General features: G+C 35.1%; 4 protein-coding genes across 13 annotated transcripts in view; 3 read left to right on the top strand and 1 right to left on the bottom strand.

Annotated features, from left to right (window-relative positions):
* Positions 1-241, top strand: part of LOC149951958 (replication factor C subunit 4) — a 1,814-nt gene extending 1,573 nt beyond the window's left edge. The window contains exons 9-10 of the mRNA XM_090168419.1: positions 1-12; positions 76-241. The exon at positions 1-12 is cut by the window's left edge and continues 186 nt beyond it. Coding sequence (XP_090024545.1) covers positions 1-12; positions 76-171 — 108 coding nt within the window. The 3' untranslated portion in view covers positions 172-241. The remainder of the gene's footprint in view (positions 13-75) is intronic.
* Positions 242-3,298: 3,057 nt separating this feature from the next.
* On the bottom strand, positions 3,299-6,104 carry LOC149951957 (E3 ubiquitin-protein ligase RNF13-like). 4 transcript variants are annotated; one of them, XM_090168413.1, is made up of 11 exons: positions 5,953-6,104; positions 5,471-5,612; positions 5,321-5,407; positions 5,123-5,245; positions 4,964-5,066; positions 4,821-4,902; positions 4,660-4,765; positions 4,500-4,599; positions 4,364-4,444; positions 4,071-4,309; positions 3,299-3,774 (listed from the first exon to the last, which is right to left on the bottom strand). In XM_090168413.1, exons 2-11 carry the CDS (start codon positions 5,549-5,551, stop codon positions 3,391-3,393), a joined length of 1,386 nt encoding a protein of 461 aa, XP_090024539.1. In that variant the 5' UTR covers positions 5,552-5,612; positions 5,953-6,104; the 3' UTR covers positions 3,299-3,390. The 4 variants fall into 4 exon arrangements, with proteins under 4 accessions (XP_090024539.1, XP_090024543.1, XP_090024541.1 ...); XM_090168417.1 differs by having other exon boundaries at positions 4,821-4,896; XM_090168415.1 differs by having other exon boundaries at positions 5,879-6,089.
* A 6,864-nt stretch (positions 6,105-12,968) lies between these two features.
* Positions 12,969-50,437, top strand: GckIII (Germinal centre kinase III). Of its 5 annotated transcripts, XM_090168412.1 has the most exons (12): positions 12,969-13,272; positions 13,783-13,944; positions 44,701-44,925; positions 44,994-45,159; positions 45,220-45,377; positions 45,456-45,641; positions 45,713-45,858; positions 46,383-46,674; positions 47,100-47,278; positions 47,341-47,542; positions 48,204-48,406; positions 48,645-50,436. In XM_090168412.1, the coding sequence occupies exons 2-12, from the start codon at positions 13,882-13,884 to the stop codon at positions 48,655-48,657; spliced, it is 1,833 nt and encodes a 610-aa protein (XP_090024538.1). In that variant the 5' UTR covers positions 12,969-13,272; positions 13,783-13,881; the 3' UTR covers positions 48,658-50,436. The 5 variants fall into 5 exon arrangements, 4 of the variants coding, with proteins under 4 accessions (XP_090024538.1, XP_090024536.1, XP_090024535.1 ...); XM_090168410.1 differs by lacking the exons at positions 12,969-13,272; positions 13,783-13,944 and adding an exon at positions 17,310-17,541 and having other exon boundaries at positions 47,344-47,542; positions 48,645-50,437; XR_016479882.1 differs by lacking the exons at positions 12,969-13,272; positions 13,783-13,944 and adding an exon at positions 17,312-17,541 and having other exon boundaries at positions 48,204-48,464.
* A 637-nt stretch (positions 50,438-51,074) lies between these two features.
* LOC149951955 (uncharacterized) lies at positions 51,075-59,112 on the top strand. 3 transcript variants are annotated; one of them, XM_090168407.1, is made up of 18 exons: positions 51,075-51,100; positions 51,280-51,355; positions 51,421-51,505; positions 51,588-51,712; positions 51,772-51,960; positions 52,023-54,953; positions 55,019-55,066; positions 55,135-55,687; positions 55,762-56,120; positions 56,194-56,441; positions 56,500-56,602; positions 56,670-56,867; positions 56,934-56,981; positions 57,044-57,122; positions 57,198-57,277; positions 57,354-57,497; positions 57,569-57,677; positions 58,936-59,112. In XM_090168407.1, the coding sequence occupies exons 2-18, from the start codon at positions 51,293-51,295 to the stop codon at positions 59,001-59,003; spliced, it is 5,430 nt and encodes a 1,809-aa protein (XP_090024533.1). In that variant the 5' UTR covers positions 51,075-51,100; positions 51,280-51,292; the 3' UTR covers positions 59,004-59,112. The 3 variants fall into 3 exon arrangements, with proteins under 3 accessions (XP_090024533.1, XP_090024534.1, XP_090024532.1); XM_090168408.1 differs by lacking the exon at positions 51,075-51,100 and having other exon boundaries at positions 51,206-51,355; positions 51,778-51,960; XM_090168406.1 differs by lacking the exon at positions 51,075-51,100 and having other exon boundaries at positions 51,206-51,355.
* Positions 59,113-71,435: the final 12,323 nt, after the last annotated feature.

The raw sequence follows: 71,435 nt of genomic DNA, 5'->3' as shown, positions 1-71,435 counted from the left end.
GAAAGATTAGCGGTATGCTGGAAAAATTTAAAAAAACTTGATTTCAATTAGTTTAACAAGTAATTTTTTTATTAGATTTGTGATCATAGGTTGTTGGATGGAGCTGATGAATATTTGCAGATAATGGATTTAAGCACAGTTATCATGGAGCAGATTTGCTACAATAGTTAGAAGCCTAATATGTGCCAATCACTTATTTTTGTAAGTTAAACACTTCAATTAAATATCTTTTGTATACAAAGGTGGTTTAGTGATTTATTTTAAATAACGCACGTGTTAATTTTTTTAAATTTGTGCTTTTTCTCTATTTCCCTTGATCAGTCGGAGCATATTTTATTTTGTCAGTATGTCATATCATGTTAATGAATGGAACCTTAAGGGCATTGTAATAGGGGCACGTTTAGTAACGCTCAACAGAAACATTGCCAAGTAATTTGTCATCATTTTCTAATGTGTGACTTTTGGTGTTTCTGGTTTTGATATCATGATGCACTTCTGAAAAACCAGGTAGAAGATACAATTTTTTGATATTGTAACGTCACACGCGTGGTTGGTAGATTTGGTTGCCATGTTTTAAAACACCAGTAATTGAAAAAAGTGACAAAATTGCTCGGTAAGCTTGCAGCGCTACGAGTTACCCTAGGGGTCCCACGGTCGACGGCGGTCATACTGATGGAAGCGGAGGCAGCCATTCCTAAATTGTACATTCACCGGGGTCAGCTCGATCTTCTCCACCGCGCCCCTTGTGGTGCGGCTGACACTCCGGTGTTCTACCCTTTGCTGCTTCACGATGAATTAGTGCCCTTGGAGATCCAAGAGCATAGTTTCCGAGAGAGTTAGATCCCCTTCTTCCTTCGAGGGTGGCGCCTGGCTCAAAAACTCAACTTTACTTGGCTTTTCCAAACTTCCCGGGGTCACTTGTCTAAAACCAATACGCTTTACTGGGAGCATCCATCGCCCACGATCTTATCTCGTTAGCTTCCCCATTCCAGGTATGAGTATAGCACAGAAGCGATAAGGCAATTGTTTTTCGTGACCTTGGAGCCCCATGCTCAGGACGCAACTTTAATTTACACGGATGATTTGGGAGTTGCTGGCGCGGCTTTTGCGATCCCGGCCCATGGTGTGGGCGCCAAGTTTTACCTAGATTCCGGGCACCCAATAAATCTGATCGAGCTTTTCGCTATACAGACGGCTCTTTCGCACGTGGTGGCCAACCTACATGGAGCAATTGTCATCTGCTCTGATTCCAAAACGGCACTCTCAGCTTCATCGGCGCTCCGCTGATCCGGTTGTCACCCTCATTCACGATCTTTGTGATGTCTATCGGGTCGTATCATGTTCTTATGGTGTCCTCCTCATGTGGGGGTTTCGTAACAAAACGGTGGACAGTCTTGCAGGGGTCACTTCTTTGAACTCCGCGGATTGACTTCTTTCTAACCTCGACTCTTGCGGAACTAAAATGCGTTTGTGGCCACTCGATTACCTCGGAGTGGACAGGCCACTGGCAGTCCATAATAACACTCTTCTGGTGCGTCTATTATTATTATTAATGAAAGGGGAGAAGGGCTAAAGACATGCGCATTCGTGCATGTTCGTAATAATCGCACCTATAAAGCACATGAGAGGCGGTTTCCTCCTCAACCTGACATGCCGTACAGATTGGATCATCATCAACAGTGGACTGATGAACCGCCAAACAACAGCTAGGGCACACCGTACGTTATGTAACTTATGGTTTTGGTTTCGTTTTTGTTTAATAAATTTAAAATCAGTGAACAATCAGAAACAACTAGGATTTGTACAAGGTTTAAGGTTTATTTTTGATCGTACAAACGTACACTCCTTCGAAACGGAGCAGCATCACCGCCAAGAAAATGCGGGAGCATAATCAATAGCAAAAAGTAATGCAAAAAGCGAAATGTAAATACCCAAAAATACACAATTTTTTTTTTAAAAGATAAAAACATAAACAAACATTAAAAATTAAAGAAAGTAGTAAAGTGAGGAAAGGGAGGCGATACTAGCTACAGGCACTTAAAATAAGCACTTAATATACTGGGCAATCAATTGTGACTATTTCACTATATCAGTGTCTTTCTTCCAAATAGTCAAGTTATGTTTGAGCATTGGGAGATCAGTTTGGTCGCCCCTGAATCCTAGGATGTCAGCCAAATCTGTTTTCTGGTTAGTTACACGCCACATGAAGACGTCTTCATCTATTTCCATATGAGGTCAATACAATATCACATGACCTACTCCCTAAAATGCATAGGTGGCATAGTTAGCATAGGTCGATTTCCTACCGTAAACGTTGCTACTATAGCAAGTAAACCGAGGAGGAACTCTTATTGGGGTCAGTGATGACCCGATTTGCAGAGCTTGTCTAGCTGAGGAGGAAACTGCCTCACATGTACTCTGTAGCTGCGATTACTATGCAGCCTAGAGGTTTGAGCATTTGGGTATGCATCAGTTGGAGACGTATGACGTCTCTAACATCACGGCCAGGCAGATTTTAAGCTTGGTGTCAGTAATAGGACTTATTTAAGTCACCCAGTTTGGGGATGCACAATGGACCTTAGGTCGAAGTGTTTGGCTTGCCACCCCACTCAACAATAATAATAATAATAAACCATAAATACGAAACACGTACAGAGTGTAGAACTCCTAATGAAATGTTAGAATTATACTGGCCAGATGTTTATTTTTAAATATTGTTACCCATGTAATAGTTTGGAAAATCACTATAAGATGTAATTGGGAACCCCCCTCCCCTCTGGATATTGAATAATGGAATGACAATTTGACATAACAGTAATTAAAATTTATTTACGAGGTTAAAGTACAAATCAATTTAAAGAAATGCTTCTCCACAAGGTTAAAGAAAAAAAATCTTTATCAAATTGTGGGAACGAAAAAGAGAATATACATTTAAATGTCTTAGATTTCCAAACTAGATACACTACAGAGTTTGGCAGGATTTAATTTATCCAATTTTTTTGTTTATGAGCAGATTTGGTTTACCATTATTCAGCTTAACTTTCCAAATAGGGATGGAATGTAATTTTCTAAATGATGAAAAGTAGGGAGTAAATTTAGGTGGATGAAAATAGTCATAATTTCTATTATTAATCCACCATTCTTACATTACCACATTTTTTAAACATAGGCTTATATATAATACGGGACTAGAAAAGGCATTTTCCCTCGAAATATAAGTTTTAAAAGCAGCTAGACTGAATGTTCAACATTAGCCTTTAAATAAGCAAAAATGTTATGTTAAAACCTTAAAACAAAGGTCAGTTCATGGTCACTTTATTTAATAATGCAACATATTCTGCGTTGTTTCTCAATTAGATTAAAAAAGCACTTTTAGAGACCTCACACAACCTAGATAACTAGTTCATTTCTACCAAGGCGCGGTAGTGGTCCCTCAGTTTGTTCAGATGCTACAGAGGCTATTTCTACCACAGAGTTCACGCGACGAGCACCTCTTTCTTCTTCGGCGGTTTCAACAAAGTTGATAGAATTTGTGTCAGAAGGTGGTATTAATGACGCAACGCTTCCGTAACTACTATGGCTACTACTGCTGTCATTACTGCTGGAACTAGCATTATCAAGCAATTCTCTATTGTTGGAATTTCCAGCTCCATTTAACCTTCTTCCTGCTTTTCTTATATTATGCAAAATGGCTTCAAAGGTAGTTTGCTCTCGACTCCTCATTGACTGAGCAGGACCTCCGTATTCTTCATTTCCGACTGCCAAATTCACTTCCTGCATCAAATATTATCCATTATTGGAAAAGTATTTTTGGAAATTAAAAGTTCAAAACCCTTAAAAACAAGTTAAAGTGCGCTTGTGCATATTGTACTGTTCACAGCAATTTCTCCGTATAAAACAAGATATCCTACACAGTACTAACTTATTGTAGAGGACCTTTATGTAAACTAGCCTTGGTTAATATTGACATCCTCAATAAAGATGCTTTTATTATTATTATTATTAATGAGCCCCCATATTTAAAACCAGTCTGTTGAACTTCAGTCTTTTGCAATTTAAAAATCCCTTACCCTATTATCGTGGCTACTTCCCATACCACCATAGGTAGTATTTGCACCAAGAGCAGAATTAGAAGGAGATGATCCAGAGGGAAGAAGCGGAGTAGTTTCAGATTGCTCATGGTTTACTTCACTGTCTGATTCGCTATCTGATTCAGGTGTAACTCCTTTAATTGAAATTTTACTTTTGCAAATTGGACAGTTTCTCCGCGAATTTGTTAACCAGGGGTCAATGCATTTAGTATGATAAGCTGAAATGGAAATTTGCGTTATTTTCTTGTCAAATAATACTCAAATTATTATACCATGATTGCAAGGCAAAATCCTCAGTTTTTCACCATCTAAAAATTCGTCCAAACAAATAGCGCAAACTTCATATTTATCATCTAACAAAATTACACATTAGCAATTCATAGGTTGTTGGTGGTAATTGTTCCTTACAAACTCCTTTTTTAAATTTAATGATTTGTAGATGTTTTAAATGTCTCGAGGAGAGCCTATTTCTTCGGTTGCGTCTTCGATCCTTTATACATTTCACAATCTATTTTGGATAATTTCAATCAATATTCATGTAACCAAAACTTGTTTAAACAAAATTTACCATGAACAATGTAAAAATCAAAGCACACGCTGCGATAACAATAAGACAAGGCAAAACCAAATCTTTATAGGAGAAGTTTGTCACTTGTTTAATTATAACCTTAAAACTGTAAGGAAAAGATTAGTAAATTTGAAAAATAATTCAACGCAATCAAAAGCAACCTCTGATTATAAAGGTAATTGCTTGCAATTTTGAGGCCATCCTCCTCGTCAATTAATACAGCTGGTATCTCAATATCTGCATCTACCAAAATTAATATGCAAGTCGATTTTAAATTGTTAAGGTAGATTTTTAGAAAACTTGCCTTGATAAGAAATGGGTTTGGGCCCCTGTGTCTCAACAGAGGGTGGTAGTCCTACATTGTAAATAATAGCTCCTTGGAACATTGCATGTTGGGCATTTCTTATCTAAGATATTTCTTAGATTAAGGATTGAATTTTTGTCAAATTTAATAAATTAATACTTTTTCTTCTAATACACATCCTCCTCTGCGTTTTATTAAAACAAACCAATTATCAAAAGGTTTCTCTGGAGGTGGTTTGATGGGTGAACAAGCAACATCCGGTTCAGCTAAAACTACAAACCCCTATTTCCATTGCATAGGTATCAAAACATTGCCCACTTAGTTTTTAGTATTTTATATTTTTTTAGAACACAATACCTCAATGCCCTGAGGAGGTACTTCAGCTGCAAAGCTGAGTTGAAAATCTAAAAATCTCTGGACAGTTTTGTTCGTCTCCGTGTTGATCTAATGTGAAAACGGGTATCAGAAGACAAAAAAGTTAATTTATTACAATGAACATTGATATACCACTAGAACTTCTCCAAAAGCTTTGCATAAGAGAGTTGCTAGAAGAATTCCTTGAATACCACTTGCGTAACTTGCCATCATATTGCAGATCTTTTGTGTAAGTTTAATTTTCAAAATATCACATCCTCAACAAGACCTTTTACTGTAATGTTACCAAAATTAAGTTTCATTAAAATTTTCAAAAAAAAGTCTTAAGACGTCTATCCCTATCAAAGAAGTGATCAAGGTCATAATATTACACGGAGTCTCGGTGGCAAATGGCAATATTAAAAATTACAACAAACAGCTGCCTGAAAGGTGTAGTCAACTTCGTAGTTAATAAACTATCTATTTTTTTAACCAATATAAATATTAAAATAAACAGATGTGGACGAAATTAAACGTTATGTTGTTTAACTTGTTTATTACATTACTTTAGGCCTCGGTTGATTATAGGTTTCGAAAATATCCGTGATAAAACGCACTAATCCGTTCGGACTTACTAAATTTTCGCCACTTCAATAGAACTAGGGACGTTTGTGCCTTCAACTGAAGAGTTTCAACATCAACACCCTAAATATCAGATTACGATATTAAAAAAAAAATTAAATATGAGCTCATGATGTTTGCTGTTGATTGTAACAGCGTAAACCGAAAGTCCGAAACCAAGGAATTAAGAAAACAAAAGGACTCAACATAACCGCCAGGCGGCTATGGACTAAGAACTTTGAAACTTCACGTCTGGAAATGTTACGCTTTTAATTTTATTTTAGTGCCTTCTAGTTTTGGGGTCGAAACGTCTATCCTTTACCATTTATTAAATATGAGGATAAAAATTAATAAATGTATCTTAATAGACGCTTCAATAAATCATCCTCCAAAGAAATCGCCAAGAAGTAATATTTCCGAGAGCCAAGACCTGCAAGTCACGGTTTATATAGGGGTGGCGGAGTGGTTAGCACTTTCGCCTCGCAGCAAGAGGAGCCGGGTTCGATCCCAGCTTGTGGCACTGGGTGAAAACTCGGAACAACTCCTTCTGCGTTGAGTTTGCAAGTTCTCTCCCCACTGGTTTAAGGGGTTTTCCCCCGAGTTCTTCGGTTTCCCCTTCCATAAAAACTTGTCTAGGTTAACGGTAATAGTTAGTGTAGGGAGCTGTTGGCTCGATCTCGTGGCATGCAGGGCTTTCCACCACCCTCCTACGCATTGTAACCCGACCACCTGAATTAAGGGCTTCAAAAGTCCCATGATGACTTAGGCCTAAGGTGGTGCCTTGGGTATTAGCCTAGCTGATTATTATTATAGTGCTTGTTAAAATAATGGAAATTTTTCACCTTTATACGGCAGCAACAAGCGTTCCCTTTTAACCAGGTTGCTGTTTTGACAAATTAAGGCTTGGCCAAAACAAGGACGTTCTGTTTAAAGGTGAAAAGTTTTCATTATTTCAACAAGCACTATATAAACCATAACTTGCGGGTCCTGGGCATAGAGATAGAAAAGAAATAGAGGCACTATTGGATCTGGCGAAGTTGACCGCGAGTGCCGACCCCCTTTTCGCCAATGTAAGACGCTATGAGATGGGCAGATTACGTGGCGCCATCGACGCGCGGTGAAATGAATAACATTACGCCTTTTGGAAAATCAACTGTCATTTGATGTAAACAAATCAAGGATAGATGGCGTTGCAAATTCTGCCCATCTCCGCTTTCATCCATGCGTGGGGGGGGGGGGGGAAATAAATTTCTCTGTCAAAAACAGGGGTGCCTTAACGCGGTAATCTTCCCTCTATTTCTTTTCTATCTCTATGGTCCTGGGTATCGGAAATATTACTTCTTGGTGATTTCCTTGTAGGGTGATTTATTTAAGCGTCTATTAAAAAAGTTTTTCGGAGACTCAGGTTCTAAAATAAATTTGCATTGTCAAATAAAAGAAGTAGGTTTATTGAAAAAAAATAGTTGAAATTCAGGTTGAGCTTTTCTGGGGCATCTACAAGGTTGGAGTCTTTGCAGATTCTTTTGACCCTAGGCCTAACTCTTCTAGGATTGGTATGGGTTTTAAAAACGCTGATGGAATATCCTACTTCGACGACTTGTTCCATTTTCGGAAAGAGATCTCTGAACCGAACCGTATTGGTCATTTTCCCCAACCTTTTCTTTTTCTAAACTACTCATTATTTAACTTCATCCGCACAAACCGAGCGAGTTTATAAATTTCAATAAAGCTACATTGGGCTGACCAAAATTCCGAGGCAAAAAATTACTTCTCAATTTAGAGGTTGTCCATTGGCTTAAATAAATATGTTAGTAGCCAATAGTGTGACTCCCAAAATTACTAGGATGATTAAAAAGGTTAAAATCTAACGTAGTCCACCTTTTTACTGGTTCGTGGTGAAACAAGCCGTTAGTGAAGATTTTTGAATGGAATAAAGGTACAGTGGCATACTTATGATTAATTATGTTACTTATGCTTAAACTTAATTTAAAGGCCCAATTTTAAAAAAGGTCAAAAATTACTAAGCCTAATCATTTAAAGCGGCTCCAAAGTTCAGTGGCAAAATGTGTGTAAAGTCAGTAAAGTGCGAAATTTACGGTTGACTCTGCCCGCTTCTGCCAAGGTCGAGTGAGGGGTTGGGGGGGGGGGGGATAAAAAGCATGCTCATTTTTTTTGCCAGCGATCTTTGGAGCCCCTTTAACCGACAACAACGGCACCATTTGGTCAAAATTAAATGTTAACACGCCAGCTTATCTATGAAACTACGCCGGAAATCGACTTCAGCGACGCCATTAAGTTTGTCGACATTGAACAAAAATTAACCTTGATTTTCCTATTCCCAGTATTAACGCGTGCTCTTTAAAGCTTAAAAAGTGAGTCCCTTTAGATTCTTGGTCATTATTTAAGCACCTATTATGCAATCGTAAATATTTAATTTTGGCTGCGTTCAACAAAATGCTGATTCACATCATTCACTACCGAGTACCGATTATGTATCAGAAAAACCGTTATAATAAACTTATAGTTGTTGAACGCGCACGTTGAATATTTCTGCTTGCCGCCATTTTGATTGATTCATTTTAAAAGGGTTTTGAGCTTTTTGGTGTTCAAGCAATCGCACCGAACGGTAAGGCGATCTGCGATCAGAAGAATCGTATTATTTTAAGATTTTAGTTGTTGAACAAAGGATAGAAATAATTAAACAGAGATCGAAATCGATCGCTACGCCCTCTATCGGAGGTGGGAGAAAACAGTGAGAAGTCGCGTGTTAGTTTAGTAATGAATATAATTTAGTGTTAAGTTTGGAAGCAATTATGTTTTTGGCTCAACACCATTGATAAATTTGAAGCTATAATTTTACGGTGTTTCATTATTTTATAATGCAAAGTGTTAAAACTGACTCCTTAGGCGGAAACGTATTAAAAAAATCCTTAGATTTACTTGCTTTATATCATCAGGCTCCAGATTTACGGATATCTCTCTATTTCGCAAGGTTTTAAAAAATCGTGCATGCACTACTGTCTATTTCGGCTATTCGTGACCGAAACGAGTCTAGGTGGCGTAATGGCACTATGATCTAGCGTCTGCGACAAACAAACGAAAAAGTCATAAGAACGTTTTTTTTTAAATAAACATCAAAATATAAGCCAATGATACAAAAATTATATTAAAATGCAAGTATCATTATTTAAAAAGTCAAATTTACGAATAAGGATTAGGAAAAACTAATATCGTGTGCTTTAGCCGCTACCTATCTAGGTTTCAATGGGGGCGTAGCGATAGTTTTAGGTCGTCAGCCTCAAAGCGATAAAATTTGATTTGGTCGCGAACAGTTTCGTACATCGAAAACCAGGTGGATATTTTGATGTTTTTTTTTACCATAACCTGCTGCCAATAAAATTACGTAACTTCCGGCGAAACACGACGCTTCACCGTCAAGAATCCAAACTTCGAATAAAATTAAAATGTGTAATTATAATTATACATTGAAAACTTAGTAATGTATTATGTATTTATGTAGCTGAAGACTCATAGAAATCTCATAGGTAACTAGAATGCTGCCGCCTACGGCCGAGCTTGACGCTAGTTCGCCTTGAACCTTCAGCCAATGAGAGGCCGTAAAGTGGTTCCGCCAAGGAGGATAATAATCCTCTTTGGATCCGCTACTATAGCGGGAGATAGGTCACGTCATTCTCTCTGGTGACATTAAATTCTTGGCAGAACCACTCTTTGAGCTCTGATTGGCTGAGATCTGGCTATCGTCTGCCACGGCGTTTGGCCCATTTGCCAGTTACACGGCAGCATTCTAGCAAAGATAATTTAAACTTCGTACCCTAGATACGAAGTTTAAATTATCTTTGATTCTAGTTACCTATGAGATTTCTATGTGAAGACTAAAGAATCTCATCCATCGTTTATTCTCTAAATTAAAAAAGGTGTATTAGCGTTCGCGGAGTTTCTCCAAAGGTAATATTGAACTCTGAGAGCTTTCTAAACAAAAAAACACACAAAACAATTCTTAACTTTACCATGACTTTACAGAGCTAAAAACACTTATATAATAAAATAATAATAAAAATAATAAAAATCATCATAAACATGGAACATTTTTATATATACAGTTTTCTTTGGTGAAAGGTGAACCAAAACTAACCCAGGCAAATCAGCAACATCCTGAATATTAAGTGGCACGAGCTTGTCGACGACACTTGTTAGTATTAATTTTCCAGAGAGCTAGGATGTGTTTAACAATGTAGAGGTCATCATAATTTCCAGAGAACCCCAGGATGTCACATAAATCTGTTTTCGGGGTGCTTACTCTCTACATAAACACTTCCTCATCAGCCTCAAGAGCAGGGGGGCGATTCTGTAAAAAATCGAATGGGAATTCGATCTCGATACCCTATACCATGTCGAAATCGACTTCGACAATTTGCATTGATTTATGCTTATTCGAAATCTTTACCGAATACCCTTCGTCGAGATCTCGCAGTTCGAAATCTAGTTTTCGATCGAAAATTGGATTTCGAATATTTACAGAATAGGCCCCCTGGACAGTATAGCAAAACATGTTTAAGGTTTTCCATTGGTGAGCCACAAAGCTTACACATGGGGGAAGTACCAAAAAGCCGCTGCTGGCGATCACCCGTTAGCAAAGGCCCTGACCTTGCATCAAAAAGCAAGCCGCTGGGCCAGGAACCATCATAGAAGTTTTCAGCCTGAGGTTTAGGTTTGACTTTGTATAGTGTCAATCTTTCCTTAGAATTGACAGCATTATGCCAAAGATTTTGAGCTGCATGAGTAACCTCGGTTGCCACAATGGCAGCTCACTAGGTCTCATTTCGTGCAGGGTTTCACTTAGACGCCTTATGATCCAGCTGATCTATTCTTTTAAAAAGACGGGTTTGAAGACCTTCGTGTCTCAGATACCTGAAGACAACGCTTGGTAGCATAGAGTGTGGCATCAGCAGGAGGCGACCAAGGTACTTGATTTTGCTAGCCGCCTCTCGGTCTTCCATACTGCTCCAATCCATCTCTCCCTTGATGGCTGAATTGGCGGAAAAAGGCCCAGATGAGAGCGCAGCGCGTCCAACTTCTCTTTGGGCTGAATCCAAAGCCGTAATGAGTTCCTTAGGGAAACTGACTACCTCATTGGCATATGTTAGGGCAGGCACCGCTACAGATTTCCACAATGTTCTAGCAACTGTGTATTTATTATAGGAGTTCCCAGCCATATTCCTCACAGCCCACTTTAAGCTCCTCATCTTGTTCATTAGCTTTTCCTCATGGACCCCCAAGTAGTTTTCCCTATTGCAGAGATGACTCCCAGGTATGAATATTAATCCACAATTTCAATATCAGCCCCCTGCAGTACAAACTGGTAATCGATAAAGGGTGGTTCACATTGTCTACCAAAGAGGAGTACTTTTGATTTCCCAGCACTAAACCGGGGGCCTCTGTCTGTGGAGAATTTGGAACAGGTCAAGCAGACTTTGTAAGTCAGAAGGTGATTTAGCAAGTAGCAGAATGTCATCCGCTAAGAATAAACACGGGATATATAATTTCTTCAACTCTGTGACTAGTCTCATGTACAATTATCTGCTCCTAGCTATTGTCCTATCACGGCCAAATTTGATGACACACTTTGTGGGAATAGCGCATCATCAAGTTTGGCCGTGGTCTTAGTTGGTTAGTATGGTTACCATGGTAGCCAGCCTTGGAAATAAGGTTTTATTTTAAACTGGTCCTTATGACCAGTGACCCCCTAGCATATTAATTATTAAACTGGTCCTTATGACCAGTGACCCCCTAACTTAGGAATTATTAAACTGGTCTTATATAAAATGTTCTAATGTCATTTATAAGCCTAAAAAAACCTATACTACATGTTTAGAAGTTAGATTATGTTGGTAACATTAACTTTACACGTATTCAAAATAGTTAACTTTATTTTATGAGTACCACAAGAATAGTCCAATATTGTACTATCTCGACACCTAAGACTACACCATAGCCTAGAAGACGCTCGTAATTTACCGTATTATCTCTCTTTCTCTAGGCCCCGTAACTCCAGAGTCTCCGGTCCGTTACCGCGTAGCCAGGTAGCCTACCGTACTCCAGGGAAAGCGAGACTAGAGGATTGAGGGTTTGAGGCCAGACAGTTCGACTCGTTCGAGAGATGCGAGCGAAAAGACTCTACATAAAACCTCGACGTGCGGCCGCGGCGGTAGTAATCGGAGTCGCTGTACATATAAATCCAGTGAATAGGGAAATCAAAATTGATATAATCCTTAAATTAATAGGTCGTCTCCTATTATTTGGAATTATTAAACTGGTCACCTTCTGTTTTTTTTGTTATTATTTCGAATTAATAAACTGGACACGGTGACCAGTGACCCCCAAATTTTGAATAAATAAACTGGTCTGAGCAATTAATTAACTGGTCTTTGACCACCTGACCACCGTAAACGGTTATTTCCAAGGCTGATGGTAGCTATAGTAACTATGGAGCAACCTTTTCGGAGTTCCGGCAGGAAGTGGGTGAACGCTATTGACTACGCGCGAGGTCAGTTTTTGAATCTATGTTAAGAGGTTATATTATCTTTGGTCTATCCTAACCATAAAAATCACTATGGGATTTCTATGCTCCTAACTATTCCGAAATGCAACGTTGCCAGACGTATGATAATTATCGTACATGTTGATAATTTCTATGGCGTACCTTTTAGAACGCTATTTTCGATAAATCGATAATTTTGTAATTTATTGATTAAAACTGTTACTTGAAATATTTGGTTTTTTCATCCACAATTTTCAGTAGGTCAAGCTTGATTTAAAGTTATAATTCCTTTTTATTTATCATCAATATAAGTTACTTCATCCAATATTTACCACAAAATCAAATTTACCGCCTATTTTTAAGGCTACGATAATCTTCTCAAATCGATGATTTTCCAGAATTGGTACTTAAATTTTATTTTCTAAATCTGGCAACGCTGCCAAGATGAAAAAAGTATCGGAAAAATGGCGACGCGTTGTAGTGTGTCTTCGATGTTATACAAAATTTAATCAAATTTATTTCGTAGTTTTTAGGCTAAATTCTGTTTGAAATAGCTAAATTTAGTAAATGTAAAGAGTGCTTTAATTAAATATAGCTTGCTATGTTATTTTATATGTGTTTTTTTCGCAAAAGTTGCAAAATTTCGATGCTTATCTTCACCTACGGAAGAAGAGCGGCCGTTGTCTGAAAACTTTCTATTATTACGTAGACCTACCCACCTGAGAATCCATTGTAAGAGGTTTACCGCGGAATGCAGCTATAAGAACTAACACTGGTAATTAATTTTTATTTACTATTATTAATTTAAAACTTATGTCTTCAAAATAAGTAGTTCATATATTTATGAAGTTCGGAAGCATAATTTCAACAAATTGAAAAGGCATACAAGTAGGGATTTTATTTTGGGTTTTGGTTGGCATTTTGGGACTTGGCTTGGCAGCTTTCAAGTATGGATTAACTAATATACTTATTACTACTATTAAATATTTTATTTATAATCATATATCCTTTAAATTATAAATCTTTGATATTGGGGCTCTGTAAAACACCTTTAATTATTAGCTTTCCATAGAGGCAAATTTTAATTGTATTCCTAACACTGAAATGTTTTGAAACATATTCTGGCATTTAAGCATTATGATGCAATGAAAAAGTTGTAAATTTTTGATAGGAAAATTGTTGCATATATGTATTGGTATTGTGAAACATTTGTTATCAAATCTATCTCTAGGAAGGGATATAAGACTATGATTACTCATGTAACATTTCATTTCTTATATTTTAGAATCTTGTCATGGATTCCAATACAATTTACTTAATCAGTGGCTCATCTAACTAATGTGATAGGGTATTATTTGGACTAATTGGTCTGCTTTCCGGCAAAATGATGAAAAACATACCCGGACAGCGAAATTCTTTGCATGTAGGACTAAACGATGACAGTGAAGTAAGTGCTTTATATTTAGTATTATGACTAACTTAATTTAGTATGGTTCATAGAGAGTTTTTTGTTAAAACCTTTAAAACACTAACATATATGATTTTATTCAAATTGTACGAAATTTTATATAATGTTTGGATTTCTAATTTAATCTAATAAAAATTATGTGATAAAAATTTCTAAATGTAATACCAAGGTATTAACATCTTTGATACATTTATATTGTTCATAATTTGAGTTGCACTTTAAACTTATTTCATATTGATTTACTTTGGATACGATATTTATACGGTAGTTACGTAGATACGATATCTATTGCACATTTTTCCTTTTAATCAAGTAAAAAACCCTACATGATGTATTTCTGAAATAGGCCCAGCTTTATCTTATCACTCAAACAAAGAGCAATAACTTTCTGATAGTGGTTTTAAAATCGCATACCAGGTAAAGCCCTTTTTTTTTTCAATGAATATAAGTAAAAAATGAGGAAAAATATGGTTTAATTTCCCTTTTTACAGCCAAAATAATGTCTACTTTTTAAGGGCTTAGAGAAAAATCTAGAAAATGCAAACACTACTCTTTATGAGATCGGAATGGCTGAGAACATTATTGCATTCAGGTTAATTGCCTCGCTTCAGTAGCTCTAATGTTTGTTGAACGGGGGTGGTGATGCCGGCAGAGAGATGAGGCAGCGCCGACAGGTTTTCAAACTGGGGACCTGTTTCATTTTGAATATTGTAGGGCGAGTACAAAATGGAAGGCTGGCAGCTTGAAATCTCTTTCTCTCTCCCTCAAACAGGTCGCGCATGAAAGTTCAAAATTTTCATTTGCCTGGAAATTTAGGATGAGTTCAAACTGCCAATATGTTTTGTTTATATTTGCATATATTTACGTTGACTGCAGGTTATGGAAAAATTATTCAGATCAATTATTGCATCCGTGACTTTAGCATATTTAGTTTGAGTAACCAAGATTTATAACTATTTAACACCTCCAACACGCTTTTACGAATACTAGATTTATAAATTCAAAGGCTTTTGATCTATATAACTAGATTTATAAAGCCAAATGCTTTTGAGGGGGAAATTTACTTTTTTGTTAAACCTTTCTGAGAATGTTAACTTAACAAAATTTCATTGGTTTCTTTGATTAGTCTCGCAATTTTTTTAAGGTTTGAGCAAAAAGCTACGAGTCCAGTATTTTCATGATATACTATAGGATCAAAAAGCCTTGTTTAAAGATTCCTTAATTACAAGCAGTGAGCTATTTCTGTTAATTAGACCCAATTTGATCCGTTTTACCCAGACTGGGATGTCCCTTGTAGATCGTTTTTTGCCCCGCCGCCAATGTTTTCTCGGCGCGCCGCCGACGGTTTATAATATTTTTTTTAACAGGGCTACCAGATTTTCCGTTGATATCAGTCTTTTCAAAAATCTTTAAAAATGAATCTCGCCAAGTGAATTGGATATAGGAGGCAAAACTAGATCTTTCCTTAAATCTGACCCTGTTTGGTTATCTATACTATAGAATGTTCCTCGATTACTAAAACTAGGTTTCGAAAGACGCTTGTCCGTGCGGCTATAGAAAATAGCGCTTTCTGCTCTACAGTTAATGGTATCTTTAGTTTCGCCGCCGCTGAATGTTTAAATTCTAATTTAAATAGATTTTGTTTCGCCGACATTTTACGCAAAACACGACACATTATTGTGGTAGTTTATTTAATTTGCACCTAATTACGGCGATAAATGCCATATCGCATCGTCTTAATCATAACAATCTGTAATTTTCAATTCTACACATTTCTAAATTTTTATAGTAATTGTTTTTAAACTAACTCAATTTAAAAAATTAAATATTAAAAATGGAGGGACAAAGTAAATATTCTGTTAACAATATCGATAGATTTTTGAATATACACGAAAGTTACCTTAATAATACTATACTATAATAATAATCAGCCAAGTCATCTAGCCACTTTTAATGCTTTTAAACAGGTGGCAGGGTTACAATGCGTAGGAGGGTGGTGCGAACCCTTCAATCCACTCATACTATTACTATTACTGTTAACCTCTACAAGTTTTTATGGGAAGGGGAAAGCATAAAAACTACTCGGGGGGGGGGGGGAACTTGCAAACTCAACGCGGGAGTGGTTCGTAGCATGGACTAATTAATTAGTCCATGGTTCGAACCTGGCTCCTTTCGCTGCGAGGCGAAAGTGCTAACCACTCCGCCACCCCACTATAAATCGACCAAATCCTGAACAACTGGAAGGTACCAAACGAATTTAGGATTGCGCGGGATAATTGTTCCTAAATTACAACCTGAAACCGCTACTATGTTCACCTACTAGTATATCAATAGAGCTAAGTCTGTTTATGGTCGAGCAACGAAGTCCATATCAACCAACTGTAGAATTTCGCATTTTACTCGAAGAATGGAAAACGAGCCGCGTCAGACTGTCATGGTTTTTGTATACGCCACAAATCATAAATCACCCGTCGAATCCGTCAAACTTGGCCGGTCCTAATTTGCATATTCAACCGGAATGCGCGCTGTCGTGTTCATTTAAATATTCTTAATAAACTCGTTTTTAGGCTACGTCGCCAATTAACCCGTTAAAAAAAATTAACCCCCTTCCAATCCCCGCTTAAATTCTTTTAATTGCAAACGAAGCTAGCAAGGTGTCGGGGGGGGGGGGGGGGTTATCACGTGGATATGAATTAAGAAAAATAATTTGTTTCTGAGTTTGATAAAAATGTCGAAAAAGCCTTGAGAAAGCTATCTCATTTTTGCTCGTAAACTTCTTTTTTTTTTAAAATTGGCGCGCGGCAAAAAACTGGTCTCCGCGTATATAAACGAGGCGAAATCAATTTCACCCAAAACAAGAATTTGATATATAAAAAAATTAATTTTAATTCCCCCCTCTCTTTCCCAAGCTAGGTTTAATTCCCGAAATCCCAATAGAGAAAAAGAGGGGATAGTACTAGCTCAGGTGTAACGGAGGGCGTGATTTTAGTATTCCGTAGCTTTTTCCCTCAAAAACCGAAAACATTCGGGGTTTGAGATTTGACTGGGTAGGAACGCGCCGTTCAATTTGATTCCCAAATCGTTCGAACGGGCGCATTTCGCGGTTCCTTCGATCGCTACAAAAAGGAACGCGGCTTTTCATCCGGTTATTTTGAAGTTAATTAGACCTAGTTTTTTCGAAGTTAATTAGCCCCTTCCCCACCCTCCGCTTAAGTGTTAAGTAAACCAGTTTAAAAGTCCCCTTATTAAGTTTACGGTCGCTTTCTAAGATTTTAAATATCTTAGGCGGACTATTGGCCGCGGGTTGAACGCGCGATGCCCGGTCGTGTCTCCGGCGGGATTAATCGCCTCCAATCTCCAAATGGATTAAGGTAACGGACGCGTTTTTCGTTCCCAAGAAATCAGAATCTCGCGATGCCCGCCAAGTTCGACGTTCCCGTCAGCAGGAGTTTGCACGTGCAGCACGTGCCGGTGCACCACCAGCCTCAGTCGGGACCCCACAGCTGGGGGTACCACCACCCGCAGTTTCTCAAGTGGAAGACCTGGGCGCAACCCGCCAGGCCCGTGGCCACTTTGGTAAGGGATGATTTTGTTGCGCGCCTATTTGACGGGTTTGCTCGTTTTCGTCAATATCATTTCAGTTAGACTGTTAGACACGTGACCGTCTACGTTAAAAAGTTCGATTTTGATTCTCAAAGTGATTTCATTATTAAAACTGATTTTGAGATTTCAGAGCGCAATTATCGTGTTTATTTTGGAAGTTATTTTCCCAGATTTCGTAATTTACAAGTTGATTTCAAGATTTTTATAATCACAGGCCTGTTGCTTAAAATCACTTTTTTTTTTAAATTGTCACTGAAAATCCCTTTTTCTAAAATTAGTCAGTATTTATAATTTTTTTTAAAGATTTTTGCTATATTAATATTATTTTTCTTTAAAAAATCTCTAGCTTTTAAAAGTAGAAAAATGCAGATTTCTACTGTTATCACATTTTGACCAGTTTTATTGAGTACCAATGACACAAAAAAATAGTATCGTAATAAAACTAGCCAAAATGTGATAAGCCTAAAAATCTGAATTTTTAAACTTTAAAAACATTGGTTTTTCTTCTTTTTAGTCACTTTTCAGTCAATATTTAAAAAATTGTTAGTCACTTTATTTAAAAAAATTTGTGGTGTGACTCAGCAACAGGCCTGTTGAATCATTTTTCGTCTAGAGTGACTGTACACGGTGAATTGTAACGAGGGCTGGCTCAACCTGTCTATTTTTTAAATCACGTAATGGATATTAATAACCAGTGGAATTAAATTTGTTTCTAAAATAACTCCAACACAAAGCAAATTTGAGCAAACTATAATATTAAGTAGTAATTAAATTTAATTAAGATTATATTTATATAACCGATATAAAAAGTATCCACGAGTTTAGACTGCAAAAGAGCCATTTAAATCTACAAATTAATGAAGTAAATGATTTTAAAAAGTTGACTTTTTATTAAAATATGGGTGTATTAGGGATATTATATTTTTACATATTTAGTTGCAGGGTTGGCACTTTTTGATTTTTTTAATAAAAATCAAATCAATAAAAAATATTCTGATATTATTTAATTTATTGATTTTTATATAATTAATGGCTCTTTTTCTGTATAATTAACGGTTATTTTACTTTTATCAGTTAGCTAATCTTGAAATAAATGAAATCTTAATTAAATTTAATATTTTAGGTTACTGAGATTTTCTAGGTATTTTATTTTTGGCCATTTTTTATTCCTCCATTGAAATACATTGTGTGATTTAAATCAATGATTTTTTCAAAAATATCACTTGATTTAAATTAGCTAACCCTTAATATAGTTCGTAGAATCTGGATTTGGATAGATAAAGTAGCGACGTATTTTAATTAAATTTATCGTCATCTAAACCAAATCTTACGCTGTGCATTCCACTTCTGGTTTTATGAGCACAAGGGCGAATTATCGGAATCGCTAATTATAGTCTTAGCGGATTTTTCCTCAAATAAAAGCGTGAATTTGATATTTGGTACAATTGTTAATGGCGATTTCCTTTTGACAAATACAAATTAATACGGATATATGTATTTCGGTAAAACCATAATTACTGATATCATAAGAATATAATATATCTCTCTATACCGCCCGAAACATTCCTTATTATATTATACAGGGTTCGTACGGAACCTAGATATGTCAGAAAGTCAGGGATTTAAATATTGTAAGAAGTCATGGATTTAAATAATATTGTAAAAAGTCTGAGATTTTAATAGTCAACAAACTTTTGTATCGTAGATAATATTCGCAATATAGTTGGCGAAATATGAAGTCTTAAGTATGCTGTTATAAAATATAATTTTGTGATATTTAAAAAAAATTACTTTGGGATATTTACCTATGAAGACATGAAAATTACCAGAAATATTACCAAAAAGTTGAAATTCGAAAACTTTGTACGACCCTGTTATATTGATTTTGGAAAATTACAGAGGATAAACATCCCTATGCAGTGCAATTTTGTCATTGTATGTTCCGTTTCATCTGATACTATTACGTTGTTGGTCGTAATTAAAATTAAAATTTTAACTTTAAATTAATTCTCGCGGAATTTATTAAATTTCAAAATATTTCCACCTAGATTTAAAAATTTTGAACACGCCTTAGGGTTATCCCATTTTCTTTCAAAGTATCAAAGTCAAAACATCGTCAACGAAACAACTTTAATTATTGTTTACCTTGAAAACATTTTTAAGATCCCACCCTTCGGAGTATCTCTATTCGTATTAAGTACTAGTCTCGAACAACCTTAAAAGAAGCGTACGATTTTCTTGTATCTATAATAACAGACCCGAGTGGAAGTTTGCCATAAACACCCTTCAGTGTTATAGGCACCATTTTAAAAGATACAAGTTTTATCAACCGCTGATATATTTTTACAGAGCGAAGATTTTGTCTTCTTTGAAAGAAAAATCCGCTAAAGAAATGGCAGTAAAAAATATCATCTGATAGGGCCAGTTCTCTCTCGCTAAAATCGCGATAACCGTACGAGGTCAAATTTAAGGAGCGCGCGAAAAAAAAACGCGTCGTACCACGTACTGGAAACACCCTCTTTACGAGCTTTCCTTTTTTCGCTACGTCACGCGGGGTGTGCTGCCTTTTAAAAATACCGAATTATTGTTTCTCCGTGACCTTACCATGCCCTTTAGAATGTCTCACTCGCTATTGAGCAATCGTGGGCTTTGCCACCTTAACTTTTGTACGTCTTTATTCTCTTTATTTGGGTATTTGCTCGGTGGCGTTTGATTCGCGCCATCTGCTCTTAAGCCTTGTCAAGGGTAAGGGTTTACGGACTGTTTTACGGCCAACTTGGAATTCGTTTCCTAGCATTTTCGGTGTTTGGAGAGTAGACCAACTCGTCTCGAAATCGGGCTATAGGGTGTATTCTCGTGACGTCATTATCGCTGTAGTGGAAGGCTAGTGTCATCCCCCTTTCCCCCATAACTATCAACCTTAGAGCAATGGCCGCCATCTTCTCGTGAATACCACCTATAGCTAGTTTTTGTTGGTCGTATTTGCGGTTCTTTATCCAGGGTTCGTACACCACCTGGGAAAACTCGAAAAGTCAGGGAATTGAAAAATTGTAATGACAAATCAGGGAATTTGAAAATGACTTCAAAAAGTCGGGGAATTTTAAAATGGCCCCAATAAATGCGGCAAATAAGTTTTTTTAAATACATATTAAATATTTTGCAATATTTTACCTCAAACCCTTCATTTATGGTACCATATTGAACATATTTTTTATATATTGATTTTTATGCCTGTATTTCTTGACAAATTGATAAATATTTGACTGCAGCTATAACGTAAACTATATTTGAAATTAATCCGTATTAAATTGAATTATTAATTAATAATGAAATTTAATTTAATTTTCTCTGAATTGACATTTCTAAAGAACATAATTTCGTACAGTTTCATAAATACATTGAAGTATAATACGTGATTTAAATCAATGATTTCTTTAAAAAACTCACTTGATTTAAATCGCGATTTATATCAGACAACCCTGCGTAAAGCTATAGCCAAAATGTGTGGAAACCTTTCTAGGAATGGCCTAAATGTTTCGCCATTTTTTTAATCTTTAGGCACTGATCAAAAAGGTTTGTTGATCGAGTCGAATTTGGCCCCGTTTGAAAAGAATTTAATGGCTAAATGGAATTTAGTTGGAGGATATGTGTACGTTCCTTTCACTAAGGCCTTTGGACAATTTCGGTTTTTACTATTGTTGATTTACCGCGATTTACCATTTTTTCTTTATCAAATAAAACCTGAAGATTTTTCAATTAAGGCTGATGTTAGGATATTTGAAGCGTTGATAAAAACTTATTATTTTTTAGAAATTCGCCGGCTTAATTCCAAATGAACAATATATGCAAATATAAAAAAGGGTATTAAGATGAAATCTATGACAATATGGCAGTCATAACTTAATATTGTCTTGGTAACTGTGAAAATATTAAAGCTACTCTAGTGGTGGAAACTTCGAGTACCAGGGGAATTTATTTTAATAAAAACTTTTAAGTATAAAATTCATTTTTTCATTTCATTAATATTAAAACATTTTTCTCTAATTTCAACATTCAACAGAAATACTTTTATTTTCCAATAAAGTCCTCCTATAAAAACCAATAGATCGACTAAAAAAATGATATTTTCCTGTAGTCGTGCACGCTGCGTGTTCTGTAGATAAGGCAAATCACTTTTGAATCGGAAGACTCCAACTCAGTTTTTGATACCGCCATCTTTGAATTCGATTAAATGTATTTGGCAGATATCATGCAAATGTACAATTTGCAAAAAGAGTACACTTTTTTTGCACTGGAGTAAGCTAATAATGTCTGACAAATCCACCAATTAATAGCTAAACATTTCCTGTTGATGTGACGTAAATTCAAAAGATTATTGCTAAAATTATCCCTGTTTGCATTTACCACCATTTCACTAGAGTACATTTATGAACATTACTTCACCGACAAATGCGAGGAAATATTCTCATTTTTTCGAAATTCTTAAAATTACGATTTATTTTTTTATAACCCGCAATCTTAAGTTATAATTATTATTTGTACACCATACGCTCGTGTAATATAAGATTGTAATTCCACATTAATTTTTCCTGTTTGAATCAAACTTACCCGAAAATAGATAAAATAAAAAATATTTCCCTACCACCCTGCGTACGTTAATAGATTTTGTTTCTAAATTAACGCTTTAAAATTATACCGTTTTTCGTTTAAAAAATTATTTACCTTATCTTAAAGGGACGAGGAAAACAGGAGTAAAGTTGATTTTGTAACAAAAATTATTAAGAAAGAATAATATAAATGAGACAAGTTTTATGGTTTTTGACCAAAATATCGATTTGAATAGGAAATTAAAAAAAAAAAATATTCGCGAGACATTTAGTAACTACCGGGTGTAGAAACATTTCCAAAGATGTCGTCGAGATGTGACTTAAAACAAGGATTCTATATAGAATCCTTGCTTAAATGTTCGTAAGGGCTATATACTTTAATAACTATATCAATACAATGTCTTTATTTATACTTAAAATAACCAAATAAATTGTTGATCAATTATTAAACACTGACAAAAGGCAAACTTCGTTGGAAAGGTTTCGTTTTTAAGCGCTTTTACAAATCTACTTTAGTTTACACCATTTGCTCCTAGTTTAAGCAAAAGGATTTCCTCCAATCGTGTAGGAATCAAATAACCCGGGGAAATGTACCCAAAATGAGGTTACAATTTTTTTAATTTGTAAGCCTCAAAACCTTAATATTTCTTTACATTTGGCTATAGAAATTAAACCTAATTAACGTAATAATAATATTTATTAAAACAAACTAATGATACTTCATGGTTTAAACATATTTATTATTTGAATTTAAAATTTTGCGCTAGCTTTCGGGTTAGAGACCCCTTTTCGATGTACTGTCAATTTCAAACTAAACCATGGTAAATAATTTTAACTCCTATGATTAATTAACATAATCTTTGCCATTCTGGCCTCTTTTAGCAAAAATAGACTCGATAGATTTAAAGCAATTCGTAAAAAAAAATACTTGGTTAATTTGGAAATATATTGTCGGGGATTCTTTTAAGCGAATCTTTGGATTAAGTTCGCGCTCCGTTGATCCTGTAAAATGAGGATAATTTTCACTCTTATCACGCTACCTGGTAGCCTAGGCGTCGCTTCCTAACGCAAACTTAACCGTTTCCCGTACTGGGAACGTAACGATCGGGTAAACGCGGTGGAGGAACTAGTCGGAGTGAAAGGCATTGGCGTTTCTGGGGGCTCTTCGCTATTTCGCGCGTTGAGGAAAAAGTCAGCGACGTGGCGACGTGTAACGTACGGCTTCTTCGACACTTCCTCCCGTCTACGCTACAATCTTTTACCGGCCAGGAATCCGTCTCCGTTGACAGTGTCCAGATTGTTAGTTCCGATAGGTTGACTTCCTAAAACTTTCGCTGGATTCCGAAACGCGTCGAAGCGAGCGTTATTTGTCCGAATATTTTTCCTGGTCTGTTAAGTTTTCGAGTTTCGGCGTCGCCGGTTACGCCGCTCTACTCCGCCGAAGGAACAAAAACTATTGTTTCGCTTATTAGTTGACGAGAGTTTAAATTTTTTTTTTAAAGTTTCGCGTGGAAATAACGCGTCAGTAGAAATCTCGCGAGCAATTTCTGAGAACTTTTACGCACTCCGATGTTTTAATCTAACGCGGCCTTCTTGCGTTAATTAGTAAGGCTCAGGATGACCACAGTTCCTATTTTTTCATATAATTTAACGTTCTTCTTTTTTCCTGTAATTTCATTACATTTCCTGTTAATTTTAACTCAAATGTCTGAAGAAATTAAAATAGTTGATATTTTACCTTTAAAAGTAGGGATGCACGGTGCAACCGATATTAACAAAGTTATCTATCAAAATAGTGGTGTAAATGATAAAATCATTGTAAAAGACGGTTCAGTACACTGTCATACCATTTTATATTAATTTTTCATTAAAAAGTTTGCAAGCGCATATCCGAATATGTTCCTTTTAATTTTACACAAATCGAATATCGTTGTTTTGTATTTATTTAAACTCTTAACCCCCTGTCTAAAAAAAGGAATGATCTAGCTTCTGAAGCCTGGCGTCCGTGACGCGGTCAATCAAATCAAATATTACCATTAGTTAGTTAATCGAGAATTGTCTTATTTTTAAATGTTTTTCTGAAAGTATTTTTCTAACACCGATATTAGAAAAATAGGCCTATGTATATCGGTGCATCCCTATTTAGAAGTCTTTAAAACGTCTTAATTTTAAAAGATGCTTATTTCCAACACTGTTCGCCGATACTTTTCGACTATTTCTATCGGTTAACAACTTTATTTTGAATGTTCCCCTTTTAAAAATTTTGACAACCGTTTTCTCTTATTGTATAATTAATCTATTTTTCCTTTTTTTTTATTAATTTTCCTATATTTCACTGATAAGTTTCCTTATATTTCACTGATAAATTTCCTATAATTCCTTTAGAGGATTTTAAAATATTCTGTGGTCACCCTTGAAGGCTACCTTTACTACGCTTCTAGCAGCCCTCCTACCAAAAAGTATGACTTCATCCTCGGGCTTTAATTGTACTATTTCGTCGTCGTCGCATTTGAACAAGTTGAGGGCCTATTGACCAAAGATAGGGTTAGATTTGCGTGGCTCTTATTTAGGTGGTGGTTTTGGGTACGTATAGGTCACCCCACATTCCAATTCTTCAAAACAGTGAAATGTTGATGTCTCTGATATCCAGGGTGACCATTCTTCCTTTATTTTATCATTTTTCCTATATTTCAATGCTTTCCTGTATTTTTCTATAATTTAACCATTTTTCCTATAATTTAGATATTATTTGGTATTTCGCGCGGTTTTTTCGAATTTCCCGCGTGCCTAGTTCGCTTTTCGTAATACAGATGGCGTTCAATGTACTAAATCCCTTTGATAAAATGTAAACTGCTTCTCTAAATGCACTGAACGGAATTAAGAATATCGTCGTCTGCTTAAAAGGAGTTCCTTTTATATTAACACAAATTTAAATTTTATTTATGCAATTTTCCTATATATTCCTATATTATTAAAAAAATACTCCTATAAATCGCCTGTTGAATTTCCTATATTCCTATAAATGTTTTGGGGTTTTTCAGTGGTCACCCTGCTGATATCAAATGTACTCAAGTAATCCCAGAAATTGATTATTTAAATTCGGGAAATTATTATTTTTTGTGTGAAATGGTATTAATCCCTGATATTCTTGCAATGCTCATGTGCTATTCTCGCACGACGCTGTTGTAAGAACTGAAATGGTCGTTTTGGCCTTGTTGATCTGGTTGTGGCCAGCTTCCTGGCGCCTGGCCATGGTGGCTTCTCTATTCAGCAGTGGCGTCGCTAGGGTGTTTTAGGCGGCGCTTGAGCCACCTGTAACATTTTTGAAGCGCCACCTAAAATTTCCGAAAAGCGCCTCCTAAAATTCCGAAATATTCCAATTCACTTGGAGAAAAGTTTCTTCGAAATGCTCCCTTAAAAAAGCTCATCAAAACTTTATTTTTCCTAGTCGGCCTCGATGTTTCAACTTCCAAACCGTTTGGAGAGGGCCCCCTCTCCCATATCACTCAATGGGACGCCCCTGACCATGCAGGGCTTATGGCTTAAGCGCCTCTAGTTTTGAAATCCTGGTGACGCCACTGCTATTCAGAAAAGATCGCGATTGTGGTTACGAAAGAACGGGGGGGGGGGGGAGGTTTCTTTTGTTTGCACCGTCTCCATTGTCAATTTTGGCGAATCTGGGTTTTGGCGCCCCTTTTGGCCGCGATTGGAATTATTTTAACAATGGCTAAGTCTATTCTTATACCGTGTTAACCACTTATTATTATTGGTGTTTTTAGATGCGAGCTAGAAGTTTTAACTTCCTGATGTTATTTTTCGAATAACTTACTCCAATATGGTTTAAATAGAGTACTTTATACAAGCAACATTTCATTAGGGTTCCTAATTTTCTTTAATTGTTAATGAAATTTCAATCCTTGATTTAATCATATAGTAGAGTTGATCAAAAGAGTTTATTAAAGGATATTATAACCTCAGGTATTTGGTGTGGAACAACAACGTTTGGAACTCTGGCCGCTCTTGCCTTTGGCTTTAGAAATGTTTGGCGCCACTGTACAGGGAAATTTTAAAAATTGAAAGGGTCTTCCATAATGATTGCTTTTGCAGGTTATATTCCCTTTAAGAATTGCCATTTTAAATCGAAGAAAATGACAAGTATCAATTAAATTTATTTAAGATAAATTAAAATTTTAGTTCAAGTTAATAGCCGATACAAGCGTTAATAAAAAACGCACTAAATATTAAAAAATTAAAAACCATTTAAAATTAAAGTTATTGAAAAATTATTTACAAGAAAAAAACGCCCTTTCCATAATTTTGTTGGTTTTGATCCACATTTTGAACCAAAATACAGGCTATTTCAAACCAGTTTCATAGTCGACCATACCCGTACACGTAAATAAAAATTATACTCGGTTGCAACCTTCGATTGGGAAACATTCTGATAAATAGGTTTTTTTTAATAATACGCGGTTGACTTTATTTACCCCAAATGGAACTAATAAACATATTCGAAATTCCTCAAATAAGTAATATCTTGCTCTAGAATGTAGCTTAATTTATTTAATTTTAAATGAAACACGCTTTCGAAGCGAAACCGAATACTCGCTTGAGAGAAATTTGTTTAATAATTCGTAGAAATAAAAAATAGGGCGGTTCGGTTTCCGTGATTTGCTGCCGCCCAAACTACGTTTATATTTAACCTAATTTTTCCCTCCGGGGCACTTATTTTTCATTGTTTAGAATTTTAAAAGGTTTTTTTTTTCATTATTATTAGAATTGATTTCGTCTGCTGATAATGTCTGAATTTCTAAAAGGGTAACGCTATCGATAACCCGGGCTTTCTTTTTTTTTGCCGAAACTAAAATCTTGACTTTCGTTTGAGGTCAACCTGTTTTTTGCGCTAAGGGCGCTTTCGATTTGGACAGATAATATATGCACCCAGAGCTAGGTTTATTATTCTTTTTAATGATTTTTTTTAAATGAACTACTTGAAGAAAAAGACGCAATTTTCCGACATGGCACTAATTTAAGTTCGATAATATATTAACTCTGATTTTTGGGGAAATGCGTTTATTAATGAAAGAGTTAGGGGAAATTATTATTGACCACATAATTTAAAGAATTCGTTTTATTTTTGAAGGCATTTTGATAACGTTCACATCTTTATTTGTGATAAAACGGAAGATTTCTTCGCTGGTATCCGGAATTCATCGGGCAAATTAAATCACTTTTTACAGCGAAAATCACTTAATTCGTTTTACGTGTTTTTCTTTCGCGCGACGCTATAGCGTAATTTTAAAACTAGGATTTTACTTGAAACTTAAACTTATTTCACGTTGAACGAATAAATACTGAACAGCTAGCGTCCTATTTTGAGAACCGTGAAACATTTCCCCCCAAATAAAAATACGTGTAAAAACTTTAGACGGCGAGTGAAAGATATTAGGCCTAACGTCGTACGCTAATTATAGGGTGGAAATACTTCCATTATCGAACACCGTGGCGCTACAAATGGGAGCAGCTCTGAAAGATCGAAGCGGACAATCTAGATTTGTATCCAATAGTTGATTCGTCCAAGATTTAACGCTCTACAAAAAGATGTTGGAAATACGGTAGCATAGTTGTTGAGTGTTTAAAAATTAAATTTAAATCAGATTTTTATAGATTGTAATTGATTTTTGATATTATTGATTTTATAACGATTTATGCCTCTTTTTCATGACATAATTATAATTAATGTGATTAACTTAAATTAACCTCAATTAAACTTAATTACTAGCTAAAAACTTAATTTAAGTTTGCGATGCATTTATATTGTTAGAGAGCCTAATGTTGTACCTTTTCACAAATGCATATTAAAAGTATAGTAGGTGATTTAAATTTTATTTTTAAAATAACTTGATTTAAAACCCGATTTAAATCAAATTTATTTAAAATATAACCAACCCAGGGTTCGCAGCGATATATTTTTAGCATATTTGGATAAAAGATTTACACACCAACAAAAAATATATTGAATTACTAATTAGCCATTTTTCTCGTAAAGCAATGAAAATTTTTATCGTTTAATTAGTTATTAGCCTAGCTTATTATTTTTTTTTATAATATGTTGGAATTTGTATCCTATAATTTTCCTATATATTTTTGAGCGCTGTTGGTTGGGAGGCCTGTACGGCGGTGAACGTAGAGAAGAAATGATTTCCAATAGGCCTTCCAACAGTGTTCCGAGGTGGTAAAATACCAGGTGGAAAATCGTGGTAAATTCCGGCCTGGCCAAAAATGTATTTAGTGGTCAATCTGGCAAAAAGTGGCAAATACAATTTTTATTATTATTAAGATTTCAAAATTAAAGTTTTTGCATTTTGGGCTATAAAAGACAAATTCTGAAACTATTTTTTGACTGTATAGTTTACAGTAATTAAAACAAATAAATAAATAAGTGAAAATTAATAAGTTCAAAAATGTATTATTGATAACTATTAATTAGATTTTCAACTTATTCTCTTTTCAAAAGGCGTATTTTCCTTATTAGCCACTATTTTCCAGTATTTGTCACTGGCCTGGACAAAAATCCAAAAACGTGGCTTTTTAGGAACACTGCCTGCAGTGCCTTCCAATAAAATGACGTGGCTATCATGTTATAATAAAGCTCTTACGTCACTGCCTTTTAACCTTTTGGAACGCTATTAGCGTAAGGACTGTAACGTTTGATTTTCGGGCGTAGGTGCCAATCGTGCGTGTCGAGAATGATACCCGGAATGGCACAGATTGAGAATAATATTTAATTTAAGGAGGCAAAAATAAATTTGAACCTTTCATTATGGACATTTCTGCTTTTTCGCGTGTTTTATTTGAATCAAGTTTTTTTGTTTATGAAAATGCACAAAAGTAGTTTATTTTGCAATACAAATACAAGTAATAATTAAATTTATTTTATTTAAATTTGTTACATTATTCAGGGTTGCCACGGTACCTGGAATTCCTGGAAATGTCAGGGAATTTGAATATGGGTATAAAAGTAAGGGAATTTTAAAAATTAGTGAAAATCAGGGAAATGTCAGGAAATTTAATTTCGATTACAAATATACCAAATCTTGGCACAAAATAAGTCGTGGAAAATCTCTAGAGATGGTCAGGGAAAACCTGGAAAAGTCGGGGAATTTGATTGTGAGAAAATTGTGGCAACCCTGTTATTAATTAAGAAAAAGGAATAAAATAATTTCTTTAAAAAAACCATCCTGATATTATTGTTACTTGATATTTTTACAAAGAAAATAACTTCGAAATTTTTCTTTGTTCTATATATTGCAAGTTTATCATATTTTGGCCGAGGGGGTAGTCACTTTAGTAATCAGGTGTTTAATAACGGGAAATGGCTTTAAAAAATCACTGGAAATCGGCGATATATTATGTGGAATCGGTGGAAATCATTGAATGTTTTTTGAAAATCAGTAATCATGTGTACAAAGATTATACAGGGTTCATACAAACATGGAAATCAGTGAAAACCTGGAAATATCAGTAAATTTATTTAAAGCAAAAAAGTCGGGGAAATATCAGGATTTTGTTTCGGGGGGGGCACACCATTGGAAAAAAAGTAAAAAAATAAAAATATTTGTACGTATGACCATACGTTTCGGGGGGGGGGTGTGTGCCCCCCCCCCGGCTACTCCACTGATATACCGCCTATATTTTCGCCTAAAAATTACAAGATAATTGTAAAAGATCAAACTATATTTATTTAGAAAGGATTGGTTTTAAGAGTTACGATATTTTGGTACTGAAGCAGCGATGGAGCAAATTAAATTTAATTATGTTATTCGCCTTTAAATTAGTGTTTCATTAATTATCGATTCACGGCGGAGATTGCCGGCTGATTTCCTGCCAGGTTTTATCTAGGGATGCACCGACATGGGTAGAGCCGATATTAACAGTTATGTATCATAACAGTAGTGTATATGATAAAATCATTGTAAAAGACGGTTCAGTGCACTGTCAGTCTGTCATACCATTTTATTCTAACTTTTAATGACAAAAAGTTTGCAAAGGCATATAAGAATGTTTCTTTTAATTTTACGTGATACATTGTCTATCACAAATTGAATATCGTGGTTTTTTATTTGTTTACACTCGTAACCCCCTGTTTAAAAATGTATGATCTAGTTTCTTAAGTCTGGCGTACGTGGCGCGGCCAATCAAATAAAATATCATTAGTTAGTTAATCGAGAATCTTCTTATTTTTGTATTACCTGTATCGGCCAATATCGGTTTCGTATAAGCCGATATATCGGTGCATCCCTGGTTTTATCGCTTTTATTGGAATTTCGATGGTTTCTCGCGCTGTAAAAGTTTGGAAGGTTTAAGAAGGGCACGCGTGTGGGTATAGACACATTTGGAGTCAATGCCGCGGTACGTGACTACCTGTACCGCGATGTTTTGTCGCCTGGGGGGTACACCTGTAGCAATCGTTCATAGTGGATAATCCACATTTATAATTAAGTTATTTCATTTAGACTAGTTACGGACAAAGCTAATTTAAAAATAATCCAACTTGAATTTGTAAATATTTTAAGTTCATTGATTTATAATAGCGTACATTCTTTTCCCACAATTCCTAAAATCATTGATTCTTTTTCAAAATAATCTGACATTTTCCTCATTATAATATATCCAGAATATATTAGAATTTATTAAATGTTCGAAGAAATATTTCTTACTATTTTCGAAGAAATAATCAAGAACCATTAATTTGAAATAAATTTGCATATTCATTTTTTCGAATATTTTATAGCAAATTTATAAGCGTGTTTTTGATATAAACTGTAAATGAATAATAAGAAACTTTAGTACTTTACCTAAAATTAATTTGTTTTTAGAAAATTATAATGACTGGGTATGTAGCACTTCTACCCAGGGTTGGCAAAATCCTTGTTTTTTTTAAAAAGAACAAAAACAATGTTTTTTATTGTTTTAAACAAGATTCATTGTTTTAAACTGTTTTTAAAGCGAACAATAAAAAACACATAATAAACAATAAAAAACTATGTTTAAAACACGTTTTAAACTAATCATTATACTTATGAATCACGAGTAAACTCATTTAAAGTAATATTACGTATCATTAAACGTATTATCATAAGTGGCATAATTACCCTAAGTGTGTCAATAAGATGAATTTTTCCATGATACCTTGTTTAACGAAATTGACGTAAATGACGTCATTTTTCCAGTGACGAAATTTACGTAATGTGTTTGCGAAGCGGCGTCTGCGGCGCGAGCATTAAAAATACCATATAGAGTACTTGAACGGAATTCGCGAGTCCTACGGTTCTTTGGTCTGTTTAGAACAAGCTCAAATTGAAGATTTTCTGTGGGAAAGGCTCCTATTGGCACACTTAGGGTAATTATGCCACTTATGGTATTATAAATAAACTCACAGGGAGAAGAACCAATGAGTACACGCTTATTTAAACGAGCCAAGAATTTCGCTAAGCGTTGTTGACCAACCATTGACGGCCTTAGGGTTTTCGATGCCCCATGCAAATACTACCTAACCCGTAGTAGGGTTTTTAATATAGCTATCATCCTGGAATTTTTGGTCGCATAGAACTAAGAAAAGGGAAAATATCCACCCATTGTTTTTAGTTTTGGTTTATTGAAATGTGCACGTCTGCAGTCATAAATCATCACAAATAAACAATGTTACATAAAATAAGATTTTAGGTACCTCTATAATCTTAAAACTTCCATCACGTCATAAAATTTCTAAAAAATCGAGAAAGGGGACCGAAATCCCTTGATTTTTATCTTGGAGTGCCGCCTAGTCGGTTTTAGCCCGATCTGTCCAGACCGGCCGTGCTTCTTGTTACTTAAAACCCGGCACAATCCGACTAAACAGCAACCCTACTTTTATCTCGTGCATAGGTAGTGTCCCAAATAGATGTATATTGGCAGCTATATAAATTCTATTTAAACAAAAAGACAAAATTCAATGCGCTCGTAGGATTTTTGCACTGGTAGGAAATTTATGAAATCATATCGAGCCTTTTCAGTCGCTCTTTTCAGAGAATCTTTAAATCAAACTACCCGTTATAAATACAATTTACATTTCTTAGAGCCTTGGAATGGTTTTTTCTACCTTTTCCCTCATATTGAATAACGAAAATCTTACAAAAAACAATGAAAATTTACCTTATAAAAAACATGTTTAAAACAGATAGTTTAAAACGTTTAAAACAAATTGGTGTTTGTTTAAAATAATTGTTTTAAACGTGTTTTAAACACTTGTTTTAAACCTTTTGTTTAAAACTTGCCAACCCTGCTTCTACCCGTTTTTGATAGAGAAACATTCTGAAAATATCTATACATTTTAAATCTGAAAATAACCTTTGTTTTAATCAACATTATTCTTCGAAACGATTGTTAGCCTTGTTCCTTCACAATAAAATCGGCGCTATATCTTATTGGTTACCGGGGTGACCAGACTTCCTATCTTTTTAATGCCTTCCTATAAATTCCTTTATTTTTACCTATCTTCCTATAACTTTACCGTCTTTTGAAAATTAAGGAACCAGGGTTGGACATAAGGCTGACTAGTGATCCTCCTATCTTAATTGATTATAGTAGTCACTGACTAGTGTGGGTAAAAAAGTCGATATAAAAACAAGGACAGGCAATATTTGGCTTTACCCGTCCGAATTAAAATAGGAGTTTATTATCACTTGAGTTACGTGACTTTGGCCGATCACAGTTTTTTCGCGACTTGGAATCTTTGACTATTTTAAAATATTTTCATTGATAATATCATCAAATGACGCATTATTTTGAGGTAGAGATTCTGAACCAGAACTTGTATAAGCTCTACAAGCATGTTGTGATTTTTAAAAATAAAATAAGATTGGTGAATATATGATACGCCATATTCGCCATTATTTATGAATATTTAGGAAAATGTTTCACTAGTCAAATTAACTAGTGAGCCCCAGATTTCGATTAATTTTAGTTGTTAGAGCATTTATTTTAGCAGTCAAGTGCCGGAAAGAACTCTTAAGTAGGTGATTCAATAATGCAAGAAAGCAGAGTGCAAAAATTATCAATATTCTAGGTGATTCGAGTCAAAGTATACCGATATGCCATAATAAGCCTTTTTATAAAGTCACATTGGAATTCTGCTCACGGGTGACGTACCGATGACGATATAACTACGAAAAGACCCGGATATAATAGTAAATTCGACGAGGCACCCTGTTTTTAAGCATAAACTAAACTAAACCTCTACGTATTTCGTCACGAATTAACTACATAAAAACGAGTTCAGCAAGCGTAGCTTATTTTATTGAAAAGCCTATTAAATAATTATTTTTCCTATAACTCGCCTATTTATTATTTTGGGTATGTACCGATATATCAACCTATTTTTCTAATATCGGTATCGGCCAATATCGGTGAAACCCTCTATATTTCAGGGTTGGCAATTTTTTGATTTTTTTTAAAGAATCAAGTAATCTATTTTTTTATTTAAATCGGATTTTTATTGATTTTTATGGATGTTTTGATTTTAATTAAAATATCAAAGTTTTATATAATTTAGTATCATAATTTTACCTAAAACAAATGTTTTTATTTTTTTAAAGATATGTATAATGAATTTATTCAATTTAAGCTAATAATCATATAGAATTTTTTTTAAACCTATTTTGGTACTTTACAAAAAAGATTCGGTGGAATCCCTACCCACAGGTAGAATCCAATGCAACATTAGTACAAGAAAGATTATATTTAAACCTAAGTTATAGCAATTGGCGAGGTTTTTTCTTTTTCAAAAATACTACATAAAAATTAATTTAAATCAATCATTGATTTAAATCAGCCAACCCTGCTATATTTTCCTATAATTCGACTATTTTATTTCCTATTTTACCTATAAAATTTTCAAAGCCTTTCCCTGGTCACCCTGGGTTAACTAAAACTGACGTTTTCCAACTATGGATTAAACACTAATCCATGTTCCAACGACATTGAAATACAGGCGGATGACGTTTTTGAGTATAAATAAATAAATATATATTTTATTGAAACTATTATTTCTATCGTTTATCACCGAAATTGAATTTACAACAGTGAAGGGTGATCAATATTATCAACCCAAATAACTAATCGTACAAATTTAATACGCGTCTCCGAATTTTTCATACTAACGCCACGAAGCTACGTGACTGTTTTTATACTTCTCGCTCTAATCAAAATTAACAATAATCATTAGGCGATTGGGTCCTTTCGGTTAATTACGAGCCAACGACCGAGTGTTTTGCCGAGCTACCAAAGTCAGTCGACGGTATTGGCAAAGTGGGGAGAATTAGCGATTCCCCATCCTCCCAAATCCAGATTATAGAAGGAAATAAGAAATTAGATACCATTAGCGCCCATCTCTTGTATAATAATTTCGACAAATCTATCCTCTACACTCGCGTACGTATAATACGCCGCGCGTAAAGCGGCTAGATCGTTCCAAAACAAAGTTCATCATCGTTCGCGTCATCGTGTAAAGGGCTATTTTCTTTTTCAACGGCGCCAATTTTTACATTCGTCCTTGCTTTCCCCCTTTCCTCCCCCTTCTTTTATAGCTCGAAGCGTCGAAAACGTAACACCCCTCCCCCCCACCCCACCCTGTTTTTTATGAACTTCCACCACGCTGCCCCCTGGCATCCTATTCCAGTATTAATAATTGGCAATTTGACGGGAGGGGGGAGACGGTAACCCGGACCATGCTTTAGTCAGCGGCAGACTTTTCTTCTTCGGCGTTCGGGAAGGCCATTTACCCTAGAGAAAAAGCAAATCAGATGATCATCGTATCATCGGAACATGGCGAGGAAGCGAGAAGATGCCGTATGGTCTTGCCAGAATCGCTGACCCGTTTCCCATTTTTTTATCCATCTCGTAGTGGTTGTTTTTTATGGTTCCCCATTTTTGATGGCGGCTGAGAATGTGACGTCAAAAACACCCTCATCGAAATATATATATATATTTCGATAGAAGTGGAACTATTGGATTCTTTGAAGTGTAGTAGTGGTGGTGGTGGTGGTGGTGGTGTTGGTGGTAGTAGTAGTGGTGGTGGTGTTGGTGGTAGTAGTGGTGGTGGTGGTGGTGGTGTTGGTGGTAGTAGTGGTGGTGGTGGTGGTGGTGTTGGTGGTAGTAGTGGTGGTGGTGGTGGTGGTGGTGGTGGTAGTAGTGGTGGTGGTGGTGGTGGTGTTGGTGGTAGTAGTGGTGGTGGTGGTGTTGGTGGTAGTAGTAGTGGTGGTGGTGTTGGTGGTAGTAGTAGTGGTGGTGGTGTTGGTGGTAGTAGTAGTAGTGGTGTTTGTGGTAGAAGTAGTGGTGTTGGTGGTAGTAGTAGTAGTAGTATAGTAGTGGTGGTGGTGGTGGTAGTAGTAATAGCAGCAAAGTAGGACTACTACTACTACTACTACAACTTTCATAACTTTTTATCAGGGCTTCATATCAGCATCATTCTTTTTTCAAAATGCTCCTAAGGCTACTCGCTACCTGCAGAGCCAAGATTCATCAGTAGAGCTGTGCGATTAATGGTATAATTAAGGCGAGGGGTCGGACACTTGCCATTATTTTGTACGGGATTTCGGGATTTCGTAGAGATTTTGGGATTTCAATGTTAATTTACCATAGAGAGAGTGAAAAGATTTTGCGATTTTAGACAAAGTGTACGGGATTTTGGTAAATGTCCGACCCCTCGAATTAAGGCAATCGAGTCTGTTATCGAGTATCAATTTTTTTATTGAGTATTCGAGTCAAATAATATTGAAGTCGAGTCGAGTACTTGATTAAGGGAAAACTCTCTTATTCGAGTTGAGTAACTAAAAAAAACCTCGAGTAATATTTTTAACGAGTCGCGTTATCGAGTACTTGATTAGGAGCTGGTTTTACTCAAGAAATTATGAAATTAAATTTAAAAGGAGTATAAAGTAACTTTCAATGCTGAAAAATATTCCTTTAATTTAAATGAACCAGAGTTTCCACAACTTTGTAGGTACCGTTTATTGCCCCCCAAAAAGTTGTAAAACCCCCTCTCTGAACTTTGAAGCCAAGAGGATAGAAAAAAGAAATACTCGACTTGTTTAGAGAGCAGCTTATTCGAGTAATCGGGTACCCGAATATGCCATTTTTTGGTACTCTGTAATCGACGAGTATTTTCCAATTACTTATTCGAGGTCGAGTTCGAGTACTCGCATAGCCGTATTCGTCAGCTTAAACTATTTAATACAATTTGGCAGAGCTTTTAATTTTACACCTCCTGAAGTTTGTGATTTTTTTACGCACTTTAATAATTATTTCGCAGAACTACTAATCAATGACATTTATCTGGATCGTCTCTAGGGGGCATTTTCCCCCTCTATCGGCAAAAACAAATCCCGTCAACTTAAACTAATTAGGGGATTTTTGCGCCCCTTTTGTTCTAAAACCTCGATGTACGGCACACTGCGTGAGTCCCGTTACTCACTCTAATAAAGCAGTCTGCGTAAGTGACTTCTCGGAATTGGACGGAATAATAGTGAATTTATATAATTTTTTTCGATGATGGTTTTGGATACCTATAGATCCCCCGCGAACATACCGTTGCCACAAATAAATGCAAATGTTACGGCTTTTAAATACGAATGACCGTAAATTCTTCCTGGTTCGGCCGCACTTACTATGACTTATAGGCCTTTCTATAAAGTAACATTGGCCTTCTTGTTTAGATGTATTGGGCGCATCACTCGTGACGTAGAAGTGACGTTTCACTAGGATAGCCAATTAAAATTCTACGAGTCGCCCTTTTTATAAAGATCTAATCACCTAAACTGAACTCAACTCCTACGTATCTCGTGACGAAAGCGATACATTAAAACAAGTTCGGCAAGCGTAATGACTTTATAGAAAGGCCTATTGCTCTGACTACTAAAATTAATCTAAATCTGGGGGTTCACTAGTCAATTTGACTAGTGAAAAGCTTACCTAAATATTGATAAATAATGCCGAATATGGCGTATCATAAATTCATAATTTATCAATTCCAATTTATTAAAAAAAATACAGGGTTGGCAAGTTTTAAACAAAAGGTTTAAAACAAGTGTTTAAAACACGTTTAAAACAATTATTTTAAACAAACACCAATTTGTTTTAAACGTTTTAAACTATCTGTTTTAAACATGTTTTTTATAAGGTAAATTTTCATTGTTTTTTGTAAGATTTTCGTTATTCAATATGAGGGAAAAGGTAGAAAAAACCATTCCAAGGCTCTAAGAAATGTAAATTGTATTTATAACGGGTAGTTTGATTTAAAGATTCTCTGAAAAGAGCGACTGAAAAGGCTCGATATGATTTCATAAATTTCCTACCAGTGCAAAAATCCTACGAGCGCATTGAATTTTGTCTTTTTGTTTAAATAGAATTTATATAGCTGCCAATATACATCTATTTGGGACACTACCTATGCACGAGATAAAAGTAGGGTTGCTGTTTAGTCGGATTGTGCCGGGTTTTAAGTAACAAGAAGCACGGCCGGTCTGGACAGATCGGGCTAAAACCGACTAGGCGGCACTCCAAGATAAAAATCAAGGGATTTCGGTCCCCTTTCTCGATTTTTTAGAAATTTTATGACGTGATGGAAGTTTTAAGATTATAGAGGTACCTAAAATCTTATTTTATGTAACATTGTTTATTTGTGATGATTTATGACTGCAGACGTGCACATTTCAATAAACCAAAACTAAAAACAATGGGTGGATATTTTCCCTTTTCTTAGTTCTATGCGACCAAAAATTCCAGGATGATAGCTATATTAAAAACCCTACTACGGGTTAGGTAGTATTTGCATGGGGCATCGAAAACCCTAAGGCCGTCAATGGTTGGTCAACAACGCTTAGCGAAATTCTTGGCTCGTTTAAATAAGCGTGTACTCATTGGTTCTTCTCCCTGTGAGTTTATTTATAATACCATAAGTGGCATAATTACCCTAAGTGTGCCAATAGGAGCCTTTCCCACAGAAAATCTTCAATTTGAGCTTGTTCTAAACAGACCAAAGAACCGTAGGACTCGCGAATTCCGTTCAAGTACTCTATATGGTATTTTTAATGCTCGCGCCGCAGACGCCGCTTCGCAAACACATTACGTAAATTTCGTCACTGGAAAAATGACGTCATTTACGTCAATTTCGTTAAACAAGGTATCATGGAAAAATTCATCTTATTGACACACTTAGGGTAATTATGCCACTTATGATAATACGTTTAATGATACGTAATATTACTTTAAATGAGTTTACTCGTGATTCATAAGTATAATGATTAGTTTAAAACGTGTTTTAAACATAGTTTTTTATTGTTTATTATGTGTTTTTTATTGTTCGCTTTAAAAACAGTTTAAAACAATGAATCTTGTTTAAAACAATAAAAAACATTGTTTTTGTTCTTTTTAAAAAAAACAAGGATTTTGCCAACCCTGAAAAAATAACATCATGTAACTCAAGTGATAATAAACTCCTATTTTAATTCTGACGGGTAAAGCAAAATGTTGGCAGTTCTTCTTGTTTTTATAACCTTATTTTTGCCCCCACTAGTCAAAAATAAAAATTAATTAATAAACTACTAAAATAAATCAAGGTAGGAGGCTCACTAGTCAGGCTGACTACTAAAAAAAAATATCCTTGTGTCCAACCCTGATCGCGGAGGTACCTTATTTCCAAAACTAGGTATCTCAAAAAAATTGGTTTTGAGGTATGTAAAACAATTCAGTTCGCGTTATCGTTTCGTTACCTTCGACCTAAACAATACGACGATTCATGACGGGTGAAATTTTATCTTGGTCACGATACCCATTGGGGCCCTCGGTCTTTGATTTCTCATTGAACACTGACGCGACAAATATAAACGATACGTCCATTAATGAGTGATAAAATTTTATATCGATCGCGATACCAATTGGGGCCCTCATGGGCCCACAAATTTGGAAAATTAGTTTCTTGAAAACAGGGTTGGCAAAAACCCGGCTAAAACTAGTTTTTGCCGGGCCAAGTGGCAAAAACCGGTTAAAGCCGGAAAAGACAGGCAAAAAGTGGAAAATTCAAAATTGTCAGTATTTAACCTCAATGACCTAAGAATAACATAATTAAAATTAAAATGTAGTATTTGCATTGTTTAGGATGCAAAAGGTTAAAGAAATAGAATACAATTATAGTTTTAAATTCAGTTTATTAATTATATAAGTAGTAGAAAAAATTAGAACTCAAAATTTCCTGGGTGCTTTCTATTTAACATTTGATAGCAAAATAGAAGTTTAGATGCTGTTTCTATCTTTAATCTATTTCTTAATTTACCATAAATGAATGACAAACTAGAGAACATTCTCTCTATTGAGCCTGAGCTATCTGGGCAAATTAATAAGTGGCTTATTAATTTCGTGAATTCCTTGGGAATTAAGCTAGTTCTAGAAACTGCCTCCCACCAAACATTTGTTTTCATATTTTCAATGAGCGTGCTGACAATTCAAGATGACTAGACTATGTTTAACTTGCCATCTTTTTCATTTTTTTGGTAATTTTATAACGCAAACAGTTTTAAAAATCCACTTAAATTGAAAACCAATGGATTTTCCCACCCGGTTTTAGCTTTGTTTAAGGATGGAAAAAACCGCGGTTTTTCCACCCATGGCAAAAACTTGCCAACCCTGCTTGAAAACCGCTGAGGCCACATATGTAAATGATTCGTAAACGTATGGGGGCGCGTACATTGGGTGATGTGGAACTAAAAATTCGGCTGGGCCGACTTGTTAGACTTTGTTTTCGAGACGCGAAGCCGTAGACAATTTTGATAGTTTTGCAAAACTCGTCATTCGTTCACTCCTCGTGGGTTAATGTTCTTTCGCGTTTGGGAATTGCCCTTCCTTTATCGTCATGGCTATTAAGATTTTTGTTATTTATAGGGATATTTACTTTAAATTGCTTCTCGCGTCTTCGTCCCGATAAAGATAGCGTTTTTATTTTGGTTTTTGTTTTGTTGTTGTCGTCAAAATGATGCCTTTCTCGTAGGCCAATAATGATAATGATTGGTAGATAAATGGTGGAAACCTTTTACACCCTTTCGTGATTGGCTATTGGTATCGGAAGTTAATAATCGTATAGTCCCCTAAGACCATAAATTAGTGGTAATATCGACCGATATTAACAAAGTTATCTATCATAACAGTTGTGTATATGATTAAATCTTTGTAAAAGACGGTTCAGTACACTGTCATACCATTTTATTCGAATTTTTCACAAAAAAAACCGTTTGCGAGAGCTTATCCGAATGTTTCTTTTCATTTTACGTGATACATATAAAAGGTATGATCTAGCTTCTGAATTCTGGCGTACATGGCGCGGCCAATCAAATAAAATATTGTCAATAGTTAATCGATATTTTTCTCATTTTTAAATGTTTTTCTAATACCGGTATCGTCCAATATTAGCTTCGATATTGGACGATACGGATATTAGAGAAATAGGCCGATATATCGGCGCATCCCTAGTTGTCTTTCCTAAATTATATCCAAACTTAAGTCATTATTTTTATTATTTTCCATATTATTGACCTCTTCAATTTAAGAAAAGCTCCTTTTAATAATCGCGTAAAATGTTTAATAACGAGTTTTTCCGCGACGACCTTTTTTCTTTTCTGTCGTTTTAATGAGTAAATACGTCAAAGCATTTGAAAGGGGAAACCCCGAAACCATGTTTGGTAGTTTTTGTGAAAAGGTGGTATACGACCCGGCTGCTTCTTTGGTGTGATGTCTTAGCCTCGAGGTATTCCGCGAGATCCTTAACGAGGAAGATTCTATCCATCTTTTCATTTTATTGGCGTAAAAAAACCCCAATTTTCTATCTTGTAAATGCCCTAGTTTTTCTTAATTGTCACCTCATTCTGGTACCATCCTTCTTTGAAAAGAGTGTAGATTCAAATGGACTTTCAATATGACTGTTACCTCCTCCAGTTACATTACCATCCACTATATTTATCTCAATGTAAGTTCAATTGAATCATTTTTAAGTTTATAAATAATTTTTACATTATTATAGCTTTAACCGCCGTTCGTGTTATTAATAAATAGTAGCGAAAGCTAACATCAGCTTCTGTTAACTATTCATCTAAGCAGACTTCCTGTTAATTTTTATAAAAGTTAGCGAGTTTTAGCGAGATTTATAAACTAGGTGGCATTAGAGCGCTCGCATTAGAGATTATTTTTTAAATGGTTTTTCAATGAAATTAACTTAATTTTAGCTTTATTTTTCCCGTTAAAGCATCTCATCACAATTATTATTATATTTAAAAGATTGCTTCTCTAGTACTTTGAAGAGTGCGTAACTCGGACAAAATAATTTTAAACATAAACAGTTTGTTTATGCCAGTAATATTACAAGTAGCTGTGTTATATATTTTATCTCATTTATTTTATATTCAACTGGAATTTAAACGAAGTAGAATTTTCTAGTATTAAACTATATAAATGGTCAACTGCTAATTAGGGATGCACCGATATATCGGCGTATTTTTCTAATATCGGTATCGGCCAATATCGGCTTAAGCGAAGCCGATATTGGCCGATACCGGTATTAGAAAAATGTTTTCAGAAAAACATCTAAAAATAAGAAAATTCTCGATTAACTTAGTATAGTATTTGATTTGATTGGCCGCGCCACGGACGCCAGACTTCAAAAGCTAGATCATTCCTTTTTTAGACACGGGGTTACGAGTGTAAACAAATAAAAAACCTCGATATTCGATTTGTGTTAGAAAATGTATCACGTAATACACTACTGGTATGATAGCTTGGTTAATATCGGCCGATATTACCGCCGATAAATTGGCCACGAATCGGCTGTACTCATATCGGTGCATCCCTACTTGTTATTCTGCGAAATACGATTCTGGTAAGCGTTATGCTACGGATCTAACCAGTGGCGTAGACAAGTGGGGTTTCCGGGTCCAGACCCCCCCCCCTTGGGTCTATCTTTGACTGTACTAAATTCACACCACCTTCTCGACCCCCTCTTAATATTCACATACTTCGACCCCCCCTTGAAGAATTTCTGGCTACGCCACTGGATCTAACTAATTATTTTTTCATAAATTTAATTCTAATTATTGTATTAATTCCCCGAATAATCTGACTGCATTTAGACTTTCCTTAGCACTGATAATACGACAAGTTTCCTTTTTGCAATTGATATTGGTTCCGGCGACAGATTTTGGATGGTCAATCAACCAGAAATTATTATTCAAAATTCTTAATTACAATGTCCTCTCTACCTCTACTTCTTTCTTCCCAGCTTTTCATCGTGTTATTAAACAAATTTTTCCCTCTGTACCTTTCAACTAGCTCTTCCCATAAGACTCAAGTGTCTTAAAAACCTGCCGCAGAAAGATACAAAAGATAACGCTGTTATATTAAATATGGTGATGGTGTGTAGAAATATAAAAAAATGAAACGGTTACAGATCAACGCTTACGGAAGCCGGGCCTTTTTATAACAACGGAAAAAAATGAATAAAAGAAATGCGATTTATTAGAATTGCCAATTCACGCCAGCGAGGGCTCTTTCTGTGTATTGAAGACTGTAATTTTGGTTTTTACATCAAGTAGGAAGCGCTTGGAAATAACTAGCAATGTAAAAATACTTCTCTCTTTCTCGCTCGAAGATTATCATTATGGTTTTTGATTCTTTATTAGAATTTCCAATTTTCAAAATACCGGGAACGTTACTTCCTTATTGCGAATCGGGAAATACTTCTAGTGGCGTAGCCAGGATTTGGTTTCGGGGGGGGACACCACTGTAAAAAAACCATTTGGGCGTACGACTATACGTTTCGTTGGGGGGCGGGGGCAAGTGCCCCTCCGATTACGCCACTGAATGCTTCTATGGTATCGTCTTAAATTTTTTGTTAAATGGAAACTTTATATTAATTTGATAAAAATATCTTAGAATTAAATTTTTTTATTATTATTTATTATCTGACGTTTATGGCAAGATGATAATGGATCTGAAAACTTCCGTTGCGGAATCTTAGAATTATTTACTTTACATTCAGAACCAGGTTGAAAAAAAATTTTCAATTAAGCTTTGTTTACATTCATAAAAAAAAAGGTTTTAAAAAAAGTAGGCCTTCTAGGAATGTCAATTCAGGGCAATTCAATTTTAATTTAGTTTTTAATTATAAAATTAATTTAATTATGATTAATTTAAAATTTAGTTTACATAAAAATTACACGCACATTATTAATCAATTTGTCAAGACGAAGAGACAAATGTTAAAACGAAATCAACAACCCTGCTTATATTTTAGATTAAACTTGTAGTATCAAAAATTATTAACTAAATCTTAGTTTATTAATAATAGATGATTTTTAAAAGAAAAATGATTTAATTGCTGACATAAACCTTTTAAGTTTATCATGTTTGGGTAATGCGAAGAACCAGTTAAGTATGTCGGGATAGATATTATAAACGCCTACGACAAAACCTAGACCTATATCTCAATGTGGGATGATAAATTTTGAAGCGGGATAGATGCAGGATATCCTCGGAATTGGCACGTATAATATATCTATATGGTTTAACTTTTTTGTTCGCCTGTATGACAGGCCTACATTTTTCTATCACTCTGTCCCTTCTCCTTTTTTTTCCATATCCTCATTCTGCACAGCGTGATGGAATTGAAAGTAGCTCGAACAATTAATGCAGTTGTATCATTTGAAAAATGAATGTCGAAGTCATAAATATTTACGTTTTTTATTTGGATGACTGAATTTGCTGCGAATTTTAATTCACTTCCTATTTCGTGTTTTATAATTTTCGTGTAATATTTTGATCAGTGCCATTTCCTTGGTGTTAAATTGACTAAGATATGGTTTTTTGCTTAGGGTTTCTTGTTGGTAAATTCCTCTAACCCTTGGAGTTTATTTTAAATGAATTTGTCAGGTTCTAAGTACCTTTATTAGTATTACCAAAAGTGTCTTATGTCGCTTTTGGTATTACACTAGAGGATTGCCACACGTCAGGGAAAAGTCGGGGAATTTAAAATGGACCTAAAAAGTCGTAATTTTAAGAATTTTTTAAAATTCAATTTGGTTTTGACACTTCTTGAAGATAATTTTACTGTAGATCTATGACAAATTCTATGATCATTTATTTTTTTGAAAGTTGGCCATATTTTTCGACATTGCCATAACCTTTTTACTGAAATATAAGTCCATATAAATTTGTTAACTTCTGATAAATGTAAAATAAAATTATGGCCCTAAAAAGTCAGTGAAAATCTCTTAAAATTGCCATGGAAAACAGGGAATAGTCATGGAATTTGAATCTGAAAGTGTTGTGGCAACCCCTGCATAGCACACACTGGGGTTAAAAAAAATTTCCCAATCCTTTAATTTGCTTCTGGGAGTTTCGTTAAATAAGCTTTTAGTTATTTTTTAACTCTCATTTTCTGTTTTTATAGAAAGTCGACCCAGAGTTAATATTCACGAAGCAAGAGAAAATAGGAAAAGGTTCCTTTGGTGAAGTCTTTAAAGGAATTGACAATCGTACCCAGCAAGTGGTTGCCATTAAAATAATCGACTTAGAAGAAGCTGAGGATGAAATTGAAGATATTCAACAGGAGATCATGGTCCTGTCACAATGTGATAGCCCTTTTGTTACCAAATACTATGGTTCCTATCTCAAGGTGCTTATTCAGTTGATATAAGTTACGACAACAGTTTCGTTCATTTAATAATAATATTTGTTAAATAGGGTACAAAACTATGGATCATTATGGAGTATTTGGGAGGAGGCTCGGCATTGGACCTCATGAAAGCAGGCCAGTTTGAGGAAATGCACATAGCTATAATTCTCAGGGAAGTTTTAAAAGGTCTTGACTATCTGCATTCTGAGCGCAAGCTCCATCGCGACATTAAAGGTATGATCACTGCTATAGTTAAAACTTTATAATTCGTTAATTTTCCAATAATAATTTTAGCTGCCAATGTCTTGTTATCGGAGCAAGGGGATGTAAAGCTAGCCGACTTTGGCGTAGCTGGTCAACTAACAAACACAACTAGCAAAAGAAATACTTTTGTGGGAACGCCATTTTGGATGGCGCCCGAAGTTATTAAGCAATCCGCCTATGACTCAAAAGTAATTTCATAAATTTGACAAGCTCCTGTTTGAAAATGCACTTTTGTTGCTTATTGGCCATTTTTGTCACTGTTTTAGGCTGATATTTGGAGTTTGGGTATCACTGCCATAGAATTGGCCAAAGGAGAACCACCAAATTCTGATTTACATCCAATGAGGGTGCTTTTCCTCATTCCAAAGAATAATCCGCCACAGTTAACGGGGAATTATAGCAAACAGTTTAAGGAGTTTGTTGAGGCTTGTCTCAATAAAGATCCTGAGAATGTAAGAATTTTTGTTTACCTTTTGCCTATTTTAATTAGAATTTTACCCAGTATTTAAATATTTAATTTCAGAGGCCCACTGCCAAGGAACTTCTAAAGTTTCCTTTTATAAGGAAAGCCAAGAAGAATTCTTATTTAATAGATTTAATTGAGAAATACAAGCGATGGAAAGCGGCGGGTGGAGGACAGAGTGATAGTGATTCCGAAGCTTCAGATTCGTAAGGATTTATTTTATTGTATACGGTTTAAGGTCATTGTATTCTAAGAAAAGAGCAACTGAGTTGCTCTCTCTCGCTAAGAGTAGTATCAGGGTGGTTACGGACCTACTTTTAGGTCACTGCCAGCTTAATAGACATCTGCATCTGATTGGTATCAGTGAGAGTCCTATGTGCAGGGCATGCCTTGCAGAGGAGGAAATTTCCTCTCATGTCCTTTGTGTCTGTGATTCTTATGCGGCTCAAAGGTTTGAGCATCTTGGTATACATAGGCTGGAAACGAGCGATCTTTCCAACATCTCGGCAAAGCAAATCTTGCTCTTCGTTTCAGAGACTTGTCTTTTCCATGTTTAAAAGGCTGGAGCTGCACAATGGACCTCTGGTCGAAGTGCTAGGTTGGGTCTAACCCAACCACCCAACTCTTACTAATAATAATAATAATAATAATAATAATAATAAGGTCATTGCCTTAGATCCCTTTTTTGGGCACTCTTACAGCTTGTTTATTATAATTATATCTTTTTTAGTGACGAGTCTAAAATGAATGATACGTGGAAGAGTTGGCGTTGGGATCTGGGTACGGTGAAAGTTCAAACAGCCTTGGACCATTCGTACACAACGGGAAATCATACGTTGCCTGAAAACGAGAACTCCATCACTGTCAATACCAAATCTATCAAGTCATTGACTTTGCTGGAGACAAGCCAACCACCGCCTCAGAATGGAGAATCCATAACTCCCAATCCTTCCTTGTCTCCGACTTACAAAGATAACATGTACTACAGGCCCCAAGACAGTAGACAAACCCCTGTAAGTCAGGCATGTACATTACTATCTTCTTACTGGAAGCTAGGAGCAAAAAACACAAAAATAATAATAATAATAATAATAATAATAATAATAATCAAGGAGAACGCAGCTAGCCTTTAAACACTCTAACGCAGTGTTGTGTACAAATTTCATTGGACGAGCCTTTTCGCTGAACGTTTTACGGAAAGGGGGAAGACAATTTCCGAATTTTCCCCTTCCGACAGCAGCAGGCGGTAAAGCATCTAACTAATGAAACTGTACACAAGAAAATGCACGACTTTTGACGGGGTGCGTTCTCTTTGCGTGTGGGGTGCTATGTTTGTTGCTCCTAGCTGGAAGCTTCTAGTAATTAAAACACCTAGATACATTTTCAGATCAGTTTTTGTTTAATGCGTTCATTGAACTCTTCTATAATTCCAATTATTATTTGATAGGTTCGCCCCAGCAGTATTGCCCCGCCACCTCCTCCTCAACATAAGTCAAAAGGTGTTAGAGACAGGGAGAATAACAGCGGGGGCAGTGAAGTGCCAACCAAAGATGATCTTGACTTGACTGAGAATGAGAACATTGCGGTGGAACATCGCCATCCTGAAAAAGATTCTTCACTCTCAAGGTACTTTTAAATACAGATATCAAATATAAAACTCTTATTTAACCAATAAATTTTCATTCTAGTAGCAGGAGTGACCAGTCTAATTCAAGGGAATCGAGCTCAGCCAGACGAGAAAGCCGAACGAGCAGCAACATGAGAGATGGGAGAGACAACCGAGAGCGGGAATCAGCCATTCCTAAATCTCCCACTTCCCCCAAAGCCCCTTCCAGCAAATCTAAAGGATCCATTTGTCTTTCGACTGTGGTCTATCCACTAGTGTCAGAGGTAAAATTTTGTCATTGTAGAGACTCGCCAGTAAGTTCTTCCAAAGTTTAGTAATGCACCATGTTGTGTAATTTTTTGGCATTCATTTTGTGGAGCTTAGGAATTCATACAACAAGGGCCTAAAAAGTCAGGGAAAATCAGGGAATTTGAAGAATATTTTAAAAAGTCAGGGAATTAAGTTTTATCTTAACTTTTTTAAGGTAATTTTATTCTGCAGGGTTGCCATGATACCTGGAATTCTTTGAAATATCAGGGAATTTTAAAAATTACTCTAAAAATCAGGGTTATTTCATTTCGGTTGGCAATAGGAAACCTTTACTATGGGGGCACAAAATTAGTCAGGGAAAACCTGGGAGTTTGAATAATAAAAAAGTGTGGCCACCCTGTTCTGGATCTATGATTATCATTTATTTCCTTGAAAGTTTGGCTAATGTTTTCAACCTTGCAGCAACCTTTTTACTGAAATATAAGTCCATTTAAATTTGTTAACTTCGAATAAATGTAAAATATAAAATACAATTTGTGGCAACCCTGATCTGCGTACGTTATAAATATGTTCCTATAGTATAAGCTTGATTTTAAGTTGTCAAGAACTTTGGTGGAGAGTCTCTATTTTATCCCAAAGTATTAGGAATTATAATTAGTCTTATATTACTTTCAGCTTCAAAGGAAACACCGCCGAAAGAGTGCCGATGTCATGACAAACCGTAACAATGATGTGTTGGATGAACTTCGCGGTGCTTTTGAGCAAGCTGAACAGTCATGTCCGGGAGTTAGCGACATCTTTGTTAAAGAGATTCTTCATCGTCTGATGCCAAATTTAAGTTCCCACAGGCTGCAAGATGCCATGGATAGGATGGGGAGGTAAATTATTCAATTTTGTTACATCCTCCTCCGATCCATTGAAGAACATTTTTATATAGTGAGTTTTGTTTTTGTACTTCGTAAGATCGCCTTATTCTATTATATCAGAAGATTTTAATTTAAACCTGAGAAAAAATTTTATTTCATTTTAAAATTTGCATCTTTTTATTTGGGCTTTTTAACATTAATAAACTTTTATAATTTCATTCTCATTGTATTTAATTTTATTATCTTTTAGGAAAGGACCTTAAGTTATGGTAATCTTATGGCATCTTTTACGATACAAATACTTCCCGTCACCATACTTTTCATTGTTGATAAAATACAAAACAAAATATCCTCAATAAAAACTGAAAAATCTCCTCCCCTTCCCCCTTTTACGAGAATATCTACGTAACATTCCTCTCAATTTCAATTATAAATCCCTTTGACAAGATGCTTGCGAATGTCTCGAATGTTACGATTGTGAGTGAAGAGAACCATCGTGATGTATAAGTGATGGGGGTACAGGGTAGAGAATTTTATAGAAAGTGTACAGCTGATGAACTGGGATATGTATAAAGAAAAGAATTGTGCCTGTGTTAAGCTAGGTGCTCTCCGCTATTCTTATCAGAGGGCAACCAACTTTAGTCAAAGGGATCTAGCTAGAAATTTTTGGGCACTTGATACAAAAGAATAAATAATCTATCGTTGGAAAAATATAAGATATAAAAGAATTATTTTTAGTCTGTGCCTATGTACAAAGTTTGTGCGTGAATAAATACGTGAAAGACTTGGGAGGCTCTAAGAATACTGCAGTTTTAAATAAAAATCTTCGTAGCGTATTGCAAATGGTGCAATTTCTTCATTTTGTCCACATTTTGGATATCAATTCACATATCTGCGGACGTATTTCTGGTGTGTACTGTTGTTTTTCTCGTGCGTGGTATCTCCGATGTAATTTTTATTGAAAACTACAGTACTGGTATAGCCTCGAGTTTATTTTTGAGTAATACTTGGGTAAAAACTCTAATAAAGGGGAGTATCTGTTAATGATTTTAAGGGTGTTTCGTTAAAATATTTTACGCAGTTGAAGCAAGTACTTCCGGTGTTCGTTTGTTCCTTTTTAAATATTTTACAATGTGTGTATATGAGGGAAAAATGAACTGCAGGTGTTTTTTCAGTGAAAAGTTTACATACTGTTCAAATATTGCCTACCCATTTTGTTAATCCTTCTGTTGCAAGGATTACTTAATAGTCTAATGCCAAATTTGCGTTGATTTAAACTTTATTTTTCATTAAAATCTGAATGAAAAAAATGTCATTGAAACGCGAGGACCTGCAAGATGACTGTGCAGTAATTAATTTTAACATTTTTGTTATGCCCAGCTCACTATTTAAAAAACAAGATAAAAGAGCCATAATTTATGTTGATTATAATTTTAGCTTGTTTTCCCCTCTTTGCAGCAGAAGTGGGGATATGTGGCTAAGACCAAGTTAAAATAATTTTGAAGCTAAGAAAATTTTATCCGGATTTATTTAATTAATCTATTAGCAGTTAGATTTTAATTGTGGGTTAATTTTTGTCAATTGCGAGGCTTTTGTTTGTTATACCAATATTTAACTTTTCAACCTTGGTTTTTTTAGACCAAGTTGAATATTTTTGCCTTATCAAAGTGAATAGGGTACAAAAGAATGTTAACTGGTATTAAAGATAAAAATGCCCAAGAAGATATTAAAAAAATTGTCAAGTTAGAATTAGTTATTGTTGATATTTAATTATATTTTTTAGAACATCTAAAAAAGGATTTCTGCGATTTGAACACAGTAAAAATAATTTGGTTTCTGTTTTGTGAAAAATTTCCTATTTACTTGAAAAAGTAATCGTGTAAATTGAAACATATATTTTTGTTCTAGTGGCGTACTTAATAAAAAAAATATAAAGACCAATAAATAAAAATCGAGGTTGTGTTCAAAATATCGCTCAAAATGATGAAAAAAAGCGTTGAATTTAAAATTAGCTATGACAGTCCTGGTCTAATCTACAGGAAATCTCTGTAAATATTGAAAGGATTTGACCAATAAAAGAAATCTTATTTGAGATTGATAACCTTTTTATTGACGTTTAAGCTTTGCATGTGACTTGATGATTTGTTATTACACCCATAGCTCAAGATGTCTTAGCGCCCCCCCCCCCCCCTTAGTTTTTTCTGTACGCGAAAAGCTTGTTAATTAATCCATGCGAAATGTAACTGACCCCGACGCCGTCGATGAAGGCCCGCCGACGATTATAATATTTTTTAACAGGGCTATCAGATTTTCCGTTGATATCAGTCTCTTTGCAGGCTGCAGCTTTAACAAAAATATAGTTCTTTCTTTATCGCAATTCAATAATTACATCGGTAGTGCAAATAAAAGACAGTTTATTTTCTACGAAATTTCATACACGCCGACGCCGCCGATAAATTTTGGTTCTACGCCTCCTCCGACAAAAGGGTTGGCCCGTCAAAATTTCGTGGCGTCAGGGTCTAAATATAACCCATTAGGCCTTTGGCTGTCAAAATTTAAGCACGTGTTTTCCAGATGGTATGAGGAAAACATACATAGCAGACGTCTTTCACGTGAAGACATCTTTTTGTGGTGACGTGTTTTTACTTTTTGCTCGAGTGCTCCATTGGCTTTCAAAACATTTTCCATCAAAGAAAAGTAATTATTGTATGTAAATTTATAGTTTTCTATTGTATATCAAGTATATATTACAGTCCATATGGTTATTTTTGATCGAAGTTATCGAAAAACCAGACTTTCTCTTAAGCCTTGGTCCATAATTTTTTATCTAGTTTAACTTCAAAACTACATTTACATCTACCCCACTAAATAATTAACCTATATAGAAAGGTGTCAAATATGGATGAAGTAGTGAAAGCAAGCTCAGGAACACCAGACCCAAAACTCAAAATAAAAATTCCTGTATGATATATTATCTGTGTTACTTAATTTGTTAATATTTTTAAGTACCATAAATTTTCCTGTAGATTGAGGAAATGAAACATGAGGATTTGGTAGCTCAAGTTAGGCGGCAGATGGTGTTTTTGCAAAAAGCCAAAGCCAAGTGTGATGGTACTTGTTCATATAATTTATATGTTTTTAATTATATAAACCTTGTGATTCACAATAGGACAATCTAAACTATTATTTTTAGATTTAAATAATCAAATTTCCACCCTGCAAGTCTGTAAAGAGGAAAATTCCTCTTTAAGAAGTCAGTGTAGTGAATTGGAAGATAAGCTTGAACTAAATGAGAAAGAATTTGAAGAAGAGATGCGGGTACTAAATGTTCTTTGTTTTCTGAATGTTGAAGCCTGAGCTAATTATTAAATTTACAGAAACAGAAAGAAATATTATCAGTTAAAGACAGTGACCTAAGCAGGTTAAAAGATGAACTTTTCAAAGTCAGTAAAGATAAATTTGAATATGACGAACAGTTGCAATGTTTGAAAATGAAAAATTCTACCATGGGAGAAATGTGCCAGTGCTTACAGCAAGAATTGGCAGATTTAACCAAAAATAAAGAAGTAGGTTTAAATTTGTATTACATAATAAGCCACATTTGAAACATTCCATTATTAATTTTTAGGAAGAGCATAAACAACTTCTTTTGGTTACGGAAGCCCGCAATTCTGCACTGATCTCATTGAAACAATTGAAAAGCTTTTTGAAAGAGAAAGATGACCATATACAGCAATTGAAAACTGAAATAGAAAGTATCAAGAATCAAAATTCCAACCTATTAAACAAATTCGATCCTTTAATTAAGGAAATTGAAACGTTGACCAATCAGAATAGTGCCCTGGAAGTTGATTACAATCATGTTAAAAGACGGTTGAAAACAGCTTTAGATGATTGTGAAAATTGGAAAGCAAAAGTGGAAGAGCTGGAAAATGAAAAGGACGATTATGTAGGCCCTCCAGTTGATGTATCAGAATTACAATACAAACTTGAAGAACTCGAGCAAGAATTAGATACAATTTCTCAAGAAAAAGCACACCTTAGCGAAGCAAATAAAAATTTATCCACGCGCATTGAAGAACTGGAGCTAAGTTCCACTGGTGAAAAGAATTCCAGCAGTGAAACTTATGTTTTGAGACAAATATCAAATTACTTGGAACAGATTCAGAGCTTGGAAGAGGATTTATTGAAAGCAACTAATCAGAAAGATGATTCCATGGAAGAATTAGAACAAGTTCGGGACTTGCAACGGTTCCTAGAACTGGAAACGAAAGAACTCCGCGAAGAATGCCACTTTTTGAAAGATCAAGTAGAAATACTGGAGACGAGGTCAAGAGAAGATTCAGAAAGAATGAACGGTCTTGTTACGGAACAAAGCGAGGCTGAAGAAACTACTAAGGAAGTTAAACGTGATATGGGCTTGTTGGAGATGCAGCTTGAAGAAAGCAATGAACTGGTTCGTAAGCTCAAAGAAAATAGTGATACGAAACAAAACGAACTTCAAGAAGAGTTAAAATTAAAGGATAATAAGTGTCAGGAGCTTGAAATGGAAATTACTACTTTAACAGAGTCTTTGAATCTAGTCCAAAATGAGTATGCATTGCTGAATGATAATATAACAGTATTGAAAGATCAAATTGAAGCCTTGACTCTATCAAACCAAAACAAAACTGATGAAATGAAGATTGAAGAATATGAAAAAGAAATTTCATCACTTAAAGAGCAACTTGCACATGAAATGGAGAAAAATGGAATTCTATTACAAAAAACTGAGCAAAATGATAATGATACTAGCTCCTCCAATTCTAGTCCAGTTGAGCAATGTGAGAACGAAAATGCCTCCAAACAGTATAAAGAATTTGCCATGGACGAGTTTCAAAGTGAACCAGCTTTGAATGATGTTGAATCTTCGTCATCCTGCGAGGGAAGTTTATTATCAAAGGTCGCAGAATTAACGGGAGCGTTAGATGAAAAAACTAAATTAGTTGAAAGTATTCATCTGCAGATGGATATTTTTCTGAATAAAATTGATGAACTCAGTGGTGTCATTGCTGAAAAAGAAGGAGATATTGAAAGCTTGGTTACCAAACTCCATCAAGCAAAGACTGAACTTGATAACCGGAATGAAAAAATTAAGGAGTTTGAGGAAGAGGTAGACTTTTTAAAAAAAGAAAGTCATAATGTTCAGCAATCTGACTTGGAAACTGTGACAGTTGAGAACATTGAACTTGAGAAACAATTGGAAGAAATTAAAGATGATAGGGAGAATCTTTTCACATTGTACAACAACTTATTGGACCGTTTGAAATTTGCCGAACAAAGTCGCGATCTTTTAACCCAAAAACTTGAACTTGATGAAGCTCTTCGTGAATTTTGTGCTGAATTAGAAGCTCGATTAGGAGAGTCCCTATTAGAGAACACTAAGTTAGAGTTGAAGTTGGAGAATTTGGAAAAGAATAATGCTGCACTTAATACAACTTGTATCGATTGCGATGTCTTGGGTAAAGAATTGGCCACCCTGAGAAGTAATTTTGCGGATAAAACTGAAGATTTAATGAAGTTGGAAAAGGATCTTGAACTGTCCTTGCAGTCTCTAGAAGAAACATCCCAAGAAAAGGATATTATTTTAAAAGAGAAAGCTGAATTTGAGTCGAAGATTACGCAAGTAACTCAAGAATTGGGCAATCTTAAAGTGTTTAATAATCAGCTGGAAACAGATTTAAATACCACAAATGAATCTTTAATTAACAAAGTGACTGTGGTGGAAGAAATTTCATTGGAGATGGAGAAATTGACAGAAACATTTTCCTGTCAGCAAAAGATCTTAGAGGATCTGAGAAAAAATGAGAGTGAGCTTCTAAATAAAATAACTATGCTAGAAAACAACCATGAAGATAACGATAGTATCTGTAAAGAGAAATTTGAAATTCAGTCAAAGTATCATTCGTTAAATGAAGAATATGAAAAACTGTTGGATGAAATGCGGGAGTTAGGTGCTAAAAATAATTACTTAGAGTCCCAAGTAAAAGACTCTCAAGAAAGTATATTTCAGAAGGATAAAATAGGATTTGAAGTTTCTGAAGAAAACCTATTTCTCAAAGAACAAGTTGAGAAAGTAAGTAAAGAAATCAGAGAACACCAAGCGCAAGTTGAAAAACTGAAACCACATTTGGAGAAAAATGAAGCTCTGATGGAAAGAAATATCTGCCTTGAAACGCAGTGTGAAACATTCACTTGTAAAATCAATGAATATGAAGAAGAGCTATCAAGAAAGGATGATTGTAACAATATCCTCAAAGCGGAAATGGATTCACTCAAAAATATTATTTCGGATTTTGAAGTAAAAATTAATCAACTTTCTCAGGAATTAGTTTCAACTCAGTGTGAAAATTCTGAACTTCGAGAGAAAATAAAAGAATTTGAATTGATGAAAAATGATATACAGATGGATCAGCCTGATGTGGTTAAAAAAGAATTGGATGATTCTAAAGATAAAATTGAAAAGCTGAAAAAAGTTGTCTTTAAGTTGAAGAGAGAGTTAGTAGAAGTCAACAAATCTGTAAGGTCTTGTAATTTTTTTGTTTATTATTAGGTTTAATAACTACCTTTTTTTAATGTATTTAGAAAGAAGAATTATCAAATTTATCACGTTGCCAAATTCAAAATTTCCAAGTATGAAAATTTTACGGAGAAATTTAAATTTTATGGTTATTCATATTGATTTGCTGTTTTTTACTTAGAGTTTGCAGTCTGAATATGATAAACTTCAGGATGAAATGGAAGCTTTAAAAGCCAAGTTTAAAAAATCGGAAGAAGATGTCATTTCTAAAGTGAATGAAGTGATATCCCTGAAGGAGCAATTAGAGCATATTCAGTCTGAAAACTCCAAACTGCAAAGTTCTTTAGACATGGAGAAACGGGATAAAATACGTCTCGAACAATTCAAAATGGAACAAGAAAGTAAATTAATAATGCTGAAGAGTGAAAAAGAAAATGAAAAGAAGAAGTACGAAGCAGCGCTTGAACAGGTTAAGAAATTAGAGCACAGCATTACGAGTTTAGAAGTAAAGTTGAAATGTGAGAAAGAGGCACATAATCAAACAATACAAAAATTAGAAGAATCGTTGAAATCGGCAAAACAACACCAACTTCTTAATCTAGAAATTAACGATTATGAAACCACCATTTCAAATATGGAGGAGAAAATTAAAGAAAAAGATAAATCTATATCTGAATTGCAAAAAGAAATAGAACAACACAAAGAAAAGGAACTTTTTCTGAAAGATGAAATTGGTAAGTTGAAAAATTCAATGATATAAATATGCTATATCTCTTATTATGACTATATATTTAATTTCTTTGGATAGAACGCCTAAATTCGCAACGACTGACTGAAGAGTATAGGTTTGAGAATTTAAAAGATACACTGGAAAAAACAAAGCTGGAATTTAGCAAAGCTACTACCAAATTAACCAAAGTCAGTTCTGATCTGGAACAGACTCAAAGTGAATTGGAAAACACTAAAACTAGTCATGAGGATTGGCAGATTCAGTTGTCCGAATCAGCACAGAAGATTGGGTTCCTAGAAAAATCTTTAAAAACCTCCAAAGAAAATTTCAGCAAATCAACGAAAACATTTGAATCGCGTATCACCAGCTTGGAACAAGAATTGATTACATCTAAAAATGAGCTGGAGAATATTTGTAAAGAGTTTGAGAGCTATAAAGTATAAAAATTAAATTTATTTAAAAAAAACACTTATTTGACTAAATATTTGATTGCGATCTATTCAATTGCAGGTTAGAGTCCATAGTGTTTTGAAACAGAAGCAAACTCCCATTTCAACTTTACCGTCAGAGCTTGAAGAGAAGGATAGATTGGAAAAATCATTAGAAGCGCACCGTGATAAATTAGAACTACTGAATGAAGAGTTGAACATCAAGAATATGGAATTGGAGACGTTACAGAAAGAACATGCCCTCCTTATTTCAAAAATTGATAAACTTATGCAAGAAATTAAACATAAGGATGAGTTTTGCTCCCAAAAGTAAAAATTACAAAAAATAAAAATTTCAACTTTCTGTAATGAAATTTTAATTTTTAAGGTACGATCAGCTAACTAAGGATAAGGAATCTAGCCAAGCAATTTGGGAATCAGAGAAAAGCCACATTATTGAGCAAAAGGAATTGTTGAACTCCAGTTTTAAGGTTTTTAATACTTTTTACAATATTTTTAATATTATTCAATAATCAAAATTTAATTTTCAATAACCAGATTCAAATTGAAACCTTGAAAAATGATCACCAAATGCAACTAGACGCACTACAACGTCAGTTAGATACTACTGAACGAGAGTTGTTTATATTTAAACAGAAGGAAATTCAACAACAAACTCAAAAAACAATGCAGTCTTCATTTCACGATGATTCAAACGCCTTTGATATTTCTAATTTGGAACGTCAGGAAGGAGAAGTATTTTAATTTTCTCAAATTTATCATTTATATTGCTGAAAAATTAACAAGTAACATATTTCTAAGGGTTCTGAATGCAATGAAGCCTTAGATTTAAATTCATCAACATATAAGGTATTCTGCAATATAATGGACTCATTATATTCCATACTTTTAATTTCTGTTTATTTTTGTAGCCAATGTCATTATTAACTATTCCGTCAAGTGGTTTTACACCATTAGAGCAATTACTTCAACCCACTTCTGAACCAAACTGTAAGAGCTCACAAATTTCTGAAGAGTTACAGAAATGACAGTGGTTTTTATTCAGTTGAATTCACCTTTTCTTAGCTCCAACCACACCCTTAGATACAGCTACTCTGTCAAGCAATTTAGCAGTCTCCCAAAGAAAGATCGATCACCTTGCTGAGGTAGGTTTTCATTGGAAGGAAATTTTGTTGAAATAAAGAAATAACTATGAACTTCCTTTTTCAAAAATCAAATTAGCTGTTAAACGAAAGTGAGGCCAGTAATGAACGCATGTCCGAACAAGTGCGATTGCTAAAGGATGAAATTAGAAGGCTAGAAAGAAATAAGGAACGTGAAGAAATAGTTTCAAACTTAGAGTATCTGAAGAATGTTATGATTAAGGTAAATATTAATAAAAGTTAAGTAACACTCTTAATTCATCTTTTATTAAACGATCTTTTACGACGACATAGTTTATAACATTGCAAGAAGGTAGTGAAAGAGAGAGGCTAGTTCCAGTACTAACAACAATGCTAAAACTTAGTTCTGAAGAACAACAACATATTCAGCAAGTTGCTTCTGGTCAGTTATTATTTATAAGAGAAGTAATATATCTGTAAAAAGATATTTATTACTTCTGGTCAGTTATTATTTATAAGAGAAGTAATATATCTGTAAAAAGATATTTATTACTTCTGGTCAGTTATTATTTATACCAGAAGTAATAAATCTGTAAAAAGAGATATATCCATCTAGGCCAACTGTAAAACTCGCTGAATAGTTTTTCCCGCCGACAATATTCGGGTAATTGACCACTCCTTGGGTACTCGACAATAATCTCTTTGTCATAGCCAGTAGAAAAACGGGGGAAATAAATCCAAACGAACATCCCTTTCAATGACCTTGAGTGATTGGCTGACTGTATTAGTTTATTTTGGTTTTGGTTTTGAGAGCTCTCTCTGCCATGAGTATCTGAGTAATGTTCTTTAGTTTAGCGTTTTGTTAATTATTTTTATCTTTTATTAATCTAACATCTATTTAAGTAGTAACTAGTTGTCTATTTTAATTTTTTCTTAATTACTTGACTACCCGGATAGAACTCGTCGATTAATCAAGTACCCGAATGATTTTTCTAACTACTCGAGCACCCAATTGGGTTTAACTGACTAATTGAAGAAAAATTTTAAATAATCAAATAATCGACATCCCGACTCGACTACCTGATGAAAATTTATTAATACTCGAAACCCGACTGGATTGCATAAAACCACTACTCGCACTGCCCTAGTGGAAAACCACCACTCGGTGACAGTGGAATAGACAAGGGGAGGGTTTCCACGTTAAACCCCCTTGGGCGTAACTTTGGCTGTACTAAAATTTCAACCCCTTATTGACCCCTCTCAGGTATTTTACATAGTTTGAAGGATTTCTGGCTATACCACTGCTTAGTGATGATGCTATTTCCTTTAAAAATACATACAAATTTTGAGCACCAGCTGAGACCAAAAATATTTGGCCTAATATTAGAACTACCATTAGTACCATTTCATATTTGGTTTGCTGAGTTAAGTATCTTGTGGTAATTAATAAAAATCTTTTGGGGGATCAAATCAAATGTAAAATATATTTTCTAGGCACATCAAATACCAAATAGAAAGTCATTATAATGAGGTGTTTATCCCATATTATTTTACTTTAAAATTTGTTTTATGAAAAAAACAGGCACATATTTTAAATTAATTACAATAAGATGGATGGCAACTTCTCTCTTAGATGTTTACTTCTGGTTTTACTCAAGAAGTTCTTGAATTTTAATCTGAGCTTTATTTTCTCCTCATAGGTCAAATTGTTAATGCTGCTAATAATGCTGGATGGGGAAGCTATTTACAGTGGTCAGGATTAATATAATATGGCATAGGCTAACAATTATTGTTTCATTCCATAAAGTTGCAAGGCTTTCATTGGTGCTGAATGAAAAGAGCAGTGACTGAATTTGAAAAAGCTTTATTTCTTTAGTTTTGTATTTAATTTCTTTTATATTGTAAATAGCTTGTTAAATAGTAAAAAAAAATTAAATTTTATATTACAAAACTGTTCAATAAGGAAAAAAAATCGTAAATTATACCGAAATTCTAATAATCTCATAGAAATCTCATAGGTAACTAGAATGCTGCCGCCTACGGCCGAGCTTGACGCCAGTTCGCCTTGAACCTTCAGCCAATGAGAGGCCGTAGAGTGGTTCCGCCAAGGAGGATAATAATCCTCCTTGGATCCGCTACTATAGCGGGAGATAGGTAACGTCATTCTCTCTGGTGACATTAAATTCTTGGCAGAACCACTTTGAGCTCTGATTGGCTGAGATCTGGCTATCGTCTGCCACGGCGTTTGGCCCATTTGCCTATGAGATTTCTATGAATAATCTTTACCAGGCTTGGATGCTAAAATTTTCGCCGTTGCTATTTACCCCCGATTTTCGGTGGCGAATAGCCTGTGCCTATTTACCCCCGATAATCGGGGCTAGGAAAATTCCGTGGTAATTAGCATCCGCCGCGCGGTTCAGACTATTTACCCCCGATTTTCGGGGTTACCTCGTTTTCGGTGGTAAATAGACTTGCTAGCGCGGTCAGTGCTATTTACCACCGAAAAAAATGATGCCCCAATTTTCGGTGGTAAATAGGCTGCTTCTTAATCAATGTTATCATCTTTCACTTCGGGGGACCTAACAACACGGTATCAAAGATACTTGTTATTTCGAGAACCCACAATTTCCGTTATTTGTTTTTCCGATTTCGCAATATTCTGGTTTGCAGCTTATTTGGAATGAACGATTTAACGCGTTATTCCTATAACCGACTTCAGCTATTACCATAAGTGGATCATTATCTCTAAATAGACAAAATTCTATGCTACCTATGACTAAAGTCTTTGTCGGGATCGGTCTGGCAGCCCTTTACAACCGCCCTATAATGTGTATAACCTCAACTTCACTCAGAATTTATTTGTCGAACCTAACGTTTCTTACATCTCTAATGGTACGTTTCACGGCTGAAACGTGTCTCGAGGGCCCGAGAGAGATAATTTTTGGTGGATGCCTTCTCGGATTTTTCCCCTTAAAAACCTCTGCCATATTAGTTCAAGGTCAGTTTCACATCTAAGGGTAGAGTTTTGTTCAATAAACCCCACTGTTAGTGGTCGTCTTGACCACTCAGTGGTACCTCCGCCGAAATATTTAAAAACAATTCTCTCTGGAGTTTGCTCTCTTTACAATACCCGACCGAGACCCGGAATTTGTCTACCTTATTTATTTATTTATTATGAATAACAACTGCAAAGCCAAAGGCTGGCTTATATGCAGAAAAACCGAATAAACCAGATATAAGAATACATAAATAACGTTATTTAAAAATCTACATTGTTAAAGAGGGACAATTTTGAGCGGAATTTCTGATAATTTTTCTCGGTTACAATATCGTTGGGGAGCGAATTCCAATCATTAATTTCATTGTTTGAAAAGAAATTAAAACGAACGGAAGATTTGGATTTAGGTTTGTAAAGTTTGAGCGAGTGCCCACGCGTTCTTGACTCCCCGCTTAATGAAAACTAATCTGAATAATTAAGTTTTAAATTGTTATTAAATATTTGTGCAGAAGGCTTAAATTATTAATTTTGTATCGAATAGAGATGGAATGTAAACGTAATCGGGAGGGGGCATGGAGCCTATCAAATTTGTAATCGAATTTAGTAAATTGATTTTGCGCTTTTTGCAAAGCTGTGAGCACGGTAGATAAACGCGGAGTCCAAACGGGGGAACAATAATCAATAAGCGGGAGAGCGAGCGAATTGTAAAGCTGCTTAATAACTTTAGGGTTCCGAAAATATAAATTACGCCGAATAAGCCCAGCCACCGAACGGACTCGTTTGGTAACTTTATTGGTATGAGCGTAGAATTTAAGGCAAGGGTCAATCAAGACCCCCAGATCACGCACAGAAAGCGTTGAAACAATGGGAGTACCCTTGATATTGTACACAAAATTCACATTCCGGTGGCCCATGCAGATGCTACACGGAGCATTTCGTAATATTGAAGGAAAGACTGCGACCTTCAGCCCAACGAACAACCGCATCTAAGTCGCTTTGCAGCGTGAGAGAGTCAGAACGCGAACGGAAAACTGCTAGAAGTGACCGTGGAAGCAAAGAAATCATTGAGAACCGAAGCAGCCTCAGATAACGTAGCAGTAACAGAACCAATGTGCTTTTTTAGCTAAGAGAGGGGCACCCTAGAAACAGTAAACTGATTGACGTGAGCCCAGAAAGTTTTAGGTTTGTCGCGAATTAGATAAGTTAGGCTAGATTCATATTTTCGACGTAAATTTCTAATATGGGAAGTGAAAGCATTACGAGCAGCTCGGTACTGAGTATGGAGGGTATCCAAAACACGCGGAGAGGCCAAACGTTTCTTAGCCTTGAGAAATCGTTACCAGGCTTCGTTTTTAAACTCTCTGCTACGAGTTGTTCGAAAGTTAGGCTTGGGCTTTGAGGGAGTCCTACGTAACGGAACAAAACTGGTAATACCAATTTTGAGAACATCAAGAAAGGCTGACCAGGATTTGAACAAGTTAAAAGAACCCAAAACAAGTGACCATTCAACGGGGGCAAGGAAGGCGCCAAACGATCGTAATCTCCTTTAAAGAAATTAGACCGAGGGACAAAAATAGAATGGGACCCACGTAACTGAACTTGAAAAAGAACAACACAATGGTCACTTTTTCCCAGGACTACGGATAGCTCAACCAAAGGGTTGAAGGCTAGGGACAGAAAGGAGGTTAAAACTATATCTAGAATATTGTCCTTTCAGAAGAGACCTCCGTACCTAGTAGGAGAGTCAAAAATTTTAGGAAGATAATTTTCGATTACAAAAACTTTCTTAAGACCTCTTAAGAAAAATTGTAAATAAAATTAAAAGGAATTTCTTAAGGGCAGTCTTTGAACCTTCTTAAGAAATTTGGCACTTTTTCATGAAGAATTTCCAAATAATTTACTTAAGATAGTATTGTAATCTTCCCTAAAATTTTCTTAAATGATTCTCAAGATTTTCCTTAAAAATCTCTACAAATAGTTCTTACGTTTTTCGTTAGAAAGATTTGAGAAATTCCTTAAATTATCGTTATCAAGTTATATATCTTTTCTAAATATCCTCTTTCAGGGTTAGTACACGACCTGGAATACCTGGAAAACCTGGAAAAGTCAGGGAATTTGAAAATGTTTCCAAAAGGTCAGGGAAAAGTCAGGGAATTTGAAAATGATTCCCAATGGTCAGGGAATAGTCAGGGAAATTTAAAATGGTCCGAAATAGTAAGGGAATTTTAAAATTACCCCAAAAATAAATCCTGAAAATAAATTTTTGAAAAATGTCTTAAAAATACATAATTAACATTTTTAAAGATTTTACCTCAAAACATAAATTTATTCTACAAAAATGGTCAGGGAAATTTGTCAATTTAGTCAGGGAAAACCTGGAAATGTCAGGGAATTTTATTCCGGAACTTTTGTACGAACCCTGTCTTTAGACATCCCAAAGAAAAACCATACCAATTCCATACACTTTCCTTTAAAATTATTTAACCTTTTCATAGGATATTCCTAAAAATTACTAAAGCCACCCTAAAAATATTTTAAGGTTTCCATACGTTATATATTATTTTTCCATTCAATTTCTTTTTATAATCCTTTACGTTTCAGCATCCACCGGGAATCGAACCCGGCGTTAAACCCCAACGCCTATAACCACTCGTATCGAAACGAGCTGAAACATCTTCAATTTATAGATCATTCAAGAGCATTTTTCAAGTGTATTCTATTATTTTTATATTTATATATATATATATATCGTCCCCTCCCTTAACCCTTACAAAAACCTTCTCACGAATTCTTAAGAAAAACCTAACGAGCTTGAAGTAGTTTCTGAGAAAAAATTTTCTCAAGAACTCTTTGGGGAGAGATAATCGTATAAGGACATTGTTTGACAATATAACTTTTTTAGAAACTTTAAATAAATTTATGTTGTATCACGAAACCTTAATTTCCATCCAAAACCACATTTAATTTAATTAGAAATTGTGTATTACCTTTCAATAAAAAGATTCACCATTCGCCAAAGCTACGGTTCTAAACGGCGGGCATTCCGCCATAAGAAAAATCGTTCTAGTTGTGAAGCACCTAAACATGTCTGGTAGCCCTGTTATATTATCGTCTGCGTCTTCCAAACCGCCGCTTAGAAGAAATATGAAAAACGCGCGTTGTTGGTTCGCATTTACTTATACTTTTAGAACGTTCACAATTAACCTTTTACAGTGGCTAAACCCAAACTAACGGACAAAACGATAAAAGAAAACCTGAAGTCGAAGCAGTCGTTGCTAGTTAGAACGAGTTGAGCGCGTTGAGACTTATTGTTATACAGTGATGTAATACTGCTTTCGGTACCTAAAACGTTAGTTAGAAATTATTAAAATTAATTTGCGGAAGCTATGTCTACAAAAGATACGGAATTAGGGCAATTTGAAGAATAGGTCCCTCTACTATATATTTGTTTTGATTGTGCAAGGAATCTATTGCCATTAAAATTAATTGTCGGAAATGAATAGTTAAGGAAATATAAATAATTTAAAATTATATATAATTGGTCACGTGCGCATGCGCCGAACGTTGTGGAATCTAATTTGAAAAAATTTTGGAAATCCTTTGGCATTTAAAGACATCCTTGGGAAAACGTGGGAATATTTGGAAAGTTATTTGGGAAATGTCTTGGTAATCTTTGGGAATTTTCTTGGGAATACTTTGGGAAAATGTGGATATGTCTTAGGTATTTCTTTGGGATAACGTGTAAATGTCTTGGGAATTTCATGGGAATGACTTGGTTATAGTTTGGGACTTTTCTTTGGAAAAACTTGGGAATTTCTTTGGAATACCGTAGGATTGTATTTGGAAAACCTTGGGGATTTCTTGGGAATATTTTGGGAATTTCTTGGGAAAAACGTATGATTTTATTTGGAAAACCATGGGAACACCTAGGGGATTTCTTGGGAATACTCTGGGAATTTCTTGGAAAAACCATGGGAACACCTAGGGCATTTCTTGAGAGTAATTTGTGAATGTCTTTGCGAAACCCTGCAAATACCTTTGGAAAACCTTGGTAATTTCTTGAGAATTTCTGTGCGAAACCGTGGGAATATCTTTGGAAAACCTTGGGAATATCTTTGGGATTTTCTTGGGTATTTGTCTTAAGAATATCTTAAGAAGTGCTTGGGAAAAAAGTGCGAAACTTCCCAATATTTCCCCCAAAAAAAACTCTTACGAAATTCCATAGAATTTCCCTTTACAAATTATTAAGAATTCTTAAGAAAGTTTTTGTTAGGGCTATTGAGAGAGGGCTACTTTCAAACACCCTAGTTAAAAGTTGGTTCCCAATTAACTGTTTTTCGATGCGACCTCGGCTTTTAAAGTCACTGAAACGATAGGAACGCCACTTTTAATTGATATAATAAAAAGTCACCTACCAGTATTTGTTTACAATAAACTTGTTTGTTATTTTAGAATAATTTTTAAAAATAAAAGTAAAATTCATAAATATTCTCTTTATGCCGTATATTAATTGTTATTAACTTTCGCATAAAGTAATTTTTTAGGAAATACTAACAATCACCAAAGAAAGTATTTCACACATTTATCTGAAAATCTCAAAGAATGTCTCCCAAGTCATTCTGTAAACGTTCTGTAGTATCCTGAACGAAAACTGTAACCATATTCCTTAGAAAACCTTAAGGTATGCCTCCAAGCCAATTCTTAAGACACTCTTAATAAAATTGTTGGTTCATTTTTACCTTAAAAACGTTAAAGAATTGCTGTTTAAGGAAGCTGAAGAATTGCTTAAGAAACTCTAACGAGCATATTCCCTTCAAAAACTTAGGAGATGCGTCTTACAAATATCTTAAGATTATCTTAGGAAACCATACTGGGAATTTTTCCTTAAATATTTTAGAGGATTTATCTGTATAGTTTCTCAAGGATTCTTTCAGAAAATGTATGTGAATATTCTCTTTAAAAATTAAAATAATTGAATTTATTATTATTTAAACTTTCTTAAGAATATTTTAAAGATTTCTTTAGAATATTTCCTTTGATTAAGGTTCCTTAGACCCTCCTAAATCTCCATACGGTTTTCTTAAGAGGTCTTAAGAAAGTTTTTGTAAGGGTAGACAGTTAAAGTTGGCTGAAAGTGTCGTATTGGAGTTAATTTATTGAGTAACACGGTTTTTTAATGTCAGAGTAGAGAGATTGGTAGTGCAGCAAGGTAGTAAATGCGTGATAAGTAAAGTACTGAGAGGCAGAGATGGATAAGCCCGTTTAAATCGTTTTTTGGAGTGGTAGAGTCGGTTATAACAGAACTTTGAGGAGCGGTTCCGGGACAGTCCTGATCGAGGATACACGGCGCCATCACGAATAATCAAATTTGACTCGCCAGCGGCTAAACGTCTACGGAGTTCTTCAACCGCTTTGAGATGCTTAGATTGTTGATGTCTTCATTGAGCAAGATAGCGACGACTGTGGATCAGACGCGCGAAACGATTTCATTCCCGAAAGGAAATTGTACTTAAGTTTCAGAGTAGGAAAAACCAGCTTGACGAGACGTGGAGCCGAAATGTTTCTACCCAGTCGCTCGACAAGAACATTAGAAAGTTCAGAGTCTAGAAATCCAAAATCCGATATTAGACCGCGAACATTAGAAATATTGGTTTCCGGTGTGGCCTCCGGAAGGTTGCGTTGAATTGGCGGCGATTAATTTCCTCCCGTTCTTTAACAGATTCTTCTATTCGAACGTCCAAATCAACGTGACCCAGGGAGGAAGCCGAATAACGGTCCTCGAGTCTCCGAAGTTAACGAAGCGATAGTTTCATCCTCTTGTTTTATGTCCGACTGAATAACTGAACAGTCTGTGTAGAAAATATAAATTAAGTGTAGAATTTAAGTTAAATAAAAATAGAATTTAAGTGTATTAATAAAATTTAATGTAACCAAAAATGTCAATCAATTTGTAACGGAATTTTCCGCGAAATATTTGTATTGTATATTTTATTTTTCGTCAAGAATGTATTTCAACAGTGGGAAAAACCACTCCTAAGTAATATAAGCCAGCGGATATTGGCTGTTTTGTAAAGCGAAGAAGCGTCGAGAAGCGTAGCGGGAGACTCCACTGCTTTTCTGGACGTTTCGAAGCGTCGGTTGGGATTAGGAAATCCTAAATCCCTCCCGTGGAAAATTTTGTATAGAAGCTGGGTAAACCAGCGAAATAGATCAGATCGTTTTAAAACCTTGTAGGGGACACTTGGAACGTCCCAACCCAAATCATAGGGCTAAAATTAGTTAGCCAACTGTTAATAATAAAATTGCCATTTTTTATAGTAAAAACTTTTGTAATCATTTATAGTACGAAAGAATAGTTATAGTACGGTGCGCGAATAAAGGTTTAGAGTTCCCAATAAAACTTTAAACTTATAAAACTATAGTCAGTTTAATCGATATTGGTAGCTAGCTAGAAAATAAAAAATGCTCTCCGCGGTCTGGTTGGATCCCGCTAAGTTAAATTCAACAGTCTGAATGAATAGACGAATTTTTTTTTACGTAGATCAAACTTCATAGTATTAATATCCTCCTGGATCTACAAAATTTCTACTTAGTCCCTGCTGCTATGTCTTTCGAAGTACATTAAATGAATATGTCAGTCGCGCCAATCCAATGAAATTGAACGATAACGTGGTGCGTCAACACTTTTTCCAACACTCTTCGACCAAGTTTTTTCCTCCAAATAAAGAAAATTTCTTAACCAAGTAAAGAAAAAAATATTATATCCATCAGATTTAAAAAAATGAACGTTAGAATTATGATGATTTTCTTCGTTTCCTGGCTCCCCAGTAGTTTTTCAACAACTACTAAATCATCTAAGGAACTGATTGGTAAATCAGGAAAACCGTCAAATGGGCACCTTTAGAAATCTCCATCAACAAGTCTATTTTAATATTTTAATCAGTCAGCATTATCATAACTTTTTAAAAGGATTCTGGAATTTGATCTACAAAAAATAAAAGTCGAATTAATTATATATTTATTAAGACATTAGTAATATTTTCATAGGATATAAGTCTAAAAATCCTGACCTTTTAAGGATTCTAAAGGATTACGATACGTTGCATAGTGCAACATTTCACAGCAATGGTTATGAAAAGTAGGTTAACTGCCGAAAATTGTTTTTCCTGCCGGCTAGAAGCAGATATCCTGCAGTTTTCCAGTTAACGGTGGGGAACTGTTGGTTTGTTGCAAACATATTTTTTCATGTGCCGGTAAGAAGTAAATATGCGGCACTTTACCAACTCACGGCAGTTTGCCAACTCTGCGGCTCGCTCCAGGCACTTAGCCGACCGGCCTGTGCTAATAGGGCTGGGACCAACATATACGCAATCCGCAATATAGTGATTTGACTACTTGGAGGTATCAAACACTTAAAGAAACAACTACAACGTTTTATTCCAAAAGCATTATCCCTATTTTGTATTCGTGGCGCCGTACAATCAAATTGATTAATGTACAATTTTATAAAAAAAATAGAAAAAATATCATTAACCGATTTTCCCTTGACACAAATAGCACCACCTATACGCTATACCAAGTCGGAAGAAAGTTTTATTTGGCATGAGAAATTTCCAGTAATTTTGAAATTAACGGCAAGAAATGAATTTTGTTACTCACTTCCTTCGTAAACGTAAAATCTGAATGTGTCGTTTTAGAATTTACAGTTATTAATCTAAAGAGATTTTAAACCATAGCTGTAATTAAAAATTTTGTATCGCCAGGATGAAGTTATCATTGAAATCAAAAACTTAATCAATCAAATATATATATGGTCCAAATCAGCTAGCGACTTATTTTTATAGTTACTAAATACAATTAAAATCAAAGGATCTGCTATATTTTTCATGCTTTGCAAACACTTCATTAAAATCTCGAGTTTTTAAATATATGTAAAACACGAAGGAGCAAATCTTTTATTACAAATAAAACAAGTTGGCCAGCCAAAACATACCTCTCCTCGGAAGAATTGTCCCTAGTGGTAGTAATTTCTCCAGACGACCCTTAAAGATATCTCCGCAATTCAGAGTTATTTACTAAAAACGTGATCCCGGTTCAATACCGCCCGGTATAAAATTTTAATTTTAATTAAAATAATTGAGACGAAACAACCGAGTTTAATTTATTCAGAATAATATAAATTAAGTAGTTACAACAGCGAGTTAGACGTACTAAAACAATGCACAATTGAAATTAACCCTATTTACAGAACAAGTTAATCAGTTAAATATAATACGAAGCAAATTTTAATGAAAGAAATATCTACAGAGGGTATTTGTATTTTTCTCGTTTACGAAATACTTGCCGCATCTTTAACGCTCATTTTATTTCAACACTCGCCCTTGATGAAGATACCGCAGAATAGCTATATTCGATATCTGGTAGTGGACGACTCGTAGACTTCCTGTTGACGTTGTGACATATACCGTGTGAAAAAGACCAATACCATCCAATTTCCAATATCATATAATGACTCGCACACCCAGGAAATCAATGACTGCATTAAGAATCGTAGATTTCCAAATATAAACACAAATAAAAATATATTAACAAGAAGCGAAAAACTTACCATTCACAAAGCACAGAAAGCCACTTGACTAAACGACAGCTCGTATATCAATAAATGACCGTAGACGGAATAGTTAGAACTCTTTATAAATAAAAACAAACCAACCCAATTGATGAACTGCATTAAACATCCTAATCAGCCGAGAAAACGTTTCAAATAAATTACGAAGTAATGGGGACCCAGTTAAAAACCAGACCAACATAAGTGTAAGGGCACGATGTGTACAACTCGATATATTCTTCATAAATGAACTATTACGCTTAACACACAATAGAAATAAATTACAAAAATATAACGCAATCAAGCAACAAATTCCTTAAAAAATTTAGAAACCAAACAATAGAAAATGTAATTATAGCAAGAAGTTCGACACCTTACCATTAACAAACAGGAATTTTCGACGTTATTATAATGAAACCAGATAAGCTAAAGAACACGACGTACACACTATAAAGTTTCCTCCAAAACTGGACGTTTTCGTGGAAAACAAATAATATCAAAAAACAAAAGATAAAAATATAAGATCAAAGAATAGACAAAAACAACATTATCTCGATCAGTAACAAGTTGGCAAGCCAAAATATACCTCTCCTCGGAAGAATTGTCCCTAGTGGTATTAATTTCTCGAGATAACCCTTAAAGATATATCTCCGCAATTTAGAGTTATTTGTTAAAAATATTAACCCATTTCTATCCCGCCCGGTATAAAATTTTTATTATAATTAAAATAATTGAGACGAAACGACCAATTTTAATTTATTCAGAATATCATAAGTTTAACGCTCATTTTATTTCAACACTCGCCCTTGATGAAGATACCGTAGATATCTGGTAGTGGACGACTCGTTCACTTCCTGTTGACGTTGTGACGCATACCACATGAAAAAGACCAATGCCGTCCAATTTCCAATATCACACCCAAGAAATCATTGACTGCATTAGAAATCGTAGATATCCAAATATCCACACCAAATGTATTTACAAGAAGCAAAAACCTTACCATCAACAAAGCACAGAGAGCCACTTGACTAACCGCCAGCTCTTAAAGCAATTAACGTTAAATTATCTCCTTTGAATTAACAGAACTATATATAGGTCGTTAAGAAAGTGGACCAACCCTCTAATCTCGGCTGACTGCGCTAAAACAAGATTTAACCTTTAAAAAATACCAGATTAGGCCTTCATAAATTCATTAATAAAAAAAGACTTTATTACCTATTATGCTTACGATGCCTGTCTTAATTTCAGTGAATCTAAGCAGCTATCGGTGGTTCTGTGGTAGAGCGCTCGACTGCCAAGCCGAATGGTCTGGGTTCGAAACCTGGGTGGCGCAATTGTTTTTAATCAATAGAGAAACGCTAAATTAGAATTTCTTCGATGCAATAATTTCAATTTCAATTCTATTTCAATTAAACCAAAATTTCGTACTCTATTAAATACGCTTCCGATAAAGCTGAAGGTCTAATTTTCAATAAGGCGTAACAAGTGTCGGTGGTTCTGTGGTAGAACGTCCGCCTGTCAATCAGGAGGTCTCGGGTTCAAATCCCGCCCGATGCGATCGCAAATTGATACTAAGACGAATACCGTGTACAACTGGTGGAAACCCTGCCATTGGACGTTGAGAGGTAGCATTACACTCAGCACTCGGTCCGTCCCAAAGTCATTAAGAAGAAGTTGGAGAGAAAACGCCCATATAAACACAACAGACTCAACATGCACATCCATCAGAACACAAACACAACAAATTCAACACTCACAACCTACGCATAAACATTACAAAAACCGTAATACACCAAACCGTCACGACGGTGAGCGAAAAAAACACCATCCAAACCAAACCGCAAATGCATCCGTTAACGCTCACCGTCACACGGTGGTTTTGCCAACCCTTTGAGAAACTGCGTACGCAGTGATTACACTTTGCACCGAAAATGCGAACGCGTTCGCAGTCCTGACAGACAGACACACCCACAAACCCACCCACAGACCCACCCACAGACCCACAGACAGACACGGTCGTTGTATAACCCCTCCTAGGGGACTTTGTCCCCTCGGAGAGGTAAAAATAACATACGACCCTTCCTTTGCCTAAAACTCATATACATTTTATGTAAAAAAAAGAGTATCCGGAAAAATAAACCTCCTGTCATTTAAAGAGTTTAACAACGTCATTGAATAATATATTACAGATTTATCACACAACGTAAAAGGAATCAATAACACAGCGGCTCCCAGTTCAATTCACGACAAAATAAAAGTAAGTTCTCAAAAATTAAAAAACAAAGTTCAATAAAAAAATTCCACAGATATTGTATTCATCCGTTTAGTAAAAAAAACCGCCTTATCATAATGGTTCCTTTACTTTAATATTTAAAGGAAGTCAATGGCTCGGCGGTGAACTATCCGTATGGTAACAATGCGACCCGAGTTCAATTCCCGATCACTATAAAATTTTACAATAAAATACTTAATTAATTAATTTTATATAAGATTAATATAATTGATAAATATTTAATTAAATATAAGATTAATATAATTGATAAATATTTAATTAAATATAAGATTAATATAATTGATAAATATTTAATTAAATA

The sequence above is a fragment of the Leiobunum rupestre genome, chromosome 3 (assembly GCF_980474605.1).
Source record: "Leiobunum rupestre chromosome 3, qqLeiRupe1.1.hap1, whole genome shotgun sequence".
Lineage (NCBI taxonomy): Eukaryota > Metazoa > Arthropoda > Arachnida > Opiliones > Sclerosomatidae > Leiobunum > Leiobunum rupestre.
Note: the sequence above shows the minus strand (reverse complement) of the source record. Positions and strands in the feature narration are given on the sequence as shown.

What these genes read in the sequence shown, in the direction of transcription:
- LOC149951955 (XM_090168407.1), top strand. Translation starts at nt 51,293, where the DNA reads ATGGATGAAGTAGTGAAAGCAAGCTCAGGAACACCAGACCCAAAACTC. An exon ending in AATTTGAAGAAGAGATGCGG is followed by an intron (nt 51,713 to 51,771) that starts GTACTAAATGTT and finishes TTAAATTTACAG; the next exon opens with AAACAGAAAGAAATATTATC. An exon ending in TAAATTCATCAACATATAAG is followed by an intron (nt 56,982 to 57,043) that starts GTATTCTGCAAT and finishes TTATTTTTGTAG; the next exon opens with CCAATGTCATTATTAACTAT.
- LOC149951957 (XM_090168413.1), bottom strand. Translation starts at nt 5,551, where the DNA reads ATGATGGCAAGTTACGCAAGTGGTATTCAAGGAATTCTTCTAGCAACT. An exon ending in CAAACCCATTTCTTATCAAG is followed by an intron (nt 4,903 to 4,963) that starts GCAAGTTTTCTA and finishes TAATTTTGGTAG; the next exon opens with ATGCAGATATTGAGATACCA. An exon ending in GAAGTAGCCACGATAATAGG is followed by an intron (nt 3,775 to 4,070) that starts GTAAGGGATTTT and finishes TATTTGATGCAG; the next exon opens with GAAGTGAATTTGGCAGTCGG.
- GckIII (XM_090168409.1), top strand. Translation starts at nt 17,380, where the DNA reads ATGCCCGCCAAGTTCGACGTTCCCGTCAGCAGGAGTTTGCACGTGCAG. An exon ending in TCAATAAAGATCCTGAGAAT is followed by an intron (nt 45,642 to 45,712) that starts GTAAGAATTTTT and finishes ATTTAATTTCAG; the next exon opens with AGGCCCACTGCCAAGGAACT. An exon ending in TCTATCCACTAGTGTCAGAG is followed by an intron (nt 47,543 to 48,203) that starts GTAAAATTTTGT and finishes TATTACTTTCAG; the next exon opens with CTTCAAAGGAAACACCGCCG.